This window comes from Balaenoptera acutorostrata, chromosome 9 (genome assembly GCF_949987535.1).
Source record: "Balaenoptera acutorostrata chromosome 9, mBalAcu1.1, whole genome shotgun sequence".
Lineage (NCBI taxonomy): Eukaryota > Metazoa > Chordata > Mammalia > Artiodactyla > Balaenopteridae > Balaenoptera > Balaenoptera acutorostrata.
Window position 1 is genome coordinate 10645027 of NC_080072.1, and position 71470 is coordinate 10716496.

Sequence of the window (71470 nt, forward strand, 5' to 3'; positions counted from 1 at the left end):
TGGCGGCTCGTGGGCTCTAGAGCACAGGCTCAGTAGTTGTGGTGCACGGGCTTAGTTGCTCCGCGGCATGTGGGATCTTCCTGGATCAGGGCTCAAACCCGTGTCCCCTGCATTGGCAGGCGGATTCTTAACCACTGTGCCACCAGGGAAGCCCCCACCTACATGCTTTTATAGTAGTTTGAACAAAGGGAGGTAATTGTGGAAAAGGAACTAAACTATATGGGAGAGGAAGGAAGGTAAGAATTACAGTATTTTAACAAGATCTGTTTGTGTAGAATTCTCTCGGTCTCATCTTCTTGTCCTTGACATGATAAGAACGTTACTTTCCTTCTGGAGTAGGAGGACATCTTTCATATGGGAGTTTCATCTTCTGATTTTATGAAAAAGAAGGAAGGTCAGAGTGTTTTTCTTGTATTTGTTGTTTTTCAAGTACCTTTAACTCAAAATAATTCTTAACGCCAAAGTGGTATATTTGGGGGTGGCATATTCTGCCACCCTTCACCCCCCGTGTTCACAGCAACATTATCACAATACCTAAAATGGAGAAGCAATCCATTGATGAATATGAACTGATAAGCAAAGTATGGTCCATCCATATGATGGAATACTATCCAGCCTTAAAAACGAAGGCGATTCTGTCTCATGCTACAACACAGATGAACCTTGAGGCATTATGCTGAGTGAAATAAGCCAGTCACAAAAAGATGAATGCTGTATGATGCCCTTTATATGAGATACTTAGAGTAGTTAAAATCATAGAGACAGAAAGTAGAATGGTGGTTTCCAGGGGCTGGAGGGAGAGGGGATGGAGAGTTATCGTTTAATGGGTTTAGAGTTTCAATTTTACAAGATGAAAAGAACTATGGAGATGGATGGTGGTGATGGCTGCACAACGTTATGAATGTGTTTAATACTACTGAACTGTACACTTAAAAATGGTTAACATGGTAAATTTTGTGTTGAGTCTCTTTTACCACAATTAAAAATTTGAAAAAAAAAAAGGATGATGGTGGATATCAGCACTAGGTTCATTTAAAAGGACGATGTAACAGTTTTCTTTTAAAATGTCAGTATTTAAAATGTGACATTGAATATGAAATGTGAGTCACATCCTGCTTCATCAGACTCTGGGTGAAACATTTTAGAAAATGACTTAAAAATGTGTGCGGGCCTGTGATGCAGCTTTCTTAAAAGCATTTCACAAGGGTGGGGTGGGGGGGGTGAGCAAACTCCCACCCTTGGGCTAAATCTGACCGGGTACTTGTTTCTATATGGCCTGAATGCTAAGAATGGTTTTTACATTTTTAAGTGGGTGAAAAAAATTAAAAAGAAGAATATTTTGTGATACATAAAAATGATATGAAATTCACATTTTAGCTCATTCATGCTAATTCATGCTCATTCATCTATGTCCTGTCTGTGGCTGCTTTCCCACCCCTCGGCAGAGTGGAGCAGTTGCGGCAGAGACCATGTGGCCAGCGAATCCTCAAATATTTACTATCTGACCATTTACAGAAAATGTTTGCCAACTGCTGCCCTAGACCATGGATTCAGGAAAGCTGCATTGTAACTCCAGCTCTGCTCCTAACCATGGATAAATCATTGCACCCCTTTGAGCCTCAGGCTTCTCGTCTGAAAAACAAATGTGCTGCTTGGACAATGGTCTCTGAGTTCTCTTCCAGCTCTAAAAATTCAAGAGAGTCTGGGAGAGCAGTTCATACTCAAGTGTTAATGGCTGATACTTCCCAGGAGGACTTGCCTTTACACATGACACCTGAAGAGACCTTAACCCAAAGGGATAAAGCGTTAATGTAAGGATTTCAGGCGCCATGGGTTTGTGGTGGTGATGTTGGTAAAGGGGCTCCTTTCAGCATCACTGGATTTCAGTGCTTGCTGTGAACAAAACAAATCAATCTGCCCAGTTACAAACACCCACCACCTTCCCCAGGGACCAATCCTGGTCCAGCCTGTAAATTTCCCAGGCCCTGTAGATGCCTCAGGGAAGGCCAGGCACAGAATAGACCAGAAACAGCGCTGAGCTCTAGCTGTCCCCTGCTCTGGTGCCAGGCTAGGCGGCAGGATGGGCTCTGTCTCTGTCTATGGGAAGCTCCCCTCTTGAGCAGGCTTGCAAGGAGCAGTGGGAGGTGCCTCGTGAGTTACAGGCAGACCAGGGACGGCCCACACCCGGCAGGCCCTGCTGCTCCAGGTCCCCAGGAAGCATACTGTGCAACACCCCACCCACTCCAGTGAGCTGCGCACTGGGGTCTCGGCCAGAGGGAGGTGCAATAAACAGAAAGGGGCGATGGCTGGGCGTTCAGGGTCTCCCTCCGCCTCCCCCCGACTTCCTCTGGCCAGGGCACCAGCCATGCTCTGCTTGCCCACGTGTCAAATGTGGCCAGGCCGGCTTTTGGGGAGGGAGAAGCCCTGAGGAATCGGGGCGAGGGTGGGGGTGGTGCACCTAGTGCCAAGAGGGTGACAAGTTGGGTGACAAGTGTCCCTACCCCATCACAGAGGGCCACGTCTCCTTGCTGCAGTCCCAGCCGATTGTAGCTGGCTGTTGAGGTTCCAGGCCTGGCATGGCAAAAGTTTCTGATTTTTCAAAAGAAATCAGAAATCTAGAATCCTATGTGAAATCTCCTGATTTTCAAATGTTGGCAGTTCGTTTCCAAAAAATTAAAAACACCAAGCTGACCTCAGAAAGCACATCTGTAGGTCAAATTTGGGTTCCAAGCTGCTGGTTTGAGAATTTAAGAAGGAAAATCCGAAGTTCTGGACTCAGGAGCTGGGACTCCTGTCTCAGCCTGGCACTGACAGTGCGGCCCATGGGCCTGTCACCAAAGCATCTTCTTTCTCATCTCCAAAGTGGGCTCATGGTCCCGGACTTTGCAGGCATTTCCTGAGGTAGCACCACCTCCAGTGGGAGGGTCACATGTGTGTGTGGGAGGCCTCATGACTGTCCTTCCTTTCCTGAGTGGGAAACTTGCCAGTGTTTCCTGATGACAAGAGAAGTGAAGCTGGGGCCGGTGATCTGGTGGGTATGAGGCTCTGCCCACCGCTCTGTTACTCGTGGCTTCTGGAAGGAAGGGCTAGACTTACCAGGGCAAGGTGCCAGCTGGCCATCTCATTTTACCCTTGCAGGTGCTGCAAAGGCCTGTCTGGCAGCCTTCCCCCCACCCAAGGAAGCCTCTCAGACCAGAGATGATCTAAATCTCCCTGATCGAGACCCTGGGGAGGGGTTGGCTGCTGAGATGGCACTGATAACCTCGTCGCACGGCACACAGACTGCTTTCCGGTTTCCATGTGGGCGTTTTCCCCTCAGAGGAAAATTCAATGTCCTTGAGTCGTCTCTCCCCTGCTGATGTTGCCCTAACCAGTGTGAAGCCGTCCGGGGGAAAGGCCTGCAGCCCCTGGCTCGGGGCCCGATCACGAGAACCTAGCTGGTGTGAGGGTAGAGCAAGGCCTTGGACCCCACGATTGGATTTTTGGATTCATTCTGCTGCTAGTCGTTGGTTGTTCCCCAAGCTTCTAAATATTTTCCATCCATAGAAACGAGATAATAACAGTAGCCGTCACATGGGGCTGTTAGGATTAAATGCCATCATGTAGGTAAAGTGCTTGCATGGAGCGGGCATGTGGAAGGACAGCCTTTGGAGCAGGAACAGGATAAAGATTTGCCAATGGAATGAAAGCAAAAACAAATGAATGAGGAGGAACATTTGTTCTAAACCCTGGGTTGTACAGGAATGATTTATCTCTGCTCTCGGAATATGTTGAGTCCCAATGCCATGCCCCATGGACTCGCTTTCTAATTGTGTTTCATCTTCTCATCTTGCTTCATTAAGAAGTAATATACTGAGGGACTTGGCATTCAGGAGTGTCACTCACATCCCACCCAGGGCTCTGTGCCTGAGTGGGTGGTCTCCTCGCCCCTTGGGCAGGGCCTGGGCTCACCGACAAGCCAGAACAACCCGGGGCTGGGCTGGGACCCTCAGGAGCCCTAGCAGGTCTGATGGGGGTGTGACGGGGTGTGCTGGAGTGGGCGGGGCAGGAGTCTTCTCATTGTTTTAAATTGGGGCAGAAATGAAGGATGATAGTGACAACTTTTTACAACTTAAAAAAAAACCTTTTTGGGACACAGATGTTTGGATTGCTGCATAAGTTATTTATAAAAACGCACGTCAAAGGAATGAGCAAGACATCTTCTCAAACAGATGATGAACCAAAGACCTTCTGATGCCGTGTAAAGGCTGCCAGTTCAATTTCTCCAAGGGCCAAAAGCTGGGCAGGGCCTCTTCATTCCATCCCCTCCCCAGGACAGGGAGAAACCACGCCATGGGAACAGGGGGGCTCAGGACCCATTTCAAGGATCTTCCCAGAGCAAGGGGCCCAGAGGGTTTCCACTTTGCCTTAAATGTATTAGATTAGTGAGACCTACTCTTTTCACTACAGCTGGCCCTTTTGTGTTTCCATTTTCCATTCATCTTGACAGAGTGATGCTTTATAAAGTATCAAAGAATGGCACAAGCCCACGACGCTAGGAAGGTGGGTGGCAGGCAGTGGTAGCTCCAATGCTCATTCATTCACTGATGTGGGTGATTCAGATTCAGCACCAGAGGGGATGTTTAGAGGTGTCTGTGGACAAGGAATGCAAGTGCAGAGGGCCTGAAAGGCACTCGGACAAAAGTTGAAGTGACCCCTCCTTCCCTCCCTCTCTCCCTCCCTCCCTCCTTTCCTCCCTCCCTCCCTTCCTCAAACACTTATTGAGCAGCTACTACCTGCCAGACTCTGTTCTGGGTACTGAGGATACAACAGTGAACAAAGTAGGCAAAAAAATCCCTGCCCGCGTGGGGCTGCCATTCCAGCCTGCCTCTCCTCTCTATATGGTCCTCTGCTTGTGATGTGTAAGTCTCATCATTCCAGGCAGGTGCCAAGATCTTTCACTGAATGTTTAACAAGTATTTATTAGCACCAAGAGCAACTGGAGAGTCAGCACAATGTCCTACCCATCTTTGCATCCCTAGAGACGGGCAGAGAAAATGACCCATAGTGGACACTCATAAAATATTAATTTTTTATATATATAGACATTGGTCGGGGGTGGGGCAGTGAGGACAGAAGGAAAAAAAAAGCTTGAGGAACTTATAATCTTTAAAAAAAATTTTTACTGAAGTATAGTTGATTTACAATATTGTGTAAGTTTCAGGTGTACAGCATGAACTTATCTTGATGGAGAAAATGTGAAAAAATAAGAAAGTAAAATAATATATAGAATCGAACAATAAAGTAAATGGATAGTGGGTGGTGGGCCCGGGTTTCTTACTGCTGGAGAGGCAGGTTATGGGTGAACAGGAGGAGGCTGGGGTACCCACGTGGTACTGGATTAGAGTTGGAGGCATTAGTGTGAGCTCATGCTTACCTTAATATGCATACAGGTGGCTGCAGGTGGATGGGTTTATGGATTTGTATATGCACACAGGTTAGTACACACACATACATTTCCTTGCTCTGTCAGCTACGTGGGCCTAGAGACATCTATGCTCCAGGGGCAACGAGTACACCTAGTACCCAGGGCATATCTTGGTTTCTAAGATTATTCTCCAACAAGAGGAGCCAGGGCTCCTTGGTGAAATGGCTGATTCTAGGACTGGTGCAGGGATTATACCAGATGAGCCTGGAGCATCTTATAGCCAAAAAGTGAGGAAGTGTTCAACAGGCAAAGAAACATACCATGATGGGGTCAGTGAAGTGGTCCTGGAGCCAATGGAAAGAGCCCCCAGTGGCCAAAGCTGGCAACTTCGACCAACAAAATAAAGCAGTGTTGGATTAGAGCCCAAAGTAAAAACCCATGAACCCACACTGACATAAATAAATGATTGAGTAAATAAACAGAGGAAAACAGACAAATCTCCCATGCAGAAAACTTCCACATAATTTATGTAGATACTTCATCTTCAAGGGGGTGAATCATTACTCCCTATTCCTTAAATGTGGGCTGTGCATAAAAACTTCCTGCCAAAGAGGATGGTATGGAAAGGGGGGGGGGGAGGGAAAGAAGAGCTTTACATGGAGAAACCTGACAAATACTGCTTCAGCCAGGTGATCAAGGTCAATATCAGCAGTGATAACAGTCATGATGACAGATGGACCATTGATGGAGTGGGAGGCACACGGCCCTTTACCTCTGTGGTCTTCTTCCCCCAAACCCATAACCCCACTCTAAGCATGAGAAAAACGAAAAACCACAATTGAGGGTCATTTTACAAAGTACCTGGCCAGTATTCAAAACTGTCATTGTTATCAAAAACAAAGTCTGAGAAACTGTGAGAGCCAAGAGGAGTCTAAGGAGACATGTTGATTCCATGTCATTTGGTACCCTGGATGGGGTCCTGGAACAGAAAGAGGACATTAGGTAAAAATTAAAGAGATCTGAATAGCATGCAGACTTTAGCTAGTAATAATGTATCAATATCAGCTCATTAATTGTGATACATTTGGCATGCTAATGTAAGGGGTTAATAAGAGGGAAAATTGAGTGTGGGGTGTAGAACTCTGTACTATCGATGCAATTTTTCTGTAAATCTAAACTATTCTAAAATAAAAAGTTAATTTTTAAAAATGAAATATGCGGGGCTTCCCTGGTGGCACAGTGGTTGAGAATCTGCCTGCCAATGCAGGGGACACGGGTTCGAGCCCTGGTCTGGGAAGATCCCACATGCCGCGGAGCAACAAGGCCCGTGAGCCACAATTACTGAGCCTGCGCGTCTGGAGCCTATGCTCCGCAACAAGAGAGGCCGCGATAGTGAGAGGCCCGCGCACCGCGATGAAGAGTGGCCCCTGCTTGGCCCAACTAGAGAAAGCCCTCGCACAGAAACGAAGACCCAACACAGCCAAAAATTAAAAATAAATAAATAAATAAATACATTTTAAAAAAAAAAAGAAATATGCCATAAGAAAAATGGGAAGAAGCCTTGCCTGTAACCTGAGCAGGGAGCAGGGCAGGCGTGAGGACCAGGAGCGATCAGCACAGACACTAAAGGCTGAGTTGGCTCCGTCTTCCTGGGTGTGATAGACTGTGGACCGGGTCCTGCCACCTCCCTTCCCTCACCCTGATGATGTTCTCCTGTGTTTACCAACCTGAGCTGCCCCTGCTGTGTGCCTGCTCCCGGGCACCTGCTAGCCCTGGCTCGCCACCTCTGGACTCCAGGGAGCCCAGGAATGTTGGGAATTCAAGACGTGAGCTCTGCCCGGACGCACTTCCATGCCAGGTTCCCCTGTAACTGTCTCTGCCCAGCTTGTGAGCCTCCTGAAGGCGGCGACCCCGTCCTCTCTCGGTTCCAGGGCTCCCTAATGGGCCTGGCCCCAAGAGTGCCCGTTAAAATGTCACGACAGAGAAAAAGAAATACCGTATGCTAACACATATGTATGGAATCTAAGAAAAAAAAAAAAGTCATGAAGAACCTAGGGGCAAGACGGGAATAAAGACACAGACCTCTAGAGAATGGACTTGAGGATATGGGGAGGGGGAAGGGTAAACTGTGACAAAGTGAGAGAGTGTCATGGACATATATACACTACCAAATGTAAAATAGATAGCTAGTGGGAAGCAACCGCATAGCACAGGGAGATCAGCTTGGTGCTTTGTGACCACCTAGAGGGGTGGGATAGGGAGGGTGGGGTAGGGAGGGTGGGAGGGAGGGAGATGCAAGAGGGAAGAGATATGGGAACATATGTATATGTATAACTGATTCACTTTGTTTTAAAGCAGAAACTAACACACCATTGTAAAGCAATTATACTCCAATAAAGATGTTTTAAAAAAAAAAAAGTCATGAAATGAACATCGCTGAGCTCGTAGCCGTGAGACAGGACTCCAAACACCGTCAGATCAGATAGTGAGAAAGTGATGCTCTTTTAAACTCTGTGCCAGCCTTTCTCTGACATCAAGGAGAATGTCTCACCCCCACCCTTGCCCATCCCCACATGTAACCAAGAACAGGCGGGTCTTCGGCGCAGATCCAGCAAACCAATGTATCTAGCAAGAGTAAGAGCATTGCTTTATTTTAGAACTGCCTTCAATTTGTAGCAAGTGATACTGGTTTTCCATTTAAAATAGCAACGATAAAGTTTCCTTTAAATGTGTTTTAAATTTTAATACAATTTCATACTTAGAGAAAAGTTGAAAGAATAATACAAAGAATTCTTGGATGCCCTTCATCCAGATTCCCCTAGAGTTAATGTTTTACTGCTTTTCCCACTCTCTGTCTGTCTGTCTCTCTCCCCTCCCCCCACCCCGGCCCCACACGGATTATTTTTTTTAACCATTTAAAAATAGGCTGTCCCTTCACTCGTAAATACTTTCATACTTCAGTTGTAATTCCTAAAAGCAAGAATATTTTCTTACATAACTATAGTACACTTAACACTGATACAATACTATTATCTAATCTGCAGACCTCACTCCTATTTCACCATCTGTCTCAGTAATGTCCTTCATAGCAAAAAAAAATCCCAGCTCATGGCTTGCATTCAGCTGCTGTGTCTCTTTTGCTCCTTTAATCTGAAACAGTTCTTGAGTCTTTGTATTTTGTGATAATAGCATTTTTGAAAAGTGCATGCTAGATATTTTATAAAATGGCTAAGATTTCTTTATAAATAAAGTTTAAAAAACATGACTCTACTTAAAGAAAAACTATTAAGTAAGCAAGAGAACAAATCGTTCACAGATAAAAGAAAAACACGTAAACACACAGAAAACTGAGGTTTGAGAACTACTGGTTTAAATCAGCTTCATTCTGGGGCGGTCAGGGCTGGCACGCTGGGTAAAGGACGGTGGGTAAAGCGTGGGACAGAGGCTGTTCCAGACTCTTCGCGGGAGCTCACCCTCGGGGGGAAGGGATCGGGTGCTGGGCTTTCTCCTGAGTGCTGGTGAGTGGCTGGGAGGAAAGTGTGCTGTCGTGTGGGTCCATGGTGCATGGAAACCCCAGCTGTGTAGGTCACCAGAGAACAGGCCATAAAGTCAGGGATGGAGAAGAAAGCCTGACAAAGCAGCTGGAAGACTCGTGTGTGGACAGGAGAAGAGGTGAGTTTCCTGGAACTGGAAGTGGGGCATCTCAGGATCTTTACTGGGCAGGGCTCCAGAGTCCATGCTGTGGCCGTCACCCCTACGCTCTGGGAGGTTCCCCACAGCCGGAGATGCAGGGTGACTGGCCTATCTCTGGCCCTATCCCCAGGATAGGTGGCCTGGGAACTGACAGCCAGGACGGTCTTCTGTGACCCTGGACCCCACAAGGGCCTTCTCGAGGGATGGGTTGCTCTTGCCAGAGGGTGAGTGTGGGCGTGAGCCGGGTGGTCCACAGGGAGCCGGGCCTATGTCTTGGGGCTGCTGGGTGCCTCTAGTGCACGAGGGCAAGAGCAGGGCACAGCAAACTTTGGGAAGTCTGGGCCTGCCACAGAAGGGGCCACGGGGCTGGGGGAGAAGAAGGTGACCGTCACAAGGGTGACACAAAGGGCGTCACTGTGTCCAGGTTGCGCAGAAGAGCTGGGGTAGTGGTGGTTACTGACCCCTGGGTGTTTTAGCATCTCATCCTCAGATGAGAGCCACCTCCACTGGCCTCCATGTGGGGCTAGGGAGTCTGAGTGAGGCCCAGGGGAGGGGTGGCCACGCCCCAGAGGGGAGACCGGGATTTGCGGGACGCTCATGTATTCAGAGGGAGAGCGACGCACGGCCTGGGGGGGCCGTGGGGGACAACGTGCTCGTGAGTGCAGGACATGGATAATTTTTCTCTGCCCGCCGTGTGAGGGTGGAGGGGAGACTGTGGGCCTAGCTCTGCTCAGCCTGCAGGGCAGGAGACCCCACAGGCAGGGAGGGTGCTTGGGAACCAGTCCCCCAGAAGGAAGCTGAATCTCCAGCAGAACCATGGCCCTGGGGGGCAGCTCCCCCTCCTTCTGCACTTGTGGGTGCCAGGAAGGGGCACCTGCCTTCAGCCAGGATGGGCTGCGGTCCTCGGGGCGGGGGCGGGGAGGAATCCTTCCCCAAGAAAGGATGCATCTCGATCTTCCCTCGGCCTCCGTCCTATCCCCGTTGCTCTCCAGCATTGACCTTCCCATTTTCTTTTCTGTTCCCCTTCCTGCATGCTGTGTGGAGCCCAGCTGACTGGCTGAGAATCTGGCTCCCAGGTCACAGCTGGGTGACCTTGAACTAGTTCCTTGACTTCTCTGGGCTACACTTTTCTTACCTGGAAAACAATGGAAATTAAGATACCTCACTGACCTAGGAGGGTGTGAGGATTAAGTGGGGCCACAGGTGTGAGGGATGCGGGACAGCGCCTGGCTCGGGGAAGCACAGATAAAGGAGGGAGGCAGCTTGGTGGGGCCTTGCTGTCTGTTCCATTGTCTGCTCAGACCGGCATTGCCTCCTCTTATCCGCCTCTGTCTCATTACACACACTCTCTCTCCTCTCCCTTTGTCTCTCTCTTCTTTGTCTTCCTCTGTTGCTATTTTGGTCCTTCCTCGATGCTGGCGGTGAGGGGTGAGCCTCTTTTCATGTCAGGATGCAGAACCCCGTCAAACTGGTAAACAGCTGAAGGATGTGGTGGGAGATAAACTTTCCACTGAGGCTGCTTTGAACTCATCCCTTCCTTGATGGGTCTCCCCAGCTCCTCCCCGCTTTGGAGACTCCATCCCATCTTCGTGAAGTGGGGACGAGGGCCTGGGGCCACGGCCAAGAGGCGTCCATGCCGAGTGGCCGCACGGGGCTCCAGTCCCCTCTGCCCGTCTCCAGAACCTCCGAGAGGGTCTCAGGGAGGGGCGGAAGTGGAAACCACAGGTGGGGTGATAGGGAGGGATGGGGAGCTGAGCGGCGGCTCGGCAGATGTGCCTCGGAGGTGAGGTTTCTAGTGGAAAAGGTACCAGTAGGCGATGCCCAGCCAGGGCTGGGAAGCCTGAGCCTGTGCCCCTGGGAGTGGTCTCAGAGCCTTGGAACCGCGTCAATGCGGCCCAAAGAGCAGACAGGAGCCGGGGACCCTAGTGAGGTATCCTGCCCAAGTCTCCTAGTGGCCTCATCCCTGGCTGACCCAGATCTGGAGGACACAGATGAACCGTGGGCCTGAGGAACAGTAAGATGCTCGGCTAGGCATTCCGATTTGTAAGCACAGAAACGAGCCTTCAGTGTGGACCTGACCACTTCAGGAGCCCACGTGGAGTAGCGGCAGGGCCCGGCCACACCGTGATGAGCTGGCAGCTACGGGAAAAACTCAGAAGCATCCCGAGCCTCAGTTTTCTCCACCATAAGATGGGGATAATAATAATACCTCCCAGGGCTGTTGTGAGCACAAATGAGTCAGTACCTGCGGTACACCCAGAACGGTGCCTGACGCGTTGTAGGTACTCAGGGATGGAAGCTATTATTAATGTCACTGTCCTATTACCATCGTGGCTGGAGGCTGCTGTGTTGGGAAATCACCTCCCATGTATGTGATCACTCTCCAAATCTTAGACTCCTTCCTCATTCTCCAGTCCTGGCCACCAGTGCTCCATGGCCACCTCCCAGGTAGCCTTCCTCAAACCCACCTCCACTTTGCAGCAGTGATCTTTCTAGAGCATCCATCTCATCAGATCAGTTCTCTGCCTTAGAAACTACTCATGACTCCCCAGTGCCTCTAGAACAATGACCAAACTCCTGGGAAGGTTTCACAGACCCTCTGAGATGCTCTGCAGTGACCTTTCCCACTTATGCCCTCCCTGCCCAGCCCCAGGCTTCAGCCAACATGCACCACACAACTGTTCAGCAAACTCCTATTCATCCTTCAATAGCCTATTCATTTGTTCCCTCTTTGTCATGCTATCTCCAACAAACTCTGGCAGTTGGTGGCTTCTTCCCCTCTGTCCACACAGCACTCTGTACAATGTGCTGGAGTCCTGAATGAGGCAGAGGTTACGCACTTGGGTAGCACATGGGACAAAACTTGAATATGGTCAACATTACTTTTGAAAATCCCTTGAGAGGTGAAAAGAAGCAAGGCGCCTAGGAATGTGGATAGAATGCCCTTGTATAAGGATGGGTGGGGGAGAAGCAAGAGGTATTCCTATTTGCTGGTGTTTGCATCAGAGAAATAAGTGTTTACTTGGGGATGGGGGAAGAGAGGGGAGAGGGTAGATGGGTGGGTAACGAGATATTAATGATATACATTTGTATGTTGTTTGGAGTTTTGAAGCATGTGAATATATTTACTATTTAAAAGAAGGAAGGAAGGGTGGGAGGAAGGAAGGAAAGGAAAGGGAGGAAGGAAGGAAAGTAAAGGAAGGAAAGAAGGAAGGAAGGAAGGAAGGAAGGAAGGAAGGAAGGAAGGAAGGAAGGAAAAGAAAATGCAAGCTCCTTATGAAGTCTCCTGTAGTTGAGTCTGTCCTGTGCTGCCTCCAACCAGATGTTTCTCCCTCCAAAGTTAGAGCAGCCAGATGAAGCAATGGGCTTGTGTTTCAAGCCCATCACATATGAAAAATGTGAATCATTAATAACCAAGATCCCATCCGGTGTGGTAAGATGCCCACTCAGTGAATGGTTCTCAGGGTCTGAGGGAACAGAGTCCCGGCTCCCATCTCTCGTCTCTCTTCCTGGGTGTTTGTTCACTGATGGGCTCAGTTGTTCTTTTTCTTTCTCTTTTGCGGCTGAGTAGATACACGTAAGTTCCTGTGGTTTAAATATGCCCATGATGCGCCCCCACCGTTCAGTGTGGTGGTTTCACGTTGGGCTTTGGAGTTAGGTAGAAAAGTTGTACTACTTGCCGAGCTGCGTGACCTCTGGCTAGTCACTTAACCTCTCTGGGCCTCAGTTTCCTTATTTGTAAATTAGGGAGGATACTAACTTCTCAGAGAGCTCTTTTGTGGATTATAAGAAATAATACATGCCTGGCACATAGTAATTGCCACTCACTGTCCTCATTATCACCATCATGGTCACCACCACCACACCCATGGAATATATTGCAGTTACTGGTCTTTGTATCTGTCTCCCGCAGGGAAGGGCCAGGTTTCATTCCTCTCCGTGCCCCAGGGCCAGCATAGAGCCTGGCCGCATACGAGTGCCCAGGCAGTGAGCTATCCCATCCCTGAATTTAGCATCTGAGCGCCCAGAAGTTGCCTGTGCTGTCGGTGGACAGACAGGCTGTTGTCTCCAGATCTCAGAGCTGGCTGGGCCTCTGTACCCAGCAGTGTAGCTCCAGTGGGCACAGGGACAGGGATGGGTTTCCACTGGAAGTGCCATGGTTAACGCTCAGACTCTGAAGCCAGGTGGCACATATTAAAATCCCAGTGTTGCTGCTTTTTAGCTGTGTGACTTGGACATTTTACTTAACCGCTTTGAGCCTCAGTTTTCTCACCTATGAAATAGAGTTGGTGTGAGAATTGGCTGTCCTCAGCCTCTTCTCAGGCTGGACCACCCTTTACCTTGAAAGACACCTGGTTTCTTGCTCTGTCTTTGCTTATGCTATTCCTTCAACTTGGAATGCCCATCCCTCTCCACTCCCATAGCTAACTCCTACCTATCCTTTACGACCCAGCTCAGGCATCACCTCCTCAGGAAGCCTTCCAGGATGGCCTGCCTCCAGCAGGGTCAGGGGCTCTTGTGGGCCCCATGCATTCCCTGTGCTTCATTCTCTCACTGCACTCGCAGAGCCGGAAAATTGCTGGAGCGCCTTCATTTCAGATATAGCCCCTCCCCCATATCAGTGTTTCTGAAATCGGGGTTCAGCTGCCACATCCATTTAACATCTTTGTGTTTCCTCTCCCAGATCATTGAGGCATGTATAATGCAAGGTCCCTAAAGAGTGGAGGGTAAGCGCACCGCTTATGATTGTAACTCCCCTGCCGGGCTTCCGTTCCTTCCGGTCACAGCGATGTCATTCACCCCAGCCTCTCCAGTCCCAGCTCAGGGTCTGGCTCCATAAGGAATGGTCTGAGTGCTCTGGAGGCGTAGAGGTGGGGGAAAGGTCTTCCCTGGGAGCAGCTCCCATCACCAGGCCCAGGAGGATAGCTCTGGCAGGAGACCTTGTGGTTCAGGATGCCAGCCCTCAGAAAGTCCCCTGCCATGTGTGACCCTGGTGGTCCCAGGCTGCCTGGGGGCTGGGAGGGAGCAAGGGAGACATGTCTCAGAGTCTCCCCAATTTCTCTCAGTGTGTATGGAACAGAGGGGCCCAGGGATGGGGAGGTGGCTCTGGTGAGAAATGAGGGAGAACTCAGAGGGTGTCACCATCTCCCTGTCTGACTCCCAAGGGGCAAAGGTGGGGAGGGGGAGGGCCGAATTGTGAATCGGCTACTAACTCTCTGAGTGACCTTGGACAAGTCCTTTCCCCTGCCAGGGCTCAGCGTCCTCCTCTGTAAAATGAGAGTGAGACAAACCTCCTCCAGCACCAATGTGCTAAGACCCCATGAATTGCTGTCTTCTCTTCTCCCCTTTCTCCTTTTACGGAGATCTCTTGCCTCTACTGATTCATCTACCAATGAGAGGGAACACTTATTGCCAAGCTTCTAACCCACTGCTGTGTGCACTTTACAGACAAACTTTATACCAAAGGCTCAGAGATGTAGAGTGACTTGCCAGAGACCACACAGCCAGGACAGGGTGGAGCCGGGATTTGAACCCTGGCTGTCTGAAAAAAAAGGCTTTCCACAAATCCCACAGACCCTGGGAGTCTGATCCCGCCCACCCCAGCACTATCTCCTCCCCTAGGAATCCCCCGCAGCCCCAGGAGGGTTCAGAGGGCCGGAGGAGGGGGCCCCATCACAGGGCGACCACATCCTGTGACGGTTGCCCTGGGGAGTGCCAGCTTTCTTTGCACCTCTGGGACAGGTAAACGGAAAACAGGCCCTGCTCAACCGCTCAGGGCAAGGTCCACTGAGTGGCCTTCTCCACCATCCTTGGCTCTGGGAGGGCTCAGAGGAAACCTGACCCCCAGCCTTCTCCCTGCAGGTAGAGCTGGGCATTGGCTGGTGCAGCTAGGCTAAAAGCCCAGCCTCTGAGTAACCTGGGATCAATGCCTTTTCCAGGCAGGTCTGAGATAAAATCTACTCACCCTCCTCTGCCTCAGAAGCTTTTGGAGGCCCAGGTCAAAACGCATTCAGCGCAGCAACCCTGGCCCCGCTGATCCAGGGCTCATTGGCAGATGAGGAAGGGGGTGCTGAACTCACAGGCATCTGTCCATCACCTCCAGGAGGGCAGGCCCTGTGTCTTCTTGTTGCTGCATCCCCAGCATTTTTCATGGTGCCGGGCCACAGTATTCAATACATTTCCAATTCACCCTGACATTTGCACCTTGATGGATAGAGCTGCCTCCAACCCAACACACACAGACACACACAGACACACACACACATAGACACACACAGACACACACACACAGACACACACACAGACACACACACAGAGGCAGAGCCTGGGCTCTGTGAGTTCAAAGACTTGTCACTCCACCCCCAGTTTCATTCCGCAGTTGGTTTAATCTCGGGATACTCAGAGCAGGACACCAGAAGCTGGCCCTGAGCCCTCAGGCCTCTCCCTGGAGGCTGCCTTGGACACGGTTACGGCTCTAGGAGTGACACTGATATTTATGTGTTCATCGGGGAGGATCCCATCAATCCAAGCAGACAGATGGGGACTCGGGGCTTAGTGCAGCTTCTGGGCCCCTCCTGGAAGACACCTCTGTGCTTCTGCCCCACGGGGACTGAGCCCCACTCTGGGTCTCTGGCGGGGCTGGATGGGACCGTCTTTGTAAACCTTTGGAAGCTCAGAATAAGGACTGCTGTCCAGGAATGGTCACTGCAGATCAGGGCTGTGTCCCTGGTGGGCTCTGAGGCTCTCTAGAGGCAGGGCTGGCCTCAGGCCCCGGGTGGTCGAGGACGGGCAGCCATCCTGATCCCTGTGCCGTCCTGGGCTGTGCCCAGGACGGCTGAACTCCCTGCCGGGTGCAGGTACCAACCTGAGCTTAGTCTGAGCCCCAGCACCCACCTGTCAGAGTAACAGCCGTCCAACGGCCCCTGCACATGGGGCCTCCCTGCCCCTCGCAGAGCACCTCTGGGCCCTGAGCCGTCAGAGACTCGGGCAACCAAAGCTTCAGACACATGAGGGTCGGAAGGGACCTCAGGAATCTTCCAGTTCAAACATTCCACGCGGCCTGCCAAACAGTGGCCTAGGCTCTGCCTGTTCAACCCTGAGGCAGAGACATCGGCCCCTTTCAGAGGCAGCACCTCTTCCTTGGGGCTGCTGTCTGGGGCTGGGGGAGGGCTGTGCTGGCAGGTTCTGTTGATGGATGGAGGCTGGGCCATCCTAGGTGTGGAGGTTCCTTTCACGTCTCCAGGGGAGGACTCTCAGCTCCTGGGGCATGGGGGGGAGGGTGGGGGGAGGGTGGGAGGAGGGCAGGGGGAGCAGGCAGAGCCGGAGTCCGGAGACAGGGAGCGCACAGAGCCGCGCCGGGCCCAGGCTAGGCTGCTCCGATGTCATCATAGTCTTCATTGGAGGAGAAGTCAGGCTGGGGAGTGAGGGACCCTGTGCGGCCGGGAGACTCAGGTCAGTGAGAGGCCCGGTCGTTGCGCCTGCTGAGCAGGGACAGAGCTGAGCAGGTCTGGGTCCACGTTCCTCTCCCCCGGGATGCTGTGCGAGACCACCTTACAATCTTGTTCATGGCTACCTCCTTCACTAGAATGTCGGTTCTGAAGGCATAGCCTTGTCTGTGTGGTTCAGGGCTATAGTCCGCGAGTGCTGGGAGCCCCTCTGCTGCCACCGTCTCCGCCAAGGGGCCATCTGGCTGCTTCTGCTTGAATGCCTCCACTAATGGGGAGCTCACTTCCTCTCAAGGCGTTCTCTTTGAATCTTTCTCTGCCCCACCTACATCCATTTTCCCTACCTCCTCATATTCTTGTTTGCTTTAAAAAATCCCGTTACTTCTCTTTTTTCCCCCGTGGGCCAATGTATCCAGAGCTACCCCACACATCCACCCTCCAATCCCTCTCTGTGCCCCTTCCCAGAACCCCCTCCCCTGCCCCTGGCACCTGGACATCCAAACTGCTCAGCAGATGGGAGCTGGGGCGGCGGCTGGAAGTTCTGGTACCACTCTCCGGAGGAGGTGCTGGAGCTGTCATCAGCCGAGGGCCCTGCTGGAAACCCCCAGAGCCAGTCACCCTCTGCCAGGCTAGTTCACGAAGTGCCAGAGCTGGGAGGCCCTCAAGACTCAGTAGAGTCAGGTCCTTAGCTTGACAACTGAGGAAATGAAGGCCCAGAGAGGGGAGGAGACTTGTCCAAGGTCACACAGCACGTGGCCGCCGAGCTGGGATTAGCGTCCTGAACTCAGACTGGCTCAGGGCTCCCAGCTTTACGCTTCCTCTGGCCAGGTCGGCTATAGGATGGGAGGCTGGAGAAGGCACACAATCCTCCTGGGCCCACCTTACCTGGAAAAGCTGCCTGGGAGCCAGCCAGCTCCAAGTTCAGGGGCTGCCCCAGCAGGGGGTTCCTCTCTGAAGAAAACACTTGAGAGTTGCACGGAGGTAGCCTGCTGCTGGGGCTGTTACAGTACTCCTCCCCTGAAGACGTGCTGCAGCCACTCTTGCTCCTTGGGTGGTGCGGAGGGCCCGTGGAGCGGGGGTCTGCAATGCAGTGTTCACGGTTGGCAGGTGGGACCTGGGAGGCATGCACCTCTTCGAGTCCTGGGCCTGAAAGAGAGAACCATGATAAAGAAGATGCAGTGCAGCAAGAGGGCTTTAGGTTAAACTTGAGAAAGAACTTACTGCCAATGGGAATTGTTAAAGTCAGGAAGGACCTGTTGAGGGAGGTTGCGCTGATGCTTCTCAAGGCGAGTGACCTGCTAAGTCCGGAGGCGGGGCTGGCATCCCAATCACCACCCTCCACGTCCCTCCCCAGCCTGACTCACCTTCCTCCAAGGGGGGCATCTGGAACCTGTTCTGCTGGACCTCTTCATCCGTGAAGCGGTGCCGTTGGGAATCTACAAGCAGAGATGGCGGTGAGGAAGGAGGCGGGTAGGTTCCACCTCCTTGTCTGGGGAGCCCGGAGCAGAGGCTGGTGCTCTGTGGGATTTGGGAGGCTGAACAGGGCAGGAGGACAACCCTGATGGCTTAGTCTTTTTCATCAGATCCCAGGCTCAAGTCCTAGTGCAGGCAGACCCCGAGCCTCAATCTGAAACCAGCCTGGGGACAGGCTGCTTCTGGCCAGAAACCCCAGTGCCCTGTACCTCCCCAGCCCCAGCTGTCCCTCCTGCCACTTAAGGGAATACGGGGAGTTCTTCTGCTTGGGCAGCTCAGGGCAGGAAAAGGCCAGATGTTGCCCCTGAGGAGCCTTCCCAGAGTGAAGCTGAGGGGCTGGAATCTTTGTATCCTGGGCTCTGCGGTACCTCTGTTTCAGAATCAGAGCGGTGCAGATTCATAGCATCTTAAGAACTTGAGTGTCTGGAATCTGGGAGTCAGCTTTTTGAATGTGTTACTACTGACTTTTAGTCTCAGTGTCACAGGATTTTGGACCCCCAGTCTTGCATCTGTCATGCCTGGACTCAGAATTTCAGGTTCTAAGGACACTCATCTCTGTGGCTCCCAAATTCTGGACCATGGCCCCACAGAGTGGAATCATCCACACTGCCCCCCAGGGGCCCTGGTTCAGCAGGTGGGGCAAAGATGGCTGCTGTCCCCAGTATCCATCCTACTGCCCCGCCCCCGGTACTAGGAGACCTCTGGGCTTTATCTGGACACACAGCTGCCCAGGACAGAGGCTTCATCTCCCCGCCTCTCTTGCAGCTGCTGGGTTTAAGTTCTGATGGGTGGAAAGTGCGTGGGAGCCGTGTCCCTGGCGTCCTGCCATACAGGGTAGGGCACGCCTCACCTTCCCCCTTCCGGAGGCCTACAATGCAGACATGGTGGTGAGCCACTCTGGACCATGTGGACCGGGCAACGTCTTAGGGACTGCAGAGTAGCAAGAAAGGAGCCCGGGCCCCCTCTAACTTCTCCGGATGATGTCATTTGGAGTCTGTGTCACACACAGCCAAACGCTCATCCTAGCTTATAAAGGAGGTCCCGGGTGGAGCTCAGGAAGTTTCGATGAGCTCCCAAGGGATTTCACAATAGATGTGAGAGTCTCTGCTCTCGTCTGACCTCCCGGCCTCGCGTGGGCCCTGCCTGAGCACTGGCTTTCCTCCTTCTATATCCCCAACAGGCAGAGAGCAGAGCTGGAGAAGCCGGCTGAGAAGCGCGAGCTGGGCTCATGGTGGAGGTGGGCGAGGAGGTGAGATTGACAGGGCAGGATGGGACGCAGAAGGGGTGAGAGCACGCGAGAAGCCATCTGAACCGGAGGGCCTCGTATCACACACAGACGCAGCCACCGTTAGGTGAGTGTCGAGGGACTGGTCTTGAGACCTGCATGGCCACAGACAGGCATGGGAGAGAAGGTGGTCCAAGGGGAAAGGGCTTGAGATGTCTCCAGGGTCACAAAGCACTTTGAAAACTTCAGTGCAGGACCATTGAGAGTCAGTCCAGCGGTCACAGCGAGGGAGATGCCATTCTCATCATGCAGGGGTCACCGAGGGGGGCAAACTAGTGCAGGTCCCCCAGCCAGCTGGGCCCTCTCCCTGGTGCGGGCAGGTGGGCCCTTGGGAGTCCGGGCCCAGGCACTCACTGTAGAAGGTGGTCAGGGCCACAGGTGGCTGGCTGCTGAAGTCATAGTGCTCATAGTCTGAGTCGGAGCTGGAGTTCGTGTCTTCAGGGGGCGGAGCCTGCACCTGGATGGGCAGCTTGGGAACTGGGGAGAGAACAGAGTGGGGAGCATGGCAAGGCAGGGGGCAGAAAGCTGCAGAGGGAGGCGGCAGAGAGCGTGGACAGCGGGGACCGGAGACAGAGGGGCAGGGAGTGTGCCAGGCAGCCCGTCTTGCACAAGACCGTCGGGCCTGGGTTTTCCAAGCTCCCCCGCATCCATTTCAAACACGGGGAGCTAAATAACACTTATTTACTTAACAAACACATAGTAGTCCCTGCATGCCAGGCACTATTCCAACATTTATAAATATTATCTCAGTTAATGCTCATAATAACCCTGTGAGGTAGCTAGGTGAGTGTCCCCATTTTATAGCTGGGAAAACTGAGGCACAGAGAGATTCTCACATTGCCTAGAGAAGCAGGTAATGTGGCTCTTAACCTCTAGACCATAATATTCAGTGAGTGGCTGCTCTGTGCCTACTCTTGTGCTAGGTCTGGGTTCATATTCTCTTCTCAAATATATGGATATCCTGTGTGCTAAGAATCTTTATAACATATGGCTGAGTTTTGTATTGGTTTTTGTGTCACTGAACTCTTTCAAATAAAGGCGATTTAATATATTCATAATGCAGTGTGATTAAACTCGAACTTCTTCACAAGACTCTCAAGAGGTAATGCATTGATGTATCATTAAAGATGGATGACTGATCCCATTTTTTTTGACTCGGAAAATATGAAATAAAATCATGTTCCAGGAAAATCTTGATGGGGCTTTGCAGGGAGGCTGATTGGGCAGACCATTGGAAGAGGCAATGGTGTTACAAACCTACTGGCCAATTAGCAGAACAGAGCTTTCCTTTGAGAACCAAGGTCCAAAATGTCCTGGGCCTGTTTTGGTCCAGAATTCAAAAGCTTAGAGTTCTAGAATGAGTGCACTGGAAAGTCATCGGCCTATCAAGGCCCAGACTGAGGCTGAACCTGCTTAAGGTCCCACAGACACTCGTGGGCTGGCCGAAGTCTCATCTCCAGCTGGGGCACTGCTTTGACCTACGCAGTACTGACCCTCCGGAAAATATCCCCTTCTTGTCCTCCCCCGCCCTCCTCACCCCCAGGGTGGGTGACATCCTACTTTCTTCTTTGGCGATGGTGATGGGAACCTCTTGATAGCTTGTGGTCCCCGCTGGGGTGGTGGTGGGTAGGTGCTGGTGGTTCACCATAGCGGGGAGGGCTGAGGAAGGGGAGGCAGAGATTCTACAAGTCATTTTTGGCACCTTCCAGTCTTCCTGGTTCTGCTCGCATGGGGACACCTCCCTCCTCACCTCCCCCATCCCCAAACGCCCTCAAACACACACACACACACACACACACACACACACACACACACAATCCGGTCCTCCTGTGGACAACTTCTGGGGGGCATGCTGGGAAAATCCTTCCCATCAGGAGGTGCTTCTTGGGGCCAGGGCTGGGTGGCCATTGCTGGATCGCTGCCATTCCTGTTGGGGTTCCCCATGGCTCATGTACCCCTGGGAGGACTGTGCCTCAGGTCTGCTTCTTTTCATACCTGGGCCTTTCCCGTGGTTCCTGGGACTCTGCACCTACCGTATTTTCCTTTAATTCTCAAGAGGATGATGGCTATGAAACTGAGTGAGACAAGAAGGAGAATTCCCAGAACGATGCAAGGGATGAGGAGCATTAGCTCTCGAGATTCCCAGTCCTTCATTTTCACCGTCACAGAAGATTCTGGAAGCAAGAACCCCAAATCAGGGAGAAAAAGGAAGGGGCATGGACTTGTCCTTGCCATTCTCACCTCTCCTTCTTCTCTGCATCTGACCCACTTCCCTTTTGGACGTATCCTCCTCCTCCCTTCTTTTTTTTGAATTTTCCCATCTGCTTTTAGGTGCCTGGTATATAGTAGGTGCCCGAGAAATGCATATTGAATGAATAATTGACTGAATGAAACTTCCTCCTGGCCACGAAGCCAGGAGATCTGTCTCTGCTCAACAATTATTGAGCACCCACTGTGTGCCAGGCACTAGACCTGGGGAGACAAATATGACGGTAGTGTCACAGGCCTTGAGGGTCTCTGTCTAACGGGAAGATCGACAAGCTGACTCAGTCCAATTCAGTGAGTTGCCTGCTGTGATGAAGGTATAGACAGGCATGCGGCCCTCCAAGGGGCACCTGATTCTCTACAGGGAAGACCAAGGCTGGATCCCCAGAAAAGGTGGCTCTGAGCATCTGCTGGCAGGGAACAGACCATCAGGAGAGCGAGATCTCCTTTCCTTGCCCCAGATGAGTCTTTCTTACCAGACATGCACCCTGAGGGTGGGGGTGAGGGCCATGATTCCAGACCTCCCAGCTCTGCAGCCCTGGTGTGACCTCTTGCCTTCCCCTCCCTCTTGGCCTCACCCCTGCTGAAAAGAACCCAAAGCAGAGAATGGATGGAGGCTGCAATGAGGCCCTAACCCTCATCATCCCAGAGACACGAACCATCTCCTGCTCAGTGCAGAAAGCCTGGGGTGCGCCGGCCACAGAGCTGGAGGAAGGGTAGTGACAGTAACGCAGGAGGTTGGGGGGATGAGATCACCCAGACCCCCTGGCTGGTGGCAGTGTCTGCTCCCCCTGGGAGATTACCGCCCCCCCACCATTTTCTCCCCTCTCCCTTTCTGTTTGCAAATGGAGCAGACTGGGCTGGGGTAGGAACTGGATTTAGCAGCAGCAAGCAGGTGCAAGGGAGAGACTGGACTGTGGGGGGCTATGGGGAGACCCGTGAATGTGGGCCAAGAGGGTCAGGGGCCGAGGGAGGGGCTGCAGAACCAAGGGCTCTCCATAAGCGCTCTGCTCTTCTGAGGGCGGCGTGGCTCCCATCCTGACCTCAGCAACTGAGAGTGTGCGAGGGCGTGTGGGTCCTGGCAGGAGCTCGCCCTCCAGCCTGCACAGTCCCCAGCGTTTCATTCCCTCTCCGTGCCCTCAGCCATTGCCAGGTTCTCTGGCAGGACTTGCTGCCCCTCTGTCGCCTCCCCAAGCCACCCACCCACCTCTGGAGAGGGTCTGAGACAGGGAGCCAGGAGCCAAGGGAAGGGGTAAGCCTGTGAATCCGGGCCAGCCCCTGTGGTTATCTCGGGGCTACCACGGGGCTCCCTGCCTGGACTAAATAATCAATAAATAAGAATAACTGAGGCCCAGACTGTGCTTACTATGTACTAAGCCCTGTTGTAAGTACTTTATAAAAATTAATTTACCGGAGACTCACAACAATGCTAGGAGAGACGTACTAGGATTATCATCCTCGTTTTATAGTCAAGGGATCTGAGGCTCAGAGAGGTTAAGAATTGCCCAACATTATACAGCTAGCAAGAGGCACAGCTGGGGGCTGCGCCCCAGGAGTTGGCTACACACAAGTGGAGGATAGACCAAGTGTGGATTCAGAGTTCAGAGCCTTGAAGGCAAATTCCAGCCGACACTGCTGGCCATCACCTCACCCTCTGAGCTCGAGCTTCTTCCTCTGTGTAAGGGTTGTGGGAAGACCTCCCCCAGGAGGCTGCCGGGAAGATTAAAGGGTTGGGAAATAATGACTATAAAGCACTGGCCGGTGCCCAGAACATTATAAACACACTGGCTGTTGCCCTCGGCGTCCCCCTGGCTGGTGTCGGATCAGCTCCAGTTCTCTACAGCTCTATCCTCTGCCCTACAGGAGCTCACAGAGAGGGGGGAGAGGACTCCTGTCTAAGAAATATCAGGATTCAGGGAGCTGTGGAGCTGACATGATAGAGGCGGGCGAGGTGAGAGGAGCACGAAGCAGCCAGAGAGCCCCGGGGATGGTGGGGGGAGTCAAGTTCACTGTCTGGAGGTAGGGGATGGGGGACAAACCGTCAGACCCCTCCCGCAGACACACACACACACACACACACACACACACACACACACACGCATGCACCTGAGCCTCTGAGAAACTGCATCCCCAGGGACACTCACCCACAGTGACCGGCTGACCACTTGCAGGGATTTCAGAAGCGGACAGATTGAGCAGGCTCCGGGCACCTGTCAGAAAGCGCTGTTCATTCACTCAGCACACGTGCCCGAGCACCTGCTGTGGCCAGGCCTTGTGCTAGAAACTGCACAAGACAGACAAGTGGCCTGCAACTGGGGGTGTGTTCCCACCGGGGCCCACGGCTGGGTCTTTCCCACACCCCACAATAAGGAGGATCTCATGGATTAAATGCCAGGAAGGTTTTTTTGGTTTAAATAAAGGGTGAATGAAAGAATTAGCCCTTCCTTCTGTATAATCTGCTATAGAACACAAGTATTTCCCTTTTCCATCTAGTATTGGATTTGGTCTTCACACCTGCCTCAGGAGGTGGGAATCTGACAGTCTCGTTATTATCATAATCATTTGACTGGTAAGGGGTGGGGCTTACAACGTCCTTTGGTGGATATTATCTGACTTCCCGGCTACCCTGTGGAGTGCCTGGTATCAGCATCCACATATTCACAAGAGGAAGCCTCCCAGCTGGTAATTGGCAGAGCTGGAATTCATAGCCTGGTGTCTGAACTCCGTAGAGATGCTAACGCTGTGTTTGTTTAATGCTCTTGCTTTTTCACATGTTAACACCTCAGAAATCAGGGTGATGACGTGTATCGTTACAACTGATGGCACTTCAAGAGTTTATTTTGGCAGCATTTTCGTCCTTTATGGTACATAAAATAATAACAGTGTGCCTTATCATCAATGCCATCTTAGACTTCGTGAGACCCAATTCATAGAGCAGATGGGAGGCTCTGCTGAAATATATACTGAGTGCCCAGCAATGCCTGGCACCTGATTAGGGCTCCAGACACTGTGGCTAATATTATTAGTGTCTCCTAATGTTATTTTTATGATCATCACCAGCCCTGGGATGGCAAATTGGTTTTATCTCCTGAGCCGGCTCCAGTCAATAGGGAACACTGCTTCGCATATAATAATGCCTTAATAAAGATTGGATTCATGATTCTGGGACTGAGTCAAGGATCTGGGGAAAAGAATGCCCTGATTAATCAGTAATGTCTGCCTGGGCATGGGAAGGGCAATGGTCCCTCTTATGCCAGTATTTGCCATTCCTGATCTAGCCCAAGCTGTAGTCCTTGGGCTATAAGTTCTTAGGCCGTGGATTCAGTTGCAATTCCTGGTCCAAATCTGGGGGTGGGGGGGAGTGGGGTTGGGGGGAGGAGGGATACCTGAGCAGAGGACCCTGGCTGCCTGTGATTGGCTGCAGAGGTTGGAGTTATTGAACCGCCAGAAGCACTCGGAGAGCGTGGGCTCCCCTCCCTCGCATGAGTAGTACATCTTGCCCGACAGGGAGTGTGGCAGCCCCTTGGGCACCCGGGCCAGAGTCCCACAGCCCAAGTCCCGGCAGAGCACCTTGGCCTCTGGTTCGTACCACGTACTGTCACACACTGTGCTCCAGACCCCTCGGAAGTATACCTCCACCTGCCCCTCGCAGGGGTCAGCGCCCCCGGTCAGGCGCCAGGACTGGTGCTCTGCAGGGGGTGGAGGGGGGTCAGAGTCAGGTCAGGATCCTTTGGGCCGAAACCCCCACCAGCCCCGACCCACAAATGCAAACTGCCCAGAGCCAATCGGTCTCCAGATCTTGTGTACTCTCCCTCCTGCCTCTGCATCCCTCCTCTCATCTGCCCCACCTGCTCCAGCTGACCCTGCTGCTGTCTACATCCTGGCTGCTCAGATGTGGTCCTTGGACCAGCAGCTTCCGTATCACCTGGGATCTTGTTAGAAATGCGGAATTTCAAGGCCTGCCTCAGACCTACTGAATCAGAATGTACATTGGACGAGACCTGCCTCCCTCCGCATTCTTGGGCACATTAAGAGGAGCACTGGCTCCAGAACTTCCCGTCCTCATCTGGGCTGCCGACAGCCTCCACAGCGCCTCCCAGCCTCCATCTCCTCTTGCTGTTCTGAACCAGGTGACCAACTCCCGCTCAGAAAAAGCCTCACCTCTAATGTCACCTACTCCAGGAGGTGGGCAGGCTTAGCGCTCCAGCTCTGGATTGCCTGCTGTCTCTTAACTCCACCTGGCTTCCTTTCTTAAGGCATTTGCCACCCTCTCTCCTGGATTATGTTTGTCAGGGTCTCATCTTCCCTCTTGGACTATGACCTCCCATGGGCAGGGACCATCTCTCCAGCACTAACTGCAGGCCTGGCGCCCAGCAGGCCTACAGTAAGTGCTGGATAACCGTGGTTCAGCATCGCCCACTGACCTGAGCACACCACGCCGGCGTCCTCCTTGTGGCCACAGTAGCCGTTTCCCGGCAGCCCCAGGCAGTCCCACAGGTAGGTCTCCGACCCGGAACAGTTCACTTGGTCCCGGTGGATGCGTCCACGGCCAGGGGCAAAGTGCAAGCCGGGCAGGGCCTGGACCGCCCAGCCGCAGCTCAGTTGCCGGCACACCACGTGGGCATCGTCCAGGTCCCACGTGTCGTCACACACCGAACCCCACTGTCCGTGCTCCAGCATCTCCACGCGGCCCTCGCACGGGCTGCCACCACCCACCAATTTCAAATCGAGGTTTTCTGGGGATAGGAGAAGGGGTTTGTGGATGTGAGGAAGGAGGGAGAGGAAGGGAAGTGGGGGGGAGGATTGTTGTGCCTGGGGCTGTGGACCCAGTGAGAGGGGCGGGTAACCCAGTGGGCAGGACTGGGGAACACTGCCTGTCTGGGCTGTGGACCTGGGGTGGGGCGGAGGTGGGGAACTGGTCAAGACTGGGGACCCAGGGGCGGTGCTGGATACCTAGTGGGAGGGGCTGGGAACCTTTTGGGAGGGGCTAGTAACCTGGTGGGCGGTGCTGAGGAATCGTCTCAGGGCGGCGGGCGGGGTAGGCTGAGCAACAGACTAGTGGGTGGGGCAAGAGACCGGGTGGGTGGGGCAAGAGACCAGGTGGGCGGGGCCTGAAGAGCAGGTCTCGGGGCTGGGGGGCGACAGTGCTAAGAGATCCTGGGAACCTGGCATATTTCTGTACCAGGGGGTAGAGGCGCTGCAGCCCTCCGGTGAGGGAACCAATTGTATTCGCGTCGGTGGTGGGTCGGGGAGAAGCCCGGAGGGCGAGACTTGGGTCCAGTGGCCAGGGCTGGGGAGAGGAGGCGGGGGCAGTGGCCGAAGAACTGGGAGGTGGGACAGGGAGGAGCCCGGCGGCGGGAGCGGGTTGGTCCGCTCGTACCTGCACAGGTGACCTGGACCGGCCTCTCGTCGCTGCTGCACGCGTGCTCCACCACCTTGCAGAGCTGCCATTCGGGGCCGCTGCACTGGACGGTGGGCGCCAGGGCCCACGTGGTATTCGGGGCCCAGCTGGCGTTTCCCGCGGCTGCACCAGGCGGCAGCGCCGGGGTCGCCAGGACGGGCTGTTCCCGCGGCTCCGCCCGGCCGCAGCCCAGCGAGCGGCACACGGCCTCGGAGGCGCGGAGGTCCCAGAGTGCCCCGCATGCGGGCTCCCAGGACTGCCGGAACCAGACCTCCACCGTCCCGTTGCAGCGGCTGCTACCGTTCATCAGGCGGACCTGGAGTCGCTCCCCTGGAAGGGCCAGACCCTAGCTGAGCCTCGGCTGATTCGGATTCTGCCGACCTCAGGGATGGAGGTGGAGGCGGACAGCTGCCAAGGGTCCCACCACTGATCTGTTGCGTGACCTTGGACCATACCCTACCTGCTCTGAGCCTCAGCCTTCCAGTCTGCAAAATGGGGCTGGGCTGCCTCCTCCCCTGACCCTTTAGTCCTCCTTAGAGACAGGAGAAGGTAGGGCCGAAGGTGACTGGAGGTTAGGATGGGTTAGCCCTGGGGTGTCCAGTCCCCACAAACTCTTCTTTCTTGCCTCTGTCTCCAGAGTCACCCTTGTGTGAAAGGAGGGCAGGGTTCTGGGTCGAGAGGCCCTCTCCCCCCGCTACTGTGGGTGCCATGCTTCCCCTCCCAGGCCCCTCCGCTATTCTGAGGGTACTACCATGGAGGCTGCCACTGTGACACCGGAACCCTGGAGGATGGACATGCGGTTGGTGACGGGGTTGAAGATGGGCGGCCTCAGTGGATGGTGGTTCCCCCTTCCCCAGAGCCCCTCCTTGGGGAATCACCTCCTGTTTTTGCCCAGGGTTGCACACAACTTTGCACAGAGTAGGTCCTTAAATATCTGTTGAGTTCATTGAGGACCCATCTGATGGAACCCCACCACTCCTACCAAGTGTCCTTTAGCTTGTTCTCAACAAATCTCCTTTAAATGCCCGCTGAATACCTTGCCCACATGTGCCTGACCTTTGATCAGTGGCCTCCCAAAGATGGTGGCGCTAAGATCTCAAAGAGAATCTAGTGGCGGAGCCTCAGGCACTGCGTCAGGAAGGAGAAGTGTTGTCTGAAGTCAGGGAGCCTCCCTGGTACCATAAAAACCCACTTCCCTTTCCCATCACCCCAACAGACCACCTACTTGGTCTCAGAAAGCTGACTGTGAGCCCCGCAAGATTGTTTCCTCACCTGGCTCCGAGAGCTGGCTCTCTTCACTGGTGGTGTTGGGCTGGCCAGATGGGGCTGGACTTGCGTGACCTGAAATTAACCAGCAACAGCCGTGGTGGGTGAGTGAGCTCAGGCCTGGAGGGCACACAGGTGCCTTGAAGGGTAGGGGGCACCTTCTGGAGCCTTCTGTGGCTACATGGGGCCTCTGGTAGGACAGGGTCCTCGACCTTGGGTGCACTCAGCTCCTTTCGAGAAATTCTCCAGCTTTGGAGTTGCAGCGTCCTGCACTTCATCTACTAATCGTGCACGCATCCTCAGAAATCCGAGGAGAACAGAGAGGAACAACTGTGGCTTTGGGGCCAGACCCACTTACTGGTTGAGTGACCATGGAGGGGTTACTAACTGCTCTCGGCCAGAGTCCCAGTTTGTTGGCAATAACACTTAACAAAAGTTTAGTGAGTCTAAAAGGAGGCAATACCTGTAAAATACTTCACATACAGAAGAAGCTCAAAAATGGGAGTTATTATCAGGAAAAACCTTTTCGGTTTGGAAAATTTGTCTGAGAAATTCATACCAGACTTTAGGGTAATTGGAGCATCCTGAGCTGGGAACCATTGGACTATGAAGTACTTTCAGACACTAAGAAACTAACATTTGCTGAGGACCGATTATATGCCAGGTCTTTGCATATGTTATTCCATTTTCCTTCAACAACAAGGTGAGGTAGGTATTAGCATCCACTTTTTAGAAATCAGGAAAGGGAGGCCCAGAGAATAGAAATCAATTGACTGTGCCAGATTGTGTCCATTTGTCCCTCCAGAGACTCTGTCCACTTTGCCCTGGGAGGCTGACCTGTTTCGACTAAATCAGCATCTTCCAGGGCACTTGGGCTTCTGTTGGGCTCAGCCAATGGGGAGCCCCAGCAGAGAGAGGAGGGAAGGAAGAGCGTGAAGTCGTGGTGTTTATCCTCCTGGTTCCCTCCCGGTGGGATCCCTTGGGCAGGTTGTGTCCCTCATCTGAAGGTCACTGGTCCTCTCCACGGGGTCACTTCTCCTTGACTTTCTCCTTCCGGGTCTCAATGACCACTCTGTGGTCTTGTCTCCTCAGGCTCAGGGCGATGACAGCTCAGCTGCTCCGAGCTCCTGGTTACTGCATTAGCCTTTCTAAATAAGACCCCTTCAAACTCCTATTTTGAGCGTGCCACCTGTTTCCTGTTGGGACCCTGGCTGATACATGGCCTGAAGCCACCCAGCTAGCAAGTGGCAGAGCCAGGATTTGAACTGTCTCCGAGGAATTGGATCCACGCCGGGCAGGGATATTTCGGTTGGCAGAAACATAAAAGGAGGGATGTGGCTGGAACCGTAGTGCTCATAAAGGAGCTCCTCTACACTTCTGGGTTCTCCTGCCCTTAGGTTGGGGCCATTGACGTCTAGGCAGAAGGACGTGTACCCACTGCTGGACCAAGGTAGGTAAGAGGCAGTGAGCCTCTTCCATCTCTTCCTGCTCTGTTGTGGCCAAATTAGAGGCCCTGGGTTCCCGATGCAAAGACAAGGTGGAGGGGGACGTTGACCCACCTTGAATTTTGTGCAAGAATTGAGACTTTCTAGTGTTAAGCCATGAAGATTTTGAGATGTACTTATTATCACAGCCTAGCCTGACCTGGCCTGACTGCTGCAGGGGCTGAAGATTCAGGCATGACTGCTATACATTCTCAGCCTCACCTGAGAATATTCCATGGACTCACACCTAGATGAACGTACACACACACACACACACACACACACACACACACTCACACACACCCCTGCAGACACAGCTCTCCTACAAGCATCCAACTGGGCTACTCCCTCACTCAGACAGAATTAATCAAGCCTTTAATTTCCTGTCCTCACCGACTCCCCGGTTGGCTGCCCAGCCGCACCCCCTGAATGGGAAGTGACTCAGAATTCAGAGCACAAACTCTGCAGCTAATGTCATAGTCAGAGCGAGGATTCAAATGCTCCCAAGTTAGGATTTCAGAACCCCGGTTCCCACGGCAATGGTCCCAGTGCTCCTGTGCAGTTGTTATTATTTCTCCCTGTGCTGGAGTGGGGAGGGGGATGGAGGGACTGGGGTGCTGGCTGCGGTGCGTGTGTGTGTGATTGTGGGGTGTGTGTGTGTATGTGGCTGTGACAGTGTGTGTACCATTATGTGTATGTCTCTGCGTGTATATGTGAGTGTGTATGTTGTTGTGACTGCCTGTGTGTCTGTGGGGGGTCTCTGCGTGCCTCTGTATACCTGTCTCTGGTCTGAGAAACTATTTCTCATGCATAAAGACACACATGTTTTCTGCCAGATCAGAAAACCCTGGAGGGCAGGGCCAAAGGCCGGGTCAGCCCCATACCCCAGAGCGCCCAACACAGTGTTTGCTGATTGACTGAATGAATGAAAGAGTGAGCAGGGGCCGCCAGCTCCAAGGGCGGCCATCGCCGTGGCAGTTTATTGATACCAGATATACTCAAGGGTTTGTTTTCTGTGTCAGAGGCATTTTCCTGTCCCCTATCCCCACAAGGGAGACTGGCTTTTGTGTTTTGACTTCTGTGCGCAGGAACAGAAGTTACCTCTCAGCCTCCTTCCATCCAGGCCTCGGTTCACAGAGAACCCAGTGCAGGATCGGCACTTCCCAGACCTTGTTACTGCCTTTGCCTGGCCCTGTGCTTCACACTTTTCTATAAATTTAATTTTCATTTTTGCTGCAACAAATTTATTTGAAAAGGAGCCTTTACCCTATCCTGTGAATTTGCTTTACAACGCAAAGACGCCCGAGTGTAAAAGTATACATTGCAGTTTTTTGAACAGCAAACAATTGGAAAGAGTGAATGCCCATCTGTTGGGAAAGTTGCAGAGTAAATATGGTCTATTTACAGCATGGCATCTTATGCAGCCTTCATAAAGAATGAAATAGGTTTATACCAGTTGGAGGGATTTCCATGCTCTGTTGAGTAAGGAAGCAAGATACAAAGAAGAAAATATAATATGATACAACTTTTGTAAAACAATGGCCAAAAACCCACTCTTACGAACTGGTATGATTATGTGAACATGGAGGAAAGTATGGAAGAACACAGACCAAGTTATGAAAATGGGTAAATTAGAAAGGTGGGTGCGAATTCCCTGGCGGTCCAGTGGTTGGGACTTTGCGCTTTCAATGCCAAGGGGGCAGGTTCAATCCCTGGTCGGGGAACAAATATCCTGCAAGCCAAAAAAAGGCAACCCCCCATAAAAAAGGAGGGCTTCAAGGGAAGGACAGAGCAGGGCCAGCTCCGTGGCTGTGTGACCTGCACTTAAGTGTCCTGGACTTGGTTTAAGCCCTGGTTCGAGCCCTGGTCTGGGAAGATCCCACATGCCGTGGAGCAACTGGGCCCGTGAAACAGTACTGAGCCTGCGCGTCTGGAGCCTGTGCTCCGCAACAAGAGAGGCCGCGACAGTGAGAGGCCCACTCACCGCAATGAAGAGTGGCCCCCGCTTGCCACAACTAGAGAAAGCCCTCACACAGAAACGAAGACCCAACACAGCCAAAAATAAATAAATAAATAAATTAATTAATAAATAATAAAAATAAAGGAATTCCTTAAAAAAAAAACGATTAGGTACAGAGGTAGATATGCAGAAAAACTAGAAAAGATAACAAGATAAATGGGCTTTTTGTATTGTTTGCCTACAGTACAAGGGAATTGTAAAAATAAGTATACTAGAAATAAAGCCAAGTTAGAAATATTGAAAGACATGTCATCATCAAATAGAGACTCTTTGAGGAGATCAGATGATCTCTGAGGATGACAGAGCATTGAAAATAAAATAATTAAATACCTTTTTTACCTCTTTGTTCAGTGTTATTTAATGCTCAGTTCATTTACCACTTGGAATTCTCCTGTGTGCCCAGAAAACCATCTTGGGTTGAGCCTCACATTCTGGAAAGTTATGGAACAAGAGGGACAAGGGAGGGCGGGGCGGGTTTCTGACTGGGAGGAGAAAGAAGTTGGGAGAGCTACCCAGCCCCCCCAAGGAAGGTGGCAGCTTTTTTAGGCTGGTCCCAAGCAGAGTGGGGCAGGATGCTGGCTAGGGCATCAAGAGGAAGATGCCAGGGGAAGATGAGGTGAAGGAGACAGAGCATGGGGAAAATGAAAGCACTGCAGAGCCACCTTGCCAGGAGCCCGAGAAAATGGGCCACTCATCCCCTCCCTGGGTCACCCAGGCCCATGGGATTTCCCCGTAGCTTTTGGAAGGTGAGAGACACAGGGAGGGAGGAGGCACAGACACTGAAGGAAAGGGGGGCGTTCTCCCAGCCAAGGCCCCAGCTGGCCGGCCCAGTGTCAGAGCAAGGCTGGCAGGGAGAGTTTCAGGTCCCTGTAGGGGCTGTGGGATGCCGGCCTGGCCACACACCCATATGGGGGTGAGATAGACATCAGCTGCCACTGAGGGCACCCTCGGCCCTGGCTCCACCAGGTGTGTCGAGGAACACGTAGGCGCATAGTAGATGCTCACCCAGTGGACGGTGGATGCAGAGATGCTGTATAGAGGGGAAGGCACGGTGGAGCAGGGCTACAGAACCGTGGGGGGAGGAACCCACCAAAAGAACCAGTGTGGGAAGCGTGGCAGGCAGCATCGGCCAGAAGCTCATCTTTCTCTCCTTAGTATCAGTGCAAAAGTGTTTGTGAGCACGTGTGTCAAAAACAAAAAAGTACAAACCAGCCCCTTTTGATCCGGTAATTCCACTTCTGGGAACCTATCCTAAAGAAACAATCCAGAATACCACACTACACAGTGGTTAGCGTCCACGCGTCGGAATTGGAAAGTTCTCGATTCTTTTTGTTAGCGGAGCCCCTTTCTAACTGTGTGACTCAGGCAAATCATTGACCTCTCTGAGCCTCGGTGGCCCTCCTGTAAAACGGGAGCAGCAAGCACCCACGTTGCGGGCTTGCCGTGAGGATTAAGAGAGATGGTGCAGCCGGGGCGCCCTGAGCGGCTGCCTTGTTAGACAAAAAGCCTGCGGCCACGTGGCTTCCAGTCGTTAAAAAACAAAAACAAAACTGGAGACAGGGAGACAACTGAATTGTCTAAAAGGGATCGAAGGATTGGTTAGGAAAACAAAGCATGTTAAAACTTTTGCAAAAAAAAAAAAAAATTTGGGCTTCCCTGGTGGCGCAGTGGTTGAGAGTCTGCCTGCCAATGCAGGGGACACGGGTTCGAGCCCTGATCTGGGAAGATCCCACATGCCGCGGAGCGACTAGGCCCGTGAGCCACAATTACTGAGCCTGCACGTCTGGAGCCTGTGCTCCGCAAAAGGAGAGGCCGCGATAGTGAGAGGCCCGCGCACTGCGATGAAGAGTGGCCCCCACTTGCCGCAACTAGAGAAAGCCCTCGCACAGAAACGAAGACCCAACACAGCCATAAATAAAAATAAATAAATAAATAAAACACAAACTGACTCACACTCACAAAAAAAAAAAAAAAAAAAAATTTACCAAGAGTTTTTAAGGATGTGAGGGGAAGACCATGTTGCAAGGTTCGGTGATGGAAGCAGGATACACAGTTCTCTCTCCCCAGGGCTCCCGCCCCAGCCTTGGCTTTAAGCTTCTGAAGGCCTTCCAGGACCCAGAGGGACCCAAGTTCAATGCCTCGTTCTAGCTTCTTATCGTACCCTGGGCTTTTCCTCTGTGACCCCAGCCACAGGTGATGATTACGTATGTTATTTATGAGCAGTTTTGTGGCTGTCAGTCCCACTGAATTCTAAGCGTCCCATGTGTACCCCAAGGCCCACAGACTCCCAGTGCAGTGGCCTCCCAAGTTGGCCCAGCTGCTGCTCCAGGGCACTGCCGGGGCAGGGGTGGGGTGTGCCCCCCTCCAGGATTGGGACCAGGCCCCAGGGACTGCAGTGCCCACAAGTTTTGGGAGTGGCATGGGACTGTTGGCCGGGAGACCACCACAAATTGTGCTCATGCAGACCAGCCTTTCATGTCCTGAGCAAGGATGATGAAGGCTAGTTGAATCCAGGAGGACCTGCCTCCCAGGCTCTAGCTTGGGGCCCAGATATTCAAAGAGGGCAGCTGTCCAGAAACATCCACTGGCCCCTAGTCCTGAGACTCACTGGGTGGGCACTGGACTGCCATTCCCAGTTTGCAGATGGACATTTGGGAGACAACCAGATGGGTAACTAGTGTCCTATTTCCATCCCACACCGATGGGAGCCGTTACCCATCTCAGGCATCTTGAGTCCAAAATGTAGAGAGATAAAGGAAGGACTTTGTGATTCTTCCCATTGCTCTGATGGAGAAAGGGGACAACCCAAGACATGCCAAGTACCCACCACAACTTCCTGGCACAGCTCAGCTATATAGCTGACATGTATTCAGTACGTTCACATACCAGGCCTTTTTAAAATACTTTAGATGAATTAACCAGTTTAATTCTCACAGCAAGTCCACAAAGTGGGGAAACCAAGGTGCAAAAAAGTTTAGTAGTAATTTGCTCAAGATGACACAGCAAGAAAATGGCAAAGCTAGGATCCAAACCCAGGCTGCATGGTTCAAGAACCCACACTCTTAACCACTCTACTCCACTGGGTTGGAATCCAACATCCTGGTTTCTGGTTCAGTGACTGACCATGCCAAAGGCGAGGGGCAGGGAGCTCTGACAACCCGGGTGGTCTTCCAAACTCCTTCCAGCTCTACCACACTCAGCCAGCCCTGAACTTAGATAGCCCATCTCCAAGGGTGATGCAACTCAGCACTCAGTCAAGCCCCAGGGACCAATTCCCAAAAGGGCCCTGACTCTAAAGATGTGCAGCCGTGAGGAAGCCGTCCTTCCCTAGGTCAGGAGCCCCTGAGATGGCATTCTGCCCGCTATCCCCACAACAAGGACAAGATGAGGTCTGGCAGCCCAGCCAGGAGCTGCTCCACCCCTTCCCCACCAACTCTCCCACACAGGCTGGCTCCGGCACTCCCTGAGCCCCCTTGTTTCAGTTCTGAGGCCAGAGGAGAAATGGGTTACTTGGAAGAGTCAAGGACTAATAGCCCCAGGGAGTTTAGGGGGAGGAGCCCCGAGTGGGAGGGTGCTGAGACTACAGTGAATGTTTTTCTTTGAAAGACTCTTGAGGTTGTTGATGGAGAGCAATTTTTTTTTTAAGTGTAATACTAGTTTCATTTACTAAGAGCTAGTGATCTTTAGTGGAACAGTAAACCTCTGAAATGCTTTTTTTTTAAATTTTTATTTTATATTGGAATATAGTTGATTAACAATGTTGTGTTAGTTTCAGGTGTACAGCCAAGTGATTCAGTTATACGTATACATATATCTATTCCTTTTCAAATTCTTTTCCCGTTTAGGTTATTACAGAGTATTGAGCAGAGTTCCCTGTGCTATACAGTAGGTCCTTGTTGGTTATCTATTTTAAATATAGCAGTGTGTACAAGCAGTCCCAAACTCGATGGAGAGCAATTGTTAAAATAACTGGAAAGAAAAGACAAACAGTCTATAATTCCATTAAAATTGGAAAGAAGCATAGCACTGGCTCTCACAAATAACTTATGACTTGATTCAGAGGGAATAGCTGTGTCCTGCCTTTGAAGGGACTTGGAGAGGTTAGGTTGAGTTTATTTTGTCGCAGAGACTGAGGCTGTCCTGGGGGCTCGGTTGGACAGTGTGGTCCTCGCTTCCAGAGGTGACCGGCATCGATGGCTACGTGACTAGACCAGGCTGTACCCACTGGGGACTTTCGAAACCCAGGAAGGTTGGGCTGACTTCTCCTCCCTGGGAACCCAAGAGAAAGTCAGCAACTTGGTGTCTTAGGCTTATTTAACTTATTTTACAGGATTTTTGTTTGTTTGTTTTCATTCTCTCTCATCATACCTAGGAAGGGCTTAGGGACACAAGGAAAACTCAATGCACAGGCTATGGACTGAATGTGTATGTCTTCCTAAAAATTCATATTTATATAAATAAATTCATATTCAAAGCCCTAATCCCCACTGTGATGGTGTTAGGAAGTGGGGGCTTTGAGAGATAATTTGGGATAGATGAGGTTATGAGGGTGGAGCCCTCATGATGGAAAAAAAAAAAAAAGCAAGAGACATAAGATCTCTCTACCGTGTGAGGATACAGCAAGAAGGCGGCTGTCTGCAGACCAGGAAGAGGACCCTTACCAGACACAGAAGCTGTTGGCACCTTGATCTTGGACTTCTTAGCCTCCAGAAACGTGAGAAACAAATGTTCGTTGTTTAAGCCACAAACATTTAAACCACCTAGTCTATGGTATTTTGCTATAGCAGCCCAAGCTAAAGCAGCACGTGATTGACAGAGAAAAGTGATGACAAAGGCTTCAAGAGTCCCAGCCCCAAAGGTCCTCAGTCACGCAGGTCAGAGAAATCCAGACTTTTAGCTTGTATTTGTCACCATATTATATAACAGAAGATGTTCACCTGCATGACCTCCTCCCTACGTGCCAGATTGAATTCCCCTCCTTCCCATCACCAAACCCAGGGGAGGTAAAAGACAGCATTTCATAATCTGCAGTGAGAGGAAACTCAAAGATCAAATCAAGGTACACCACCGGCTTTGGGGTATGATCTGTTTCTGGAACTCCCTGTCTTACTCTCCTGCTCAGGAAAGTGAGGGCGTGTGAGCGACGTTTTCCTGAAAGCTGAGAAAAGAGTCTATTGCTGTTCTGCATTCAATTCCATTAACACTTGCTGAACTTGTACCACGTGCTGGGGCCTGGAGCAGGTATTAGGGAAGTAAGCGTACATGGGATGACCGCGGGAGTAGGAGGGTCCACAGCCTTCCCAGCACCAATGCATCAGCTTCACACTTGTCACTCTTGGGAAGTTTTTTTTTATTTTCAAGTTTTTTTTATTGTCTTCTCAGTTACTAATAAAAGAACAGACATTTAATCAAAGAAGACATACACTTGGCAAGTGAGCACAAAAATGTTCAACATCATGAATCATTAGGGAAATGCAATCAAACCATAGTGAGATACATCTCCACACTTTTTTTTTTTTTTAATTATTTATTTATTTATGGCTGTGTTTGGTCTTCGTTTCTGTGCGAGGGCTTTCTCCAGTTGCGGCAAGCGGGGGCCACTCTTTATCGCGGTGCGCGGGCCTCTCACTATCACGGCCTCTCTTGTTGCGAGGCACAGGCTCCAGACGCGCAGGCTCAGCAATTGTGGCTCACGGGCCTAATCGCTCCGCGGCATGTGGGATCCTCCCAGACCAGGGCTCGAACCCGTGTCACCTGCATTGGCAGGCAGATTCTCAACCACTGCGCCACCAGGGAAGCCCTCATCTCCACACTTTTAAAACAGGTAGGGGCTTCCCTGGTGGCGCAGTGGTTGAGAATCCGCCTGCCAATGCAGGGGACACGGGTTCGAGCCCTGATCTGGGAAGATCCCACATGCTGCGGGGCAACTGGGCCCGTGAGCCACAACTACTGAGCCTGCGCGTCTGGAGCCTGTGCTCCGCAACAAGAGAGGCCGTGATAGTGAGAGGCCCGCGCACCGCGATGAAGAGTGGCCCCCGCTTGCCACAACTAGAGAAAGCCCTCGCACAGAAACGAAGACCCAACACAGCCATAAATAAATAAATAAATGAATAAAATTAAAAAAAAAAAAAACAGGTAATACTCAAAGTACTGATCATACCAACCAAGTACTGGTGAGGAATACAGGGGGACTGGACTGCTCCCATACTGTTGATGGGAATACAAATGGGTACAGTCATTCATTTAGAACATGAAACCATATGTTCGTATAAAGAATTTTAGGTACATGTTCATAGTAAACTTATCTGTGATAGCCAAACTGGAAACAAACAGGAAATTCTATTTTCATGATTTAGAACGGAGACTTTGGGGACAGACAGAATAGTGATCCTAACCCATCTCTGTCGATCACTAGCTGTGTGACCTTGGGAAAGTCACTGAGCCCTGCTAGACTTCAGTTTTAACCTGGCACTGGGCATAATACATAAGCCACATTGGATCGCTTTGAGGGGGTGCATGGATAACATATGTAACATGCTTAGGACGTGGTACATGGCCACTGCCATTATGTCCCCCCACCCCGCTTTCTCCTGTTCAGTCCCGAATGGACATGGGAGGGCAGCTGGCCATTGACTATGTATCTATTCATTCATCCCAGGCATAACGATGGCTCTGAGGGTGTCTCAGTTTTCTCTGTAAAGGGACAATTCCAGTTCCCCCAAAGCTGCCTTCTTTCCTCTTGCCTCCCCGTCTTTCTTAGGAAGCTTAGCAGAGCTGCCTCACACTCACAACTTGCTATTCCCTTCCTTGGCTCTACAAACATGGCATCCAGCGTTCCTAGAGATGAGATGTGGACTGCAGTTGCCATGGTAACAGGAGTTCCTCTAAAAGCAAAGGCTCCTGTGGACCTGGCCCCAAGGCTTGCTCAGGTTCCCATGCCAGACTCTACCCTCTTTGCAGCTACCAGATGGTAAGACAGGATACCACCAAGCATAGAGATTCATGAGCAACTCATGATTGAGTTGCTCCAAGTGAGCCCAGCAGGCCAGAGACACTGGCCTTTTACAAGCCCCATCTTCTTGATCCCCCCGTAAGGATTCAGACCATTGCGTGCAGGAAGTGGACGTCCAGGTTCCTCTTCTAGAATTCCGATTCAGTAGGTCTTGGATGGGGCCCTAGCATCTGGATTGCGTAGAACCGTCTTCCAGGTCTTGGGTAGCAGAAAGAGCATGGGATTGGAACTGAACAAGCCTGGGTTTGAAAACCAGCTTCTTCCTTACTATGGAAACCTTGGGCAAATCTCTTCATATGCTCCACTTGCCTCCCTCACCTCACAGGTATAAAAACCTCACAGGAGGGACTTCCCCGGTGGCGCAGTGGTTAAGAATCCACCTGCCAATGCAGGGGACAGGGGTTTGAGTCCTGGTCTGGGAAGATCCCACATGCCACGGAGCAACTAAGCCCGTGAGCCACAATTACTAAGCCTGCGCGTCTGGAGCCTGTGCTCCGCAACAAGAGAGGCCACGATAGTGAGAGGCCCGCGCACCGCAATGAAGAGTGGCCCCCACTTGCCGCAACTAGAGAAAAGCCCTCGCACAGAAACGAAGACCCAACACAGTCAAAAGTAATGAATAAATAAATTAATTAATTAAAAAAAAAAAAAGGGGCTTCCCTGGTGGCGCAGTGGTTGAGAATCTGCCTGCCAATGCAGGGGACACGGGTTCGAGCCCTGGTCTGGGAAGATCCCACATGCCGCGGAGCAACTGGGCCCGTGAGCCACAACTACTGAGCCTGCGCGTCTGGAGCCTGTGCCCCCGCAACAAGAGGGGCCGCGATAGTGAGAGGCCCGCGCACCGCGATGAAGAGTGGCCCCCGCTTGCCACAACTAGAGAAAGCCCTTGCACAGAAACGAAGACCCAACACAGCCAAAAATAAATAAATTAATTAATTAATTAAAAAAAAAAAGTGACTAAGAGTTCACAAGTCCTTTAAAAACCTCACAGGAAAATAAAAAATAAATAAATAAAAATAAAAAAACCTCACAGGACTGAAACAAGATCACACAAAAATCCAATACCTGACCCCAGTAAGTAGCGAAGAAGATCCTGCAGAATCAACAAGCGCAAATGTATATATGTGATAGATGTGTGTGCATATGAGGAATAGGCAGTAAAAGATTATAAACAAGATACACAGGATGATCATATTCATAGAAAAATGGCCAAAGAGACCTCATAAAGTTGAGGAGGATGATATCTTGACTCCAGAACACTACTTTTCTATATATAGCTTAGAAAAATATTTGCTGGCAAGTACACATGCAGACATATACAGGGATTGTCACTGCAGCACTGTATGTAATCAAAGAAAATTGGAAGTAATCTAACAGTTCATCAGTAGGAAATAATTAATGATACTATGTTATATTTATAGACTGAATTACTTTGTTAAAAGAATGAACTAGATCTATATCTATCCACTTGGATAGATCTTTGAAACATATATTGAGCAAGAAAAGTAAGCTGCAGAACAATACATCCAATATGATACCATTTATAGAAAATATAGCACATGTACTATCTGTTGGGTATTGATACATTTTTATGTAATAAAAGTATAAAAACATGGAAAAGAAGGGTACACACACCACACTTTGGAGTGTGAGTGCTCTGGGGAGGGAGGGATAAGGAAATATTTCAGCAGCACCTGTATGGTTTTCTTCCTTATTAAAATAGATCTGAGCAAATATGCGAAAATGTAAACATTTCTTAAATCTGGGTGGTGGGGATGCCTAGGAGTTGTTGAAACACTCTCTGTACTTCTGTGTGTTTTTCAATATTTCTCTCTAACAAAATGTCTGGAAGATTCTATAACAGGGTGGTAACAACAGTTACCATTACAGGTAAATTTCTTTTCTTTGTTTTCCTGTAGTTGCTAAATTCTCTACTATTTACATTATATATAATTTTAGTGTTGAAAATGAAAACAACAGTTTTTTTATATGACAACATATGTGAAAAAGCCTTTGTAAATTGCTTGAATCATATCAATGCCCCCTGCCAATGAGTCTTGTGTGCTTACATGGGTTTTTAATAGTTTTAAATTCTTTCATCTCCATCATGATGCTCAGAGGAAGGTATTATTATCCCCACTTTACAAATGGGGAAATTTAGGGTCCAAGAGGTGTGGAGGAACTTTCCAGAACAACAAGGCTCATAAGAGGCAAAACAGGGGAACTTCCCTGGTGGTTCAGTGGTAGAGAATCCGTCTTGCAACGCAGGGGACGCAGGATTGATCCCTGGTCGGAGAACTAAGATCTCATATGCCACGGGGCAACGAAGCTTGTGCGTCACAACTAGAGACCCCGAGTGCCACAACTACAGAGCCCACGTGCTCTGGAGCCCACTCGCCACAACTAGAGAGAAGCCCTTGCGCCACAACTAGAGAGAAGCCCACACGCCGCAACGGAAGATCCCACGTGCTGCAACGAAAGATCCCACGTGCCGCAACGATGACCGGATACAGCCAATAAATAAATAAATAAAGGCAAAGCAGGATTTGAATCCAGACAAGGGGTTTCCTGGGCTGCCTTGATTACACCTGTTCCGGAAGTTACTGCAAGAGAGGGGAACTTTGGGCCAGGGCTTGGGGTCAAGGAACATTTCATTGGGGCAGAGGGAGCAGATCCATATTTATTGAACAGAGAGCTTTATAAACTTCATTCAGAAGCATCATGATGACCCTGTGAGGAAGTGCTATTATGAAACCCATTTAACTGACCAAGAGGCTCAGAGAAATTGTTACTACTCCAAGGTCACAGAGCTTGGTGGTGAAAGAGCCAGAATTCAAATCCAAGCATGTTCCCCAGATACACTCTTTCCACTGTGTCAGGCAGCTTCCACAAGTGAGAGAAGGCAGAGGGGCATTTTGGGTAGGGGGTACAGCACATGCAAAGGCCTGGAGGCAGGACAGGGCCTGCTGTGTTAAACTAGAAACTCAAGTATGTGAAATTCAAGAATAAAATCCCCCAGAGTTTGGCCTCTGTGCGAAGGGCAGGGCTGGGTTTCTGGGTTTCAGTGGAAGCTGAAATTCTGCTGGGCCACGCAGGATTTTCCAGGGGGCCCGTCCCCACCCACCGGCTCTCAGGAGTGACTCTGGTTCGAAGTCTCCGAGAGCTGCTGGAGCAGCAGTTTCTGGGTGAATGAAGCTTGAGTGTGGGCAAGGGGTGAAAATCCCCCCAGCTCTCAGGGGTGATACTGACAACTTCCTGAGGTGGCCGAAAGCCCCCTTAAGAGAAGGGCCCCCTTAACGTCAGGCATCTAGCAGCTGTTGGAAGTCATCATCATTCCTCCTAGGAAGGAAACACAGCCCTTCCCAAGCAGGTGGGACTTCAGGCTGGGACCAGAATGTCTCCTAGTGTGTAGGGACCAACCCTGGCTCAGCAGTTGTGCCCATTAGCTCCAAGGGGCCCCTCCCCTCTCACCACCCACCTCCTCTCTCTAAACAAATCCAGGCCCAAATCCAGGTTCAAAGGGGAAGCTGGGGAGGCACGGGGGATGTTCAGCCTGAATCTCCACGGCCACCTTGTGTCATTAGCAGCTGAAGGCCGGCAGCAGCCAACGGCCACAAGGCCAACCAGGCCCATGAGTTCAAGTTCAGGAAGTAAATTTGGGTTCCCTGGGAGGAGGTAGCAGCTGTGTGTCCCTGCTTTACATACAGCACACACTCTCCTATGACTCTCCATTGGGCCCACTGAAGTCTCAGTTTTCCAGGTAAGAAACTTGAGCGACTTGCCCAAGGCCACAGTTACTAAGATGTGGAACCAGAATTCAACTTCCAGTCTCTCTAAATTCAAGCCCACTTCTTAGCTCTCTGGCGTTATGGTCACCCCACACTCCCCTCCATAAGTCACGTCTAGGGCATTTCTGAAGTGGCTCAAAATCTTTCACATTTCTGCCTATCTTAGCCCTTAGTCAGGGAGGTGTCATTCCTGCCTTCCTTCCTTCATTCATTTGTTCCTCATTCTTGGCCAGGCTCTGTGCCAGGCCCCAAGCCATGGTAGAGGACGAAGATATACTCAGAGTTGATTATGATCAGGTAGAAGTGCTATCCCAGGGGTCAGAATAAAGTGCTCTGGGAAGGGTAGAGGTGAGAGGGAATCATTCTGACAATTGGGAGGGGCTTTAGAGGATGAGTAGGAGTTCTCAAGGATGAGAACATGATGGAGAGCAGGAAATACCCAAGCCTTTGCCAAAAAACCTGGGAGATCTAACTTCTACCTTTCCAGGGGGCGAGCGGGCTCAGAGGAGAGATCATGTGGGGCAGTGACCTACCACTCTCCATGCCACCCTTTCTCCCCACCAGTGGCCTGACACCACAGGGCTTCCCTATCCTTCCTTGCAAAGGTGCTCGAGCTCTGACTTAAATGCTGGGAAGACATCGTTGCTTTCTCAGTCCCTGAACCCCAGCAACAGGTAAGATCTCTGGTCAGCGTCTCCCCCTCTGGTGTCTAAAGAGGCCTTCAAACTGGGGCAAGGAGAGAGCCAGCTGAATGTTTGGTCAATGCCAAAGTATGATGGACCCTTGGGAAGCTTTGCAGAGGTTTGAGGTGGGCATTCTAGCTCTGGCAACCAGGACCCACTGCTTTGGGGTGAGGGTCTGGCTCAGCCAACAGACCTCCCACCTACTCACTCCCCGCCGCATCCCGCCCTCCCAATCCACTCCCCTGGCTGGTGACTCTGCTTCTAAACTCCAGAGTCCCGGGGAGCAGAGAAGTCAAGAAGCCACCTCCATAGGGTTGGGGGCAGCTCGGCAGAGTTGGAAGCAGGTGGGCTTTGGAGTCAGACAGATGTGAGTTTGAATCCCATCTCTTCCTCTTAATACCAGGATCTGGATTTCTTTTCTTTTTTAAAAACTTTTTATTGGCATATATTTGATTTACAATGTTGTGTTAGTTTCAGGTGTACAGCAAAGTGAATCAGTTTTACATATACATATATGCACTCTTTTTCCTAAACTCTAGTATCATCAGTGACCTTTGTCCACGTAAGCAGTGATGTTCATAGCCACCTCCTGGGGCTACTGGGAGATTAAAAGAGAAAATGATCGTCATGGGGCCTGACTCTCAATAGCTATTTGGCAACACGCTTGCACAATCTTTAATGCAATTCTGAAGCCCCAGATATCCCTGGGTTTTTCATAACTCTGTGGGTGGCCTTCCTGACCTGAAATGATGCCGGCTTGTCCATGGTCTTTATTTATTCTACGTGGTGTGAAAAATCATATATTTTGTTGCAGAAATGTTAAGGTGTTTGGTTACAGGGGCTGCTCAGGCCCCTGCTGAGACATTACATAACATAAACTTGTCACCTCTCTAAAATCCTAACATTCTAGATTCTGATTTGAACCTGGCCCCAGAGATTCCAGAAACAGACTCAGGGCCTGAAACGGTTTCCTGTCTTTCCCTTGAAGGAGCAGCTGTGTGGATGAGTTCTTGAAATTTAAGGCCAGAAATGACGACCTAACTTCCCCCTTTATCTTCGTCTTTCCTCACCTTCCCCAGTGGAAACCCTCCTCCGAAAAGAATCTTCTTCCATTAACCAATGAGGAAAAGGCAAGCAATAGAATAATGGGCAAAAGGCAGGAGGAGGCCCTTCACAGAAGAAGAAACACACAGGACCCTTGAACATACGAAAAACACCCAGCCACACAGCCGCAGAGGAAAGCAACGTCAGGCCACAGGGAGAGACTGTTTCACAGGCACTAGATTGTCGACAATTAAGAAGGGTGGTAATGTGGAGTGTTGGTGAGGATGGGGATCAGTAGGGACTCTGTACATTGCTGGCGGGGGGGGGGGGCGGTGGAGCAAAGCTGTCACAACCACTCTAGAAAGCATTTCCATAGTCATGACCCAGAAATTCCACTCCTGAGTCACGTGCGCACGCACGCGCACACACGCACGCACGCATGCACGCACTGCTATGGGCTGAATTGTGTCCCAGCAAAACAGATATGTTGGAGTCCATACCTCCCAGTACCTCAGAATGCAACCTTGTTTGGAGATTGGGTCTTCACAGAGTTAAAATAAGGTCACTAGGGTGGGCCCTAATCCAGTACGACTGCTGTCCTCATAAAAAGGGGAAATTTGGAGGCAGACATGTGCACATGGGAGGGCAGAGATGGGGCTTTGTTTCTAGAAGCCAAGAAATGCCAAAGATTGTCAGCAAACCACCAGAAGCTAGGAGAGAGGCGTGGAACAGATTCTCCCTCACAGCCTCAGAAGGAACCCACCCTGCTGACACCTTGATCTTGAATTTTCAGCCTCCAGAATTGTGAGACAATACATTTCTGTTGTTCATGCACCCATTTGTAGTACTTTGCAGCCCTAGGAAACTAAGTCGCACGCCTACCTGCAACAAAGGTCACCTCTAGGAGGCAAGAGCTGGCAAGAGCCCACAGCTGCTTCTAGGGAGTCTTGGGAGAGAAGAGGAGGGGAACCCGCAGGACGGATGGATGTGCTCTCCTTCACTTCCAGATCGCCAGAGTCAAAAAATCCACAAGTGCTTTGTGGGACTGAGTTTCATGGCTACATGGACGTGGCCGGAACTGAGCCAGCTCCCACAGATGCAGGTGATGAAAAATGGTCTCTAAAGATCTTCAGGGAGGGCTTTAGAGTCTATCTAGAGAGCGAGAATTGGGGAGCTGACATTCCGGTCATACCCATTTCCCCTCAGAGAGGTTTGGAAACTTGCCCAAAGTCACAGAGAAGGTGGTGCGGCCTGGGACCCCATGCTGGTCTCCGAGACCCCAGAATCCACGTTCTCACAGCCGTTCTGACAAATATTCATCACAACCAACACAGCGCCCTTCAGCACACCCACCTCCATGCTGATGCAACTAAACGCCCACGACGCTACAGAGACTTACACACTCCCTCCCTCAGGAACGAAAGTCCTCACTGTGAGTGCGTGCTGGGTGAGATCTCTTTTAATGTGGCTGTTATAACATTTTTACAATAAGGAGACTAATGTTTACATCGTGTCTGAATTCTCAGCTGGAACCAGGTGGGAGTGACAAGGAGAGATGGTAGAATTGAGACCAGCCATTGTTATGACCTTGGGCGAGTCCTTGTCTCTTTTGCCCTCCTCCGACAGCCCCTGATGTGAGGTTGCCAAGAAGCCTTTGCTTCCCTCCCTCACAACACAGCCCCCGCTGCCCCCACTGCCTCCCCCCAACTGGTCCTTCCACCAGTTAACGCAGTATATCCCACACCAGACCAATTTAAGATCCAAGATTAAATAGTATTGAATCACACAGTAAGCAGATGACTCCTTTTCCAATTCTTCAGTCCTGGGGATTACAAGTCTTTGACAAAGGGAGAGCTGACTTGGGTTTGGCTGGCAGGCTAGTGAAGCACACAGTTGTTCTGAGTGTCCTTCTGTTTATACAAATATATTCAATTTATTGAAGCAACATTGGTCTGAGATATATGAAACCTAGAAGATATCTAGGTTTAAATAAACTTACTTAGGCTTACATACGAAGTTGATTATAAAAAATATTTGTTAAATAATTGTATACACATAAGGGCAAATCAAATCACATCCCTTTATACTTAAAACTCTCTGATGATTTCCCATTTCCTTTGGATTAATTCCAAGCCCGTACGTGATCCGTTTTCCCTGACATGTGTCAACCTCTCCATCTCCATCTCCTCCACTCTCCCCTTCCCTCTGTAATCTCCTCCGGCATGTGAACCTCACTCCTGTTTCAGGGCCTTTGCACCTGCCGTGCCCTCTGCCTGGAATGTCCTGCTCCCTGATCTTGGCACGCCCAGCTCATCCCATCAATCAGATCTCTGCTCACATGTCGTCAGAGGCCTTACCTGGATCCCCATTCCAATCTCTCTGTCTTCCTTCCTTTGCTCTATTTCCTTTGTTTTACATATTCCTCTCTGAAATGATACTATTTTTTTTTGGTAGTCATTTTTTAAAATTAATTTTTATTGGAGTATAGTTGCTTTACAATGTTGTGTTAGTTCCTACTGTATGGCAAAATGAATGAGCTATGCATATACATATTTCCCCTCTTTTTTGGATTTCCTTCCCATTTAGGTCACCAGAGTGCGGTAAGTAGAGTTCCCTGTGCTATACAGTAGGTTCTCATTAGTTATCTGTTTTATACATAGTGTCAATAGTGTATAGGTGTCAATCCCAATCTCCCAATTCCTCCCATTCCCCCCCGCTTTCCCCCTTGGTATCCATACATTTGTTTTCTACGTCTGTGTCTCTATTTCTGCTTTGAAACGATACTATTTTTTGAACGTTTATTCATTTGTCTGTTTTCTCCGCTAGAATATGAGCTCCTTGAAGTCTGGGACTTCGTCTCACATCCTCAGTGGCTAAAAACAGTGCCCAACACGTAATAGGAGCTCCACAAATGAATGGCAGGAAGCTGTGAAGGTGGAGGGAGGACGGGCCGGGGAGCAGGGAGGAGCCCCTCCAGGGAGGAGGAGGCAAGGCAAGATGGCGGCCGTCGGAGGCTCAGCCTGAGAGCTCACACTTGGCCCCATCAGCACCAGCCTTCAAGACACTGAGCCAGCTGGTTCCCACTCACTGAGCCAGCAGAGAAAGCTGAGTCGGCCACTGTATCTGTAAAAGAATGATGGCGTTACAACATCACCATCAAGAAACTATCATGATGGGCTTCCCTGGCGGCACAGTGATTAGGAGTCTGCCTGCCAATGCAGGGGACACGGGTTTGAGTCCTGGTCTGGGAAGATCCCACATGCCGCGGAGCAACTAGGCCCGTGAGCCACAGCTACTGAGCCTGCGCGTCTGGAGCCTGTGCTCCGCAACAAGAGAGGCCACGACAGTGAGAGGCCCGCGCACCGCGATGAAGAGTGGCCCCTGCTCGCCGCAACTAGAGAAAGCCCTCGCACAGAAACGAAGACCCAACACAGCCAAAAATAAATAAATAAACAACAACAAAAAAACAAAACAAACAAACGAAAAAAGAAACTATCATGATAATAACTGATTCAGGCCAGAATCAGCCATAATATTACGAGTGGGTAAAGGTTTGAAGGGAACCAAAAAATTTACGTATTCTCAAAGAATCTGCCCACAAGAGACATATTTATTACAAAGGAGAAGAGTGACTTTACCTAGCAGACATCACCTTAGCCAAGCAACCAGAGTTAGACCATGGGTAATGGGACAAGCTGATACCATGTCTGAGAAGGACACACCTTCACTTCTCTGAAACTCCTGCCAGAAAAGACACAACTAATCACGAGGAATCATCAGACAAGCCCCGCTGAGGAACGTTTTACAGAATAACTGGCCTGTACTCTTCAAAATGATCAATATCTTGAAAGAAAAAGATCTGAGCAATTGTTCTAGATTAAAGGAAAATAAGGAGAATGAAATGCAACACATTCAATGGAATTTTCTTTTGCCTCTAAGGCAAATTGTTTTGGAGCAATTGGCAAAATCTGAAAAAGTTCTACAGATTATTTTTGTAGCAATGTTAATCACCTGATTTTGATATGTGGACGGTGGTTACATAAGCGAATGACCTTTTTTTTTTTTTTTTTTAAGACATGTTGAAGTATTTAGGAGAAAGGGAAGTTAGGTCTACAACCTACTCCAAATGGTTCAAGAAAAATGTAATAGAAAAATAGAGAAAATGATAAAAATATTACTAGTCTGGAATCTGAGTAACGCGCATATGGAAAATCTTTGTATATTTTTGCAACTTCTCAGTAAATCTAAAATTGTGCTGAAATAAATTTTTTTTTTTTTATAAAACTAAACAGTCGGGGAGCCGTTGAGATGGTGGAGGCAAAGTGGCTGCAGGAAACCAGCTCCTCGCCTCACAAAGCTGACATCTCAGAGCCCAGGGTCAGCTGTGTTCACCTCAGACCCACGTCGGACCACAGCCCTCCCCTGCCGTCTCCACATCGAGGTGGGGGGGAGCTGAGAACGCATCTGTGAGCACAGGCCAGTGCCACACCCTCTGGGTAATGTGGGGAAGGGGCCCCGGGCAAAGCCTGCAGACCCTTCTCACCCCTGCTCCTGACCTTGGGTGCCTCACTCCCCATTTTGCACCTCAGTTTCTTCCTCTGACAAATGGGTAGATGTCAATGACTAGCAGCCCTCTGGGGATGGAGTCTTTCAGCTCAGATACTGCTGCGGTATTTCTAGAACCCCATCTGGAGAGTGCAGCACATCTCTCCAAGGAGCTTGATTCATTTGGCAAGTGTGTTTACTTAGTTTAGCTGAAGGAAAGAGAGGAAGGTGGTCTCGCTGAGCAGAATGGCGAGTAGACATCCTCCCTGTCTGGGACATGCTTCTCCACCTCTGCCCCCGCCCCGGACCAGCTCCCAGGCACCCCTTCTGGAAGAGATGAACATCCTAGCAAAAATTTTATTGAAGTGTAGAGAAAATCTTTCCCCAAGCCCCATTTAGGAAGAGGCAGCTGGCGGGGATGGGTTGGTCGGTGCCCAGAAAGTGACTCTGGTCCCAGTTCTGTCGGCAACTCGCTGTATGGCTCCAGCTTTCCAAGCATCACTTTGTGCTTCTGCAAGATGGACAGAGCCACGCTTGGCTTCGCACACGGCTGACGACACAGTGATTTCACCTCTGTGTTCTCCCTGGCTCAGGGCTCAGTAGGTGACTTCCAAACTGGAAGTGGGGCACACAGATGGGATCGCCAGGACGCCTTGAGAAACTCTCAGCTCTGAGGAGCCCCCTCAGTCACACAGCCTGTGTCCCCGCACAGCCCTGGCCTCCAGCCCCGGGTGCAGACTCCCTGGGCTATGCTGGCCCTGCCCGGAAAGCCCAGCCCAGCTCCGGGTCATGATGGAGTGGTCGGGGGTGTCCTGGAAACTTACAGGCTGGAACTTCTAATGTGCCCTGCCATCTCCTAACACTCAGTGGAGATCCGGGGGCAACCCCCTTGCAGGGGAAAGGAAGGGGGTCACTTTCCCATTATGGTACCCTAATCCAGCATCTCCCAAGGGCTCCGCGGCCTCCTCCTCAGCCCCTCAGCCCTGCCTCCCTGCCCAGCCTCTTGGAGGCTGTCTCAGCTGCCACTTTCAGGCAGAGGCAGCTGGGCCACAGGAGCCTACAAAATGGTGGGCGGAAACCCGGGCTTCCCTCCGCTCTCTCCACGAGCTCCTGCCCTGGCCCCAGGCCCCAACAGTAGCTGTGGCCATGGGGCTCTTTGGCGCCCAAGAAGCCCTGTGTTTCCCCAGGGACTTCACAGCCATTGTCTCATAGAGCCTCATCCCAGCCCTGGGCTCTGGAGGTTGCCACTGACCCCACTTTATGGCTGGGGAAACTGAGGCTGAGTAGAAGCTTGGCCAGGAAGTGGCTTCTGACACACAAGTTCCTTCAAGGGTTTTTTCACCCAAGTTCCATGACAGCCCAGCTGTTGGTAGCTGTGGTGAAAACTCCCCAGAGAATGGGGGACCTCTCCTATAAAAATCTTGAGGTGGCTGGAGTCCCAAACCCTGCCCATCTTCCAGGGCTGGGAAACATCGTGGATTTGGAGTTATAAAGTCAAGTTAAAGATCTGGCGCCTATTAGTTAGCTGTGAGTCTTGTTAAAAACAAGACAACAGGGCTTCCCTGGTGGCGCAGTGGTTGAGAATCTGCCTGCTAATGCAGGGGAGACGGGTTCGAGCCCTGGTCTGGGAAGAACCCACATGCCGCGGAGCAACTGGGCCCGTGAGCCACAGCTACTGAGCCTGCACGTCTGGAGCCTGTGCTCCGCAACGAGAGAGGCCACAATAGTGAGAGGCCCGCGCACTGCAATGAAGAGTGGCCCCCGCTTGCCACAACTAGAGAAAGCCCTCGCACAGAAACGAAGACCCAACACAGCCAAAAATGAATAAAAATAAATAAATAAATAAATAAATAAAAGATTACTATTAAAAAAAATTTTTTTAAAAAAAAGAGGGCTTCCCTGGTGGCGCAGTGGTTGAGAATCTGCCTGCTAATGCAGGGGACACGGGTTCGAGCCCTGGTCTGGGAGGATCCCACATGCCAGGGAGCAGATGGGCCCGTGAGCCACAACTATTGAGCCTGCGCGTCTGGAGCCTGTGCCCCACAACGGGAGGGGCCGCGATAGTGAAAGGCCCGCGCACCGCGATGAAGAGCGGTCCCCGCACCGCGATGAAGAGTGGCCCCCGCTTGCCGCAACTAGAGAAAGCCCTCGCACGAACCGAAGACCCAACACAGGCAAAAATAAATAAATAAATAAAGTAGCTACAAAAAAAAAAAAAAAAGAAAAAAACAAGACAACAGGCCCCAAGTGGAGTTGTTTATGTTAAAGCCCCACATCACCAAGCTGAGACTTAATTATGATTTCAGCTCTCCCAGAAATGGAATCTTAAACCAGTCAATCAGGAATCACCTGACCAGCACTAGTTAGGTCATCTGCCTGCTAGACCCCGCCATCCCCTAAAAGAAAGTAACTTTGAGATAAGCAACAAGGACAGCACAGGGAACTATACTCAATATTTTGTAATAACCTATAAGGGAAAAGAATCTGAAAAAAAATAGATATATATGTATGTATAACTAAATCACTCTGCTGTACACCTGAAACTAATACAAGATTGTAAATCAACTATACTTCAATTTTAAAAAATAAAATTAAAATAACGATAAACGACAAAAAAAAGTAACTTTGCAATAACCAATCTGCTTTTTTGCCTAGTATAACTTTCTTGTTCCTACTCCCTTCTGCCTATAAAAGTCCCCTTTTATACCTGTCCTTTCTATCTGCTAGATCGTACGCTGCCGATTCGAATCGATTTTTGCTCAGTTTAAAAATTTTAATATGCCTCAGTTTATCTTTTAATAGTCTATTAACTGTGCCATCCAGGAAAAGTCACTTCACCTCTCTGAGCCTCAGTTGCTTAATCAGTAAAATGGGAGCAATAACTCATACTTCACAGGGCTGTGATGAGGAGAAGACAGGTATGTGAATTTACACCTGTTGGCCTGATGAATGTAAATGTAAATGTATGGTTTGTGTGGGCCTTCTCTGTGCCGGTCTCTGTGCCTGGCATGCTCACTGCATCCTCATGACACAGCAGTCTGGATGAGTCAGCAGAAAAAGAGCCTGGAGCCCAGCTCCTCTGGGAATTGGGGCCCTACCTACCCTATAGGCCTTAGACCATGCTCTCCAGATTCTGCTCAAATGGGCCCTTTTGCCTGAAATGCCTCTTTTTTCCCCTTTAACTTTTTATTTTGAAATGACAGACTCACAAGAAGTTGCCAAAATAGCACAGAGAAGTCCCATGCACTCATCTTGCAGCTTTCCCTGACGGTGACCTATTCTGTAACTACAGTAAATTACCAAAACCAGGAAGCTGATAGTGGCACAACGCGACTATCTCACCAGCCTTTGCATGCACACATTGAAAAAAATGCCTTCGTGCCTAGGATGTTTTTGTCATCTTTCTTTTGTATGCAAAAGCCTTCTTGTCCCCCGTGTCCAGCCCCTCTGGGACAGTGATGTCCCCCTCTCCGGGAAGCTCAAGCTCTCCCTGTTCTGACTCCTGGCTCCCAGAAATAGCACAGCCCAGTGATGGAGAACATGGGTTTGGGAGATCTACAGACATGGATTTAATCTCAGCATCAGCCACCAGCCTGGGGCAAAATACAGAACTTTCTGAGCCTCCATTTCCCCACCTATAAAATGGGGACGAGTGCCCCAGTGTCAGTGTAGGACAGGACAAGCATGGCCGGTGCTTGGAGAATGTAAGTCCCCTGCAATGGATGGTGGATATGGCTGTCATCGGATTACATCTGTTGTCACGTCTATCCCAGAACGACCCTTGTATGTTTTGCCACCTTCCTCAACATTTAACATGTTCAAGGTCAAACCTTCATATCTCAGTGCCAGCCCAGGGCCTGGCACATAGCAGGTGTTAAATAAATTGTGGGTAGATGGAGTCCCCTGCCAGGCAAGCTTTCCTTTGGCTCACGGGGTCTCTTCAGCTTCACTTCGTTCATTCCCGGCCTGGGTGGGCAGGGTAAGTGTATAGCAAACCCAGGAAGGCTGGGCTTTGCTGAAAGAGGCAGCCCTTTTGCTCCCATCCGATCCTGGGGTCCGAGGACCCCAGAGGCCCCTCGGGGCTGTCCCTGGATGCAACGTTGCGGCTGCAAACCCGGGAGGGTGCAACACCTTGGGGAGATGCCTCATCCTCAGAGGGAACCCCGGGGGCAGCCAGCCAGGAGACAGGCAGGGCCACTTTCTCCCGTCAGGACACCTCAGCTCAAGCGTTCGCACATCTTAGCTCCAGGCTTTGGACAGGCCTCAGCCTTGCTAAACCCCGGTTTCCTCACCTAACACCATGGGGTTGTCACGTGGGTAAATGAGTTTATTGTGCAAATGGCATCATGTTAACCGCTAAATCCTGCATTTACATATGAGAGATCTTTGTCCTGGCAGTGTAACATTTAGAAGCTCACATTTAGGTGGTCACTGACAGGATATTAAATACCCCATGTCTGGCCAGAAATGAATGACATTGTTTCCACGATGTTTATTTTCACCATTGTTACCATTAGGTGATGTACAATGGCTTTATCTTGAAGGCAGCAATATAAAGTTTTTTCCAAAAATAAACGTCTTTATACTTTAAAACATCCATTAAGGGTATTAAGCAAATTGTCAGGAAGGATGGCAGCTTTAGTAGTCACCGGGAAGGGAAGGAATGAGGGCCCCCAGGAAATGCTGCTCTGACGCCCCTCGCCCTGACCTGGCCGATGGGAGGCCAGGGCTGAGGGTGGGATGGGTGGTCTGGAGGACACTGAGACTGGGGCAGGCAAGCAACCCGGGCATTCCAGCCCCACCAGCGTCTGTTCAGTGCAGGGCTGAGCACCTGGCATGGGATTTAGTTGTGGTCCAGGCAGGGGGAGGGTGGGCCCCATGCCTGGGGGGGTCTTTTCCTCCAGGGCCCTGTCCCAAAGCCTCAGCTGGAGTCACCTGCTTACTCCTCCCTGTCCCAGGGGGACAGCTGATGCTTCAGCCTCAGAATCCGACAGCTGGGGGCCCAATTTAATTTTCGAGCATTCCTGTAAGAAGTGAGGCTGGCTCGGAGCAGGCCTCAATAAATGCGAACTGAATGAAGGAAGCTGTGGGCAGCGTTTCTCACTCATTCTAGATCTCTCTGGAATCATCTATGTTTGGCTAAATATGCCAGACCCAACGCCCTAGGAGCTGCCTTGTCCCACATTACCACCATGGTCACGGCCATGCTAACTCTCCCCACCAGTCATATGACCAGAGAGCCAGACTAAGCTAGGAGAAATATGCAGATGTCTGTCATACGTTATTTATAGATCTATGAGTTGGAGTCTTGCCAGGCAGGAAGAACATGGGGGAAAAAAAAGAATAGTAAACATTTGTTTAATTTAATCCAATCAAGTGGTCAAACTCCCTGGGCTGGGGGGAGACAGAGAGAATTAGGTTTTTGAAACCTGGATCGTGGGTCGAGCAACCAGCCCAATCAGAGGCCATGGGCTATCCAACAGCAGCACAAGAGAATCATATCTTATATTTTGGCAAAACGACAAAAAAGCTGTCCTCATCTCAGTCCACTGAGATGGAAACTCCAACCTGCTCGGGATAAGCCAAGTTACATGCAATAGTACGATTCTTTTCTCCTTGGTAAGTGATTTTTAAGCCCAGGAAGATTAGAATTTAAAAAATAGAGGTGTGAAATAAACAAAAACCTGTAGTATCTGTACCTTTCTGTTAAGTTTAAGTTGGGTCAAGTTCTGTACGTTGGTGTATAAAATCCTGTATTTTAATGTTTAAGAACTTTTGGCTGTAGAGTTACTCATGTTTGTGACTGAGTAACTGACTTCAGTTGAAATCTGTAAACTTGATTAGACTACTTAAGAGAACTTAATATTCACTTTCTTAATAAGTTAGTTTTTTAGATCTATAAGCATTCTTTTAAATCATTGGGAAGGTTGTATTTCTTAGAGGTATTTGAAGCATTTATAAGAAAATCAAATTCATTAAATTTATAAATGTAGTGTAGAGTATCTAAGGTGGTGCTAGCCAGTATAAATGTAAGGTGAGCCCCATAATGTCATTTTAAATTTTCTAGGAGTCACATTTTTAAGAAGGAAAAATGAATAGGTAAACTTAATTATAACAGTAAAACTTATTTAACCCAACATATCCAAAATATTATCATTTCAATGTAATCATATAAAAGTTATTAACGAGATATTTTACAATTCTTTTTTCGAACACATCTTTAAGCTCTGCTGTGTATTTTGTATTCCTAACACATCTCTGTTCAGACAACCGCATTCCAAATGGAACATTCTAATAGCAGCTAGATTAGACATCACAGATCTAAGGGAATTCAGTCAGCTACATTTGTCAGTGGTATTTATTATTAAGGAGACTTACTCTGTTCAACCTGACTTGCTGAAATATTAAGCAAAGACCCCTTGAGAGCCATTGTTAAAAACTACTGGACTTGAAAAAAAAAAAAAGAGATCTGTGTATTGAATTTACAAGGTAAGGAAAAATACATTTTTTAAAATGTGTTAATTTAAGAAACTATTTTTTTAAAGTAAAACCACAAATAGCCTTTTCAAGTGCACAACAGCAGCCCTTGAGGACCTTGCCAACCACGGTCCGGATGGAATTCGAGTCACCGACCTCGGCTCGGTCCCGGTGGGAATGGCCGGGTTTTTTGTTCCTGCATCTGATGCAGAGTGTCAGATCTGACCAAGCTCTTAAGGATCATCTGCCCAAAGAGCCCCATTCCACCCAAACTGAGGTCCAGAGCCGAGAAGCACCGTCACAAGGTAAATTAAAGGCAGGGTGGCAGCAATCGGCTGGTCTCCTGACTCCCTTTCCCCCTCAACCTCCCCGGTCAGGGGCTTCTAGTTCATTCTCTCCACCTCTCCATCCCCATTTGGCTGATCTGGAAACTGAGGCAAAGCTGGAGGATAAGTGGACAAACAGGTCCTGGACCCAGGCCTCCAGGGAGCACCAGCAGAGAATTGGGAAGCATGGCTCTCTAGGCCCTGGTCCCTGCCCTGGTCATTCATCAGCACAAACCAAGGCCTGCCGAGAGGCCGGCCCAGAATCCAGGCCAGCCTGGCCAGAGAAACAGCTGTGTGAGGCCCAGGATGGAGCCTGGAGGTGGGACTGCAAAGGGAAGTAGGAAAGGGGAGGCCGGCTCCACCAGGACCCAGGAGGGCCAGACTCCACGTGCCTGTGGTCTGAGGGCACAGCCTGGTGACCTGCCCAGGCCACATGCAGCCCTCGGGGTGATACCCTGGAACTCCCTTATGGACCTCATTCTCCCAGCTCCCTTTCCTTCCTCCCTCTTCCCCGTTGTTTTTCTTTCTTTCCTTTTCTTTTCTCAAGTTCCCTTCTGCCCAGAGTGCCCCTCCTGCCAGGCCATATTTCCCAGCAAGCACTAGGACCTATACCACTGTGCACCCTTAGCAGGGTTGAAGGGAGCGGCACTTAATGCCATTAAATCGCATAGCGAGGAAACTATTCCCGCCCAAAGGGCTTTCAGACCCCCTGAAAAGTCAAGAAGAAAATAACAATTTGGAGGCAGGATGTCTTTATCACGCCCTCGTCTTCCCTTTAACAAAGAGGGCTGGCAAAGGCTTCAGGCTTAAGGGCCGTTAACGTTCTTTTAACTTTTTACTAACACATCAGAGGAATTGGTTTTCACCGCCATTTATTTTTATGCTTAACTTTACCTCTTGTTTGTGGCAAATGATGTCAGTTTTCCATTTGTAATTGTCACGTAAAGTTTCCTTTCAAAACTGAACTTGTATTAGTAACAAGTGAGTCAACTGACTATAAGTACAGTTTGGAAAACACGAAGTAAATAACTATCCTGAGAGTGGAGTGGGCCGGGCAGAGACAAGGTGATGTGTAAGGAACTGGGCCCCAAGGGACCCTCCGCTTCACCTTCCTGGGCTCTGCCCAGCCCAGGTTCCCACCTCCCTTCAGGCACTGTTCAAGGCCAGATCCCGGGGCCCAGGGCCCGGTCCGCAGACCTTTCAGACCCAGACCTTAATTCTGAGCCGAGGCCAGCGGCTCGTGGAGAACAGAGGATGGAGATGCAGAGCAAGGGCCCCACTCTCGGACCATCTGTCTGTTCAGCTCAGGGGCAGAAAGTGGCCGAGCTCCAGGGGCTCCTGGCAGAGTGAGACAGGCAAAGCCTCTCTTCCTGGGCCCAGATGGGGCCGAAGGATCACCTATTCCTGATCCCAGAGCTAAACGGCTTTCCTTGAACCACTGTGAGGTCAGGAGGCTGGGAGCACGTGCCTCTAGATAGACAGAGGCAGGGAGAAGAGCCCCCCATGGCTCCCCGAATGCTCCAGCCTTCCTGATGGGCCTTCCTGGGTCTCCCTAACACCATGCTGAAAGCACTTAGCATCTCTACTGCCAGGTGGACCCAGACTCCCAGGCCCAGTATTCTGTTTCCATACCCATCTCCTTATCCCCCAGTGTGAGGGCCCAGAGCAGCAGGGTCTCCTGCCCAGCTCCTGCCACCTTGGACCCTGCACCCCACAGGGGCCAACAAGCATCCGATGAGCACAGCCCAGCGCCCGAAACTTCCTGCCACCTGATGCCTGGCCCAGGTTGCGAGGGTGTTTTGGCACCCAGGTGGAGCTCAGGATCAGGGAGGATGTGAGCCTCGAGAGCTTTTCTGTTCATTTGTGCCCTAAACTACCCCCAGGGGAGCAACCAGCGGCCAGCTGTCCCCAGCTCTGCTTAGCTTCCCGAATTCTGTTTCAGGACGGCTCTGCTGCGAGCGGTACAAGCTTGGTGAACCCAGGCCCTCAGCTTTGGGGTTGAAAATACGATCATCAGTGGTCCTAGTTCTCTGGAAGGCAAACGGTTCCTTCCTGAGAGTTGGCAAGAAATAGGGATGCAGGGGTTCCTGAGCTTGTGGGTGGGAGATGTCTCCCTCCTCCGAGCCTGGGAGCCCGTTGGTGAGACACCCCACATGCTACCCGCATTATCTGACCCTCAGGGGTCCTCTTAGCACTGCCCAGGCACAGCCTCAGCCTCTCACGGAGGTCCCTGTACCCTCTCTGCGCCCCTAATGCTATTGACCCAGCTGGGACCATCCTGGTACCAGAGTATAGTCTTGGCTAAAAGGCTCCAGACAGGTGAGCGTGAGAAAACAAGCAGAAAAGGGGCCAGGAGGGCAGTTCCCAGGCTCTCCTGCAGGAGCTGCAGGAGGTGGGGAGAGGGCTACCTGAGAGAGCTGCCGTCAGCAATCCAGCCACCACGAAGAAGAGCATTACGTCTGGTGTCATCTCCGACCGCTATGCATGCCCGCCAGTGGGAAGCACCATCCTAGGGCCAGAAGGTGGGCAGGCTACCGAGTGCCCCTCGCAGCTGCTCTGCCCTTAGCTGCTCCCGTTTGTGTATCTCTCTCTGCAGGAGACAGCACCCCTTTGCACGCATGCGGCCAAACCCAGCCTGTGAGTGTCTCTCACGCCTCTGTGCTCTACTTGTGGTTTCGGTCTCCAGGAAGCAAGGCTGGTAATATAGGCGAGGAGAGCCCAGAGCTGCCTCGACTGTGAGCCCCCCAAGCCTGGCTGAACCCCAAGAGTCGCAGAGTGAGACACACACACACACACACACAGACACACACAGGGGCCTCAAGGGTCTCCTACGGAAGAGGGAAGCAGAGGGGGCATGCCTCATTTCTGGAGACCTGGTACATAGTAAGTAGAACGCTCCATCAGTACATATTAGAAGAGTGAATGAGTGACCCATTTCTGTCCTAGTCCGTGGGATCTGGCTCTCATGGGATTGAATTCCAAGCTTTACCTTGTTCTCAGGTGCAAAGATGGCTGGGAAGAAGGAGGGCGTGGCCTTGCACTTTCAAGAGGGAGCACCTTCACCTCCCCTCAGAGAATGGTACATCAGGAAGGGTCTGAGAGATGCTTTTCCCCACCTCCTCTGCAGGCTGGAAGCATCCCCGGCGATGGCGCAGAAGGCTCCAGTCCCCGCTCCGCTGGGTCCTGGGTTGGGGGTTCATTGCTCTGTGGAAGCAGGCACGGGAGCCGGGCTCAGGAGGATAAGCAGGATTTCAACAGGTGGTGACGGGCAGACGCTGCTGGGCCAGAAGTAGCAGCAGGAGCAAAGGGGCGGGGGCTTTGCAGGGGCAGAGGCAGGCCGCCCAGGGCTGTTGGGGAAACGCTGGGCTGTCCAGTTGGGCTGCAGTGGACACTGGGAAAGAGGCAGGGACCAAGAGTGTTTAATTCACCACTGCGCTCCCTGTGGGGTCTACAGTTGATGCCGAACAAATGCTGTTGAGTGAACGAAGGAACAGATCACTTAATTTGGTCGTCCAAACAGAACCCTTGAAGAAGTTGAGTCCAGAGGAGGCTGGTTCTGTCCTGACCCTTCCCCATCATGACCCCATCTCAGATTCACCCGGCCTGGCTTGACCCTTCCCTCATCCTTGCTTGTCTTCATCTCCCCGCCCTGTGGAATGGAGAGGGGGTATCTGAAGTTACAGGTTTTGGAGCCACAGGGAACTGGGCCCCCCCTGCCCCTCCCTGCGGGGTGGATGGAGTTCTGGCACCAGCTGAGGCTGCCCTCTTGTGGAAGGTTCTGGTAGCACAGGCAGCAGATGGATACCTCCCGCTTCCATTCTCAACTCCATTCAACCGACCCTTGGAGAGACCTCTTCAGGAGGAAGAGAGGAAACCACAGCCCCGCCCTCAAAGAGCAGGTAGTTCACAAACACAGGTGACCAACCGCAGGCCAGGGTAGGATGGACACAGTGGGTGGTCTCCTGCTGATAAGCAGCATCTAGAGAGACACATGTTTGATTGCGCAGGAAAGACGGCTAGACTTCCGTTTCTGGCAATACAGGAGATAGCAAGTGCTGGAAAGTTCTCCTGAAACAAACCACTAAAAAAAAAAAAAAAAAGAAAGAAAGAAAAAAAAAAAGAGCTGGATAAAAATGTTTTAAAGCATCTTTAGAAATGCCTAGCAGAGGTGGCAAGAAATTAAGGATAATTATCAGAGGCCAGAAACAACAAAAAGCAAACATCCGAAGAGATCACTGAGGGCAGAAGCAGAGGTTGCTGTGTGGTACCTGCTGATCCCAGGTGGCCAAGAACTTCGGTTTAATGGGTCAAAACCTAGAGCTTGAGCAAAGTGAAAAACAGAATCAGTAGCTCCCACTTAAAGCAAAATGATGAACAACAACAACACCCACAGTGGATGACCTAGGAGAGGAAAACCTCTAGAAGGGAGCTGATGCAGAACTTGCTAAGCTCAGCCTTGACACTGAGTGAAAGAAAAAGGAACGTCACCCCTGAATTCTCCTAACCACCAGCCTGACCCCAAATGGGCCTGGAGGTGGAATTCACAGCACGTGTGTGGCAACAACACAACAAACAAACAAACAAAAAACAAAAACAACGGGAGAATTTAAAGAAAGTAGCTAGTTGTTCCCTAGGTACTCGGCAGAATCAAATAGGAAAATCCTCTCTGGAGTAACTCACCTTAAACTTAGGCCTCAAAGAATCCCCACAGAAAGTTTCACAGGAACATGAGTTCATATGCCAAAAAAAAAAAAAAAAAAAAAATCATAAAATGCAAGACACAAGCGTATGAGTCAGGGTTCTCTACAGAAATAGAACTAGTAGGATATATATATATATATGATTTATTATAAGAAGTGGCTCACGTGATTATGGAGGCTAAGAAGTCCCAAGGTCTCAGTTGGCAAGCTGGAGACTCAGGAATGCTGGTGATGTATTTCTAGTCTAAGTCTAAAGACCTAAGAACCAACAGAGCTGATGGTGTAAGTTACAGTCTGAGCCCATGTCCAAAGGCAGGATAAGATCAGTATGCCAGCTCAAAGACAGGCAGAGAGAGACAACTCTCTTCTACTCAGTCCTTTTGTTCCATTCAGACCTTCAATGGACTGAATGAGGCCCACGCACATTGGGGAGGGCAATCTGCTTCACTCAGCCTACCAATTCAAATGTGAATCTCATTCAGAAACACCCTCACAGACACACCCAGAATAATGTTTAACCAAATATCTGGGCATATGGCCCAGTCAAGTTGACACATAAAATTAACCATCACAACAAGTCATTTTAAGTGAGAATTACACATAGCAAAAAATAATAGACTCAAACCTTCAAAAACTTTGGATATTGGAATTATGGTGTACATAATATAAAATAAGGATATTTCATATGCTTAAAGAAATAAAAGTTAGTTATCAGTGGTATATATATGGAATAAGATTATTTTATTTTTTTATTATCATTAGTTTTTAAAACTCACCACCTCTGCTTTATTGCTAAGCGCTTCAGACACACACGGACTCTGCCTTACCACCAGGCCCCTGGACTAATGTTGATTTACACTCAGGTTCACCAGTCAGGTCAATCGATGGTCTTGGAGGGAGAAGTAGATCTGGAGGTTTGGACTTTCCCAATGGAACTGGGGAGGAGGGGAAGAAACATGTGGAATGCTGAGGACCAAGGTGGAGCTCAGGCTGAGGCTGGACCCAGGGCTAGGCTGACCTGCTGGTTTGGGTCACCTCCACAGCCCCACTCGGTGCCCAGTTCCTCCCCAGACCATGCTGCATGAAACCTGAAAGAAGGAACATTTCAACCTTGTACTTGATCCTGAAAAGAGGAATGAGCCTATTTTAAATGACTAGGAAAATTTGAAAAACAATAAGATAGTACTTCTATAAATGATGAATATAATCTTCAAAACAAACTAGCAATCCAATGGACAGATTAAACAGCAGAATAACATGGCTACAGAGAAAACTCATGGCCTGGAAATATATCTGAGGAACTTATGGAAAATGCAACACAGAGAAACAAAGTGATAGAAAATGGGAAACAGAGCTTAAGAGATATAGAAGATGGAACAAGGACTTGAATAGGTCTAAATGGAAAATATCCAGAATTGATGAAAGACAGAATCTTCAGATCCTGGAAGCTCCCCCAATCCATGCGTGATAAGTAAAAAGAAATCTACACCCCAAAATTTCCAGAATTGATGAAAGGCAAAATCATCAGATCCTGGAAGCTCCCCCAATCCATGTGTGATAAGTAAAAAGAAATCTACACCCAACACCTACAGTAGCGAAACTGCTAATCACTGGAGAGAAGAAGAACTATAAAGTAGACAGACACCTAACTTCTTTTTTTTTTTCCACACACACACACTGTATTTAATTTTTACAAGAGATAAATAGACTGACACCAAGCATTGTAAATGGATGACCACAACAAAAGCAACAATGATTGCAATTACCAAACACGAAACACACTCATGCTATGTCATAATATTGACATTCAGTCCAGTAATCCTCCACTGTAACAGCGCCTTTACTTTGCAGTGAAAATTGATTTGTGTATTCTTTGCCTTTGAGTCCTTGTGGGATTTTTTTTTTAATTCAAACAGAAAGTCACAAAAATTATAATCATCCTCATCAGTTCACTCAGTCCCATGTAATTAATTTTTTTTTCATCTTGATCTTTTGTTAGCACTTTTATGAGTTCATCAGTTTTTCATTAGAGTTCTGAAAATGCTTATTCATTCAGTTCAGCAGTACAGTCAGTTACCAGAAACCTGTACTTGTCAGAGTCTTTTCCATGAATTCCTTGAAGATGAAACCCTTTTATAGGAACATATTTGCAAAAGCATCACGGTACACCAGAACTGTCTGTAAATGACAAAAGACTTAAAAATGACCACAGTAAAAAAAAAAATAAAAAAAAAATGACCACAGTTAAAGATTTGATGAAAGTTCATAATAATGCAATTGACAAGGAAATTTAGTTATTTCTGAGATATACATTTTAAAGTAATAACTAGAATTATGACTTATAACATTATACCAGAACATATAAGATTTTTAGAAATTTCATGTAATGTCTGAAACATTTATATTAACATATTTCCATACAAATAACCCAATGAAAGTTTAGTATTAGTTGTTTTTTTTATACTGCAGGTTCTTATTAGTCATCAATTTTATACACATCAGTGTATACATGTCAATCCCAATCGCCCAATTCAGCACACCACCATCCCCACCCCACTGCAGTTTTCCCCCCTTGGTGTCCATATGTCTGTTCTCTACATCTGTGTCTCAACTTCTACCCTGCAAACCGGCTCATCTGTACCATTTTTCTAGGTTCCACATAGATGCATTAATATACAATATTTGTTTTTCTCTTTCTGACTTACTTCACTCTGTATGACAGTCTCTAGATCTATCCACGTCTCAGCAAATGACTCAATTTCGTTCCTTTTTATGGCTGAGTAATATTCCATTGTATATATGTACCACAACTTCTTTAACCTTTCGTCTGTCGATGGGCATTTAGGTTGCTTCCATGACCTGGCTATTGTAAATAGTGCTGCAATGAACATTGGGGTGGATGTCAGACAGCTAACTTCTTAATATCAATAATTGAAGCCAGAGGACAGTGGAATAACATCTCAACGTGCAAAGAGAAAATAATTGTTAAGCTTGAATATGTTTCAGATACATTTTCAGATAAAAATTCAAAACATTTACAACAGACCCTCACATAAGGAAATTCTAAAAGATGTTCTTCAAGGACAAGGAAAATAATCCCAGAAGGAAAGTATAAGATTCAAGTAGGAATAGTGACCAAAGGAATATGTGAACATGGAGACAAATTAATATAAGCATCAGTGGTATAAAATAATTGTAAGAATGTCTAATTTGTTGGGTTAGGAAAATAAACAAGATAAAAACAAAGAACGAGGAAACAATAACAAAGGAATTGGTAAGGAGTGATCAGAGTTTTAAAAAAAAGGTCTATTACTTGCAGGAACACAAATTTTTGAGTAGCTTTTAACTTGGTTAAATTAAATGTGTGTGTTAAATGTGGAACAATTAGTGGGGAAAGCCTTCTATAAAACCAAGAAAGGAAAGGAAGAAAGGCAGGACAGACAGTAGGATGGGTAGGTTCAGCAGGTAGAGACAGGTGTAGGGTGGCAGGAAGGATGATCCTGGCAGAGGATACAGGGTAAGACGAGGGAGGACCACATGGTGGAAGCATCACTGGGAACGCATATGATTCACCTGAAGTAGCCTATGTTTCGTGGACACAAAACTCTGAACAGGAAGCTGGCAGATGCGCCCAGCTGGGGCCCAAATTCATGTGCTCATTTTTAGAACTCTTGGAGCCAGGACTTTTTAAACCCAATTTGCAAGAACACCTTATCTTTCTTCATCATGTGGACAACCAAGCATTTTTCATCCATACTGAATCTCTCTCCTGACCTTGGCCCAGCAGAGAAGAACAAGCAACATTATTGAGGGAAATCTGATTCTGACCAGAAGGAAGGGAGGCCCTAGGGCTGCACCCCCCCGCCATGTGACATAGGGGAAAGTTTAATGCCAACTGATACTTAGTGAGCACTTCCTAACTGTACTAAACACTTGACATAGGATTCCACCCTCAAGTCTCACAACAGCCCAACTAAGTAGGTATCAACCTTAACACATCGTTGCAGACAAGAAAACTGAAGTTAGAGAGGTAGTTTGCTCAAGTTCCCACAGCTAAGAGTAGTAGGGCTGGTCTCTGAACTCAGGTCTGTCTGACCCAAGACTCTGCCTCTAACCACAGGCAATTCAGCCTTGCTGGGGGTGGTGGTGGTGGGGGAGTTGTCACTAGACAACAATAAAGACTTGGGCTGAAACATAGCACCTCTGCCAGGAAAGGCTCTGGCTCCGTGGGACTCTGAACTTTGGACCAGCCCTGCCCCCAGCCCAAGTCAAGCTTACTGCTTAGTCTCAAGTCCTGATACTCCTGAGTCCTGACCACAATCTTCAAACCAGCCACAGCCAACCCTTGTCTTTCCTGAGGTCCAGAGTTCTCTACCACAGTCTCAATATTCAGCCCCTTAATGTACATGCCATTAGCCCTAATCACTTAGCCATTCATTCAAACAACTTTATCCTGTGTTCTAGGTGCTGGGGACACACAGCTCTGAACAAAACAAACAGATGTTCCTGTTCTTACAAAGCTCACATTTTAGTGGGAGAGTCTCATAATAAACAGCAGACATAATAAATAGTAAATTATATGGAGAAAAGACACAGAGCTGAGTAAGGATGGTTAGGAGTGCCAAGAAGAGGTTATAATTTTATTTATTTTATTTATTTATTTTTTATTGATTGATTGATTGATTGCTATGTTGGGTCTTCGTTTCTGTGCTAGGGCTTTCTCTAATTGCGGCAAGTGGGGGCCACTCTTCATCGCGGTGCGCGGGCCTCTCACTATCATGGCCTCTCTTGTTGCAGAGCACAGGCTCCAGCCACGCAGGCTCAGTAGTTGTGGCTCATGGGCCTAGTTGCTCCGCGGCATGTGAGATCTTCCCAGACCAGGGCTCGAACCCGTGTCCCCTGCATTAGCAGGCAGATTCTCAACCACTGCGCCACCAGGGAAGCCCAAGAGGTTATAATTTTAAATAGGATAATATCTTAGCCTGCCCCCACCCCCCAGATAGAGCCTTTGCTTGCAGGTAGGTTATTTGGGAATGTGATCCCAGGGAGCAGAGAGAGGAACAAGAAGCAGTGAAATAGGAAAAGAAGGAAAGTCAGTAAAAGGATGCACCACTGAGTTGGTCACACTATGTGCAACTAGTGTTCCATCTCAGACTTATGAGATGGTTCTCAGAAATGTCCACCCCACATGTGGCCTCCATTCCTGTCACCCACTGCAGCAGCACCGGTGTGGCCAAAGGAGAGACGCTGGAAACACCTGCAGGAAAAGACATCATGCCCCCTTGCTTGCTTGTTGGAGGTCTCCCTGTGTACACCTTCTCTGCTGGACATTAACATAAGACATCAAGAACTGCATGCTTTGTGCTCACTCCCACAGACTCGTCCCTATTCATCTACCCCAATATCTTTATCTCTGATTTTGCAGTCATGCTCCTTCCAGGTTGCTGCCCAGGAGTCCATGTATATCCACACCTCCGGCCACTTTTCCTTCCATGGGCAGTGGATGACCAACTGTACTCTCACATCTCTGCCTGCTGGGAGCATTTCCCTTCATCGTTATCCTTTAGGACCACCTCTAAGTGAGGTTTTAAGGCAGCTTCTGTCCATTTCAAGTTAGTAACAACCATTGTGCTGTCCCATTTGTGAACCAGGCCTGAGGTTTGCCTCCAACAAGGGCAGCTCCCTTGAGGCCAGAGGTATGAGTTAAAAGAGAAACATGGAGACAACAGAGGTGGGGACCTTCTGTTCATGTAACTAACTTGCACCTTCTGGGCCTCTTTGGGCCTGAAGCTGTTGTACAGTGAATCACTGCTACCCTCTCCCTAGATCTTACAACCTGGTGTGTATGATAATACCCAGATCATGACGGGCCCTCAGGTTGCCTGGTCATCGGCGACCCATCATCAGGCACAATCTCTACCAGGGCCCGGTAACATACCAGGAGATGGTTTTCAAATGACAAGTGGTTCTCTGTGGCAGGAGTCACGGCTTTGCTCCAGGACCCTAAAGGTTTGTGCTGCAAATTCTCCTCCATTAGAGCCTTCCAGAGACTTCACGCAGCATCCTTAGCCACCTTGGTGTCTCTGGCATGATTAAACTGTATGGGTCTTAGGGACAGAATGGCACAATGGCTTGCACCACTGCCTGGACCTGCTACAAGAACATTCTCTTGCTCTGAGCCCCACTCAGAATGAGCAGCTCCCCAAGTCATGTGAGAAGTAGTCAGAACAGAATCCCCAAAGGTGATATATGTTCCAAAATCCAAAGAAGTCCACCGTGTACTGTGCTGTTCTTAGTGGTAGGGTATGTAAGGTGCAAAGCTTGTTCTTTACCCTAGAGGCAATGCCCCAGCGCGCCCCAGACCTTTGGATCCCCCAAATCTTCCTCAATTTGGCAGTCACCTAAATCTTTGTGTGGTTTATCTGCCATCGTTCAGCACAAATAGGGCAGCAGCTCTCAACTTCTTTTGGTCTCAAGATCTCTTGATATTCTTAAAAACTATCAAGCATGCCAAAGAACTTTTGTTTATGTGGATTATATCTGTCCACATTTACCATATTAGAAATTAAACTGAGAAATTTAAAATATTTATGTAATTTGCTCAAAAATAGCAACAATACTGAAAAAGAATACATATATGTATAACAAAATCACTTTGCTGTACACTTGAAACTAACACAACATTGTAAATTAACTATACCTCAATAAAAAGGTAAATAAATAGCAACAATAAACTCATTACATATCAACATAAGTAACACTTTTTATGAAAACATTAATATATATTCCAAACCCAAAAAAAATTATTGGGAAGGGTAACATTGTATTGCATGTTTACCAATCTCTCTAATGTCTGGCTTTAGAGAAAACACTTGGATTCTCATATCTGCTTCTTCATTCAATCTGCTGAGATATATTGCTTTGGTTGAAGTATATGGAAAAAATGTGGCCTCATGATATGTAGTTGGAAAAAGAAGAAGTATTTTAATTGTCTTTTTAGGTAATTTTAGATAGTCTTCTCTGACACTACTACAAAACTTAAGTGATAATTTCTAAAGGTTAGTTGCAATATGGAATCTGAAATCATATCAATGAACTTTAATGCACTGTTAAATTAAAATCCATTGGTCTATCTTGCACTTGAATGGATGTTTTATCCATGCGTGATTTTGAAATAACACTCATCGCTCATTCTGGAACATACTGGTTCACAGAGTTATGTAGATCTTCCAAATGTTGACATATTTCATTATACAATGTAAAAAAAAATCACATTCATTAATATCATCTCTGATCCCATCAGGAAACTTTAAGTATTGGGAGGCTGTCAAGATCATGGTGGCTACTACAAGCTTTGTAAAATTCCAATTTTCACTTAAAAGCTCCAATTTCATCATTGGCAACAAATACTGTCAGTTGATTTCTCTGAAGTGACAAGCTCACTTCATTGATTTTCAAAAAATTGTCTGCCAGTCCTTAAATCTGAATTACCGTAGTTTCAAGTAAACATGGTGTTCCATGAAAAAAAAACAAAACTAGTTCAGCTGGCAAAGCAAACAATAGCACAATTGCTCTTCCCAGAGGCAACCACTATACTGCAATATTCAGCAGAAAGAAGTGTTTTATACATTATTATGATATTATACTGCTCATTTTGTCATGTAGAATATTAAAAATTTGTGTACATTAGAATTGTGATTTAATCATATTAATCATTTTAATTGCTTCCTTAAGGACATTCTTAAGTAAAGTTAGCAATTTTTTTTATTTTTTAACTCTGGATGCATGGGGGTGAAGAATTCAATGGCTACTAGTAAAATTTAATGCCCCCCCTCTGATTCATGCTAAGACACCAGCAGTTTTGCCCATCACTGCTTTTGTACCAGGCAAATTATGTCAGTAAAAAGGCAAATTATGTCTTCATACTTTAAAATTTTAATTTAATTTTTATTTTATATTAGAGTATAGTTGATTTACAATGTTGTACTAGTTTCAGGTGTATAACAAAGAGATTCAGTTATACATATACATATATCCACACTTTTTCAGATTCTTTTCCCATATAAATTATTACAGAATACTGAGTAGAGTTCCCTGTGCTATACAGTAGGTCCTTGTTGGTTATCTCAAAATTACTTTCTTTATGAAAATAGTTTTGACCTCATAGATTCCTGAAAGGGTCTCAGGGACCCATTAGGGTTCCATGGACCTCACTTTGAGAACTGCTGGTTCAGTGGGAAGGGCTATGGTATTAGAGTTGAAACCCAGCATCTTGAATATCCTGGTTCTTCACCCAAGCATTGCCAGCGACATGTAAGCCCTCTCGGAGGAGCAGCCTTGTGGAGATTTGACAACAGGGACATGCTGTCCAGTTGTCTTTCCTCTCCCACGGGCAGGATTTCAAGTCCACTCCCCCTCCTGATCACTCCCCACTGAAATGTTAATGTGGTACCCGCTGAACACAATACTCCATATTGGGTCTGATCAGCCTGGAGTTGAGCAGAATGATACCCCCGATACCAAATTTGAACTTTGTGAACAATCAAAGCCTGAGAAGCACAGTAGAGGAACTCTGAAAATTAAGAAAAGAAAAAAATCACTATAATCTCATCACCTTGACAACCACTGTTAGGTTGTGGCCAAGGGTGACCTCAGACAATGTTGATTCATCCTGAATTTACCATTGATGAAAGTCCCTAAGGCTTTTTTTGTCCTACTAGTGCTAAGCCACGTCATCCTGGCCCTTTCTAGCTGGGTCTGGGGCCCCAGGAAGAGGGCCTGACATTCAAACCTGTATACTTCATCCATATAGAGCTGCCCTGTAGACATCTTTTGGTGTCTGGAGTCCACTGGCTGAAGTTTTTACAGCTCTGTGTGATTTTCAGGTGGGGTCCCCATCATCCATGTCAATGGCCTCTTTCATAAATTCTCCTATGGAAATGTGAATCTTGGATTATAACGTTTAACAGTGAAACCACACTCACTGATGACATATCTCTTCTAGATTTATTTCCTGTGGCTGATGTAATAAATTACCAAGGATTTGGTGACGTAAACCATAGAAATTTATTTTCTCACAGTTCTGGAGGCCAGAAATCTGACATCGAGGTGTCTGCAGGGCTGCAGAGGCTCTTTGGGAGAATCTGTCCCTTGCCTTTTCCACCTTCTTGTGACAACAGGAGTTCCTTGGCATTTCTTGCTTGTTGCAGCATCACACCAATCTCTGCCTCTGTCTTCTCAGTGCCTTCTCCTCTGTATGGATCTGTCTAATCTCCCTCTACCTGTCTTCCTTTCTCTCTCTTTTTTTTTTTTTTAAGTAAATTTATTTATTTATTTTTATTTTTGGCTGCTTTGGGTCTTTGTTGCTGCGCGCGGGCTTTTCTCTAGTTGCGGCGAGTGGGGGCTACTCTTCGTTGCAGTGTGCGGGCTTCTCATTGGGTGGCTTATCTTGTTGCAGACCATGGGCTCTAGGCACGCGGGCTTCAGCAGTTGTGGCACTCGGGCTCAGTAGTTGTGGTGCATGGGTTTAGTCACTCTGCGGCATGTAGGATCTTCCCGGACCAGGGCTCGAACCCGTGTCCCCTGCATTGGCAGACGGATTCTTAACCACTGCGCCACCAGGGAAGCCCTCTCTCTCTTTTTAAATTGACCCTCTTCACCCATTTCCCCACTCCCCATCCCCTGCCTCTGACAACCACCAGTCTAGTCTCGGTTTCTATGAATTCATTTTTTTTAGATTCCACATATATGTGAAATCATACAGTATTTGCCTTTCTCTGTCTGACTTATTTCACTTAGCATAATGCCCTCAAGGTCCATCCATGTTGCTGCAAATGGCAGCATTTCCTTCTTTTTTATGGCTGACTAATACTCCACTGTGTATATATACCACATTTTCTTTATCCATTCACCCATCGGTGAACATTTAGGTTGCTTTCATGTCTTGAATAATGTTTCAGTGAACATGGGGGTGCAGATATCTCTTCAAGATAGTTATTGCATTTCCTTCAGATAGACACCCAGAAGTGGAATTGCTGGATCATCTGATAGTTCTATTTTTTCCTTTTCTGAGAATCCTCCATACTGCTCTCCATACTGGCTGTACCAATTTACATTCCCACCAACAGTGCATGAGGGCTCCCTTTCTCCACAGCCTCACGAAGACTTGTTATCTCTTGTCTTTGCCTTTCTCTTATAAAGATACTTGTGATGGCATTTAGGACCCAAAAAGATAATCCAGGATAAGCTCCTCCTCTGAAGATTTTTAATTTAATCACATCCTTTGCCCTATCAGATAATATTCACAGGTTCCAGGGATTAGAATGTGGACATATCTTTTGGGGGGCCACCATTCAGCCCACGATACCCTCTCACAGCAGACATTTATTTATGGCCGTAGTTCTCAACCAGGGATGATTTTACCCCCCAGGGACATTTTGCTAGTGTCTGGAGACATTTTTGTTGTCACACGGAGGTGGAGGGATGCAGCTAGCATTTTGTTAATAGAAGCCAAGGATATTGCTAAATACCCTACAATGCACAGGACAGACCTATAACAAAGAATTAGCTGGTCTGAAGTGTCAATAGTGTTGAGGTTGAGAAATTCTGATTTATAATAAATTATTATTATTATATTATACTCTCTCTAAGAAACCTCCATTGTCATCTCCATCTCTTTATCCGACTTTCTCATTATAGCCTTTATTACATGTGACACTAAATACATCTTATTCTCTTTTATTTTATTCTCTTCTCTTCTATTCATTTGTTTGTCTCCCTGAACATGTCAACTCAATGAAGACAAAGATTTGTGTTCGTTTTGTTCACTGTTGTGTCCTCAGCCCCTTGAACAGCACTCAGCACATAGTAAGCAATCTCGAAACATGTATTAATTAATTTATTAGTTAAATAAAGTGCAGGTATTTCCTTTACAGTACACCAGCCACAGTGCTGGGTTATCTCATTTTGATGCTCACAAAAACCCCCGTAAGATAAGGAGTATTATTCTCCCCCATTTTTCAGATAAAGAAACTGAAGAGGTTAAGTAGCTTACTGAAGATCACACAGCTCTTAAGAGGTCAAGACAGAGCCTTTTCTCAGGTGTCCAACCCCAGGGTATATTCCCTTGTGTAGGCAGGGTGCCAGGCTCTGGAGCA

At 49.2% G+C, this 71470-nt stretch overlaps 1 protein-coding gene across 1 annotated transcript; it reads right to left on the reverse strand.

Annotated features, from left to right (window-relative positions):
• Positions 1–16419: 16419 nt before the first annotated feature.
• On the reverse strand, positions 16420–58145 carry CD6 (CD6 molecule). The gene is made up of 13 exons (XM_007174456.2): positions 58023–58145; positions 28242–28310; positions 26949–27299; positions 25993–26304; positions 24955–25257; positions 23713–23778; positions 21337–21477; positions 20864–20962; positions 19658–19780; positions 17910–17981; positions 17431–17685; positions 17035–17139; positions 16420–16531 (listed from the first exon to the last, which is right to left on the reverse strand). The coding sequence occupies exons 1-13, from the start codon at positions 58081–58083 to the stop codon at positions 16467–16469; spliced, it is 2022 nt and encodes a 673-aa protein (XP_007174518.1). The 5' UTR covers positions 58084–58145; the 3' UTR covers positions 16420–16466.
• Positions 58146–71470: the final 13325 nt, after the last annotated feature.

Excerpts from the sequence above, each read along its gene's own strand:
- CD6 (XM_007174456.2), bottom strand. The coding sequence starts at position 58,083 with ATGACACCAGACGTAATGCTCTTCTTCGTGGTGGCTGGATTGCTGACG. Across the intron at positions 28,311-58,022 it reads GCTGACGGCAGCTCTCTCAG|GTCACGCAAGTCCAGCCCCA; the intron begins GTAGCCCTCTCC and ends GGTTAATTTCAG. Across the intron at positions 17,140-17,430 it reads CTCCCAGGCAGCTTTTCCAG|CAGGGCCCTCGGCTGATGAC; the intron begins GTAAGGTGGGCC and ends GGGGGTTTCCAG.